The sequence below is a fragment of the Rhodnius prolixus genome, unplaced genomic scaffold (genome assembly GCF_049639745.1).
Source record: "Rhodnius prolixus isolate KJV_2025 unplaced genomic scaffold, Rpr scaffold_2, whole genome shotgun sequence".
In the NCBI taxonomy this organism is placed as follows: Eukaryota; Metazoa; Arthropoda; class Insecta; order Hemiptera; family Reduviidae; genus Rhodnius; species Rhodnius prolixus.
In genome coordinates this window covers 20488627-20549574 of record NW_027411592.1, presented here as the reverse complement: position 1 = coordinate 20549574, position 60948 = coordinate 20488627, and the positions used below count along the sequence as shown (strand labels likewise).

At 32.3% G+C, this 60948-nt stretch overlaps 4 protein-coding genes across 6 annotated transcripts in view; all 4 read right to left on the bottom strand.

Moving 5' to 3' along the window:
* Positions 1 to 1422: 1422 nt before the first annotated feature.
* On the bottom strand, positions 1423 to 33622 carry LOC141449255 (uncharacterized). 2 transcript variants are annotated; one of them, XM_074118487.1, is made up of 24 exons: positions 33404 to 33618; positions 33127 to 33305; positions 30320 to 30460; positions 29585 to 29716; positions 28654 to 28857; positions 26631 to 26814; positions 24332 to 24564; positions 22019 to 22147; positions 19371 to 19502; positions 18128 to 18477; positions 13886 to 14011; positions 13497 to 13675; positions 12851 to 13023; positions 12459 to 12640; positions 11122 to 11372; positions 10528 to 10821; positions 8715 to 8910; positions 8317 to 8626; positions 7253 to 7376; positions 4954 to 5121; positions 4727 to 4834; positions 4228 to 4356; positions 3372 to 3627; positions 1423 to 1623 (listed from the first exon to the last, which is right to left on the bottom strand). In XM_074118487.1, exons 1-23 carry the CDS (start codon positions 33570 to 33572, stop codon positions 3407 to 3409), a joined length of 4314 nt encoding a protein of 1437 aa, XP_073974588.1. In that variant the 5' UTR covers positions 33573 to 33618; the 3' UTR covers positions 1423 to 1623; positions 3372 to 3406. The 2 variants fall into 2 exon arrangements, 1 of the variants encoding a protein (XP_073974588.1); XR_012455420.1 differs by lacking the exons at positions 1423 to 1623; positions 3372 to 3627; positions 4228 to 4356; positions 4727 to 4834; positions 8317 to 8626 and having other exon boundaries at positions 4981 to 5121; positions 33404 to 33622.
* A 543-nt stretch (positions 33623 to 34165) lies between these two features.
* Positions 34166 to 47904, bottom strand: LOC141449256 (uncharacterized). Its single transcript, XM_074118488.1, has 6 exons — positions 47718 to 47904; positions 47002 to 47637; positions 45321 to 45451; positions 42043 to 42207; positions 39429 to 39629; positions 34166 to 34656 (listed from the first exon to the last, which is right to left on the bottom strand). The coding sequence occupies exons 1-6, from the start codon at positions 47824 to 47826 to the stop codon at positions 34306 to 34308; spliced, it is 1593 nt and encodes a 530-aa protein (XP_073974589.1). The 5' UTR covers positions 47827 to 47904; the 3' UTR covers positions 34166 to 34305.
* Positions 47905 to 50497: 2593 nt separating this feature from the next.
* Positions 50498 to 55103, bottom strand: LOC141449257 (uncharacterized). Its single transcript, XM_074118489.1, has 5 exons — positions 54919 to 55103; positions 53382 to 53501; positions 53213 to 53293; positions 52075 to 52202; positions 50498 to 50946 (listed from the first exon to the last, which is right to left on the bottom strand). Exons 1-5 carry the CDS (start codon positions 55088 to 55090, stop codon positions 50542 to 50544), a joined length of 906 nt encoding a protein of 301 aa, XP_073974590.1. The 5' UTR covers positions 55091 to 55103; the 3' UTR covers positions 50498 to 50541.
* A 3606-nt stretch (positions 55104 to 58709) lies between these two features.
* Positions 58710 to 60948, bottom strand: part of ple (tyrosine hydroxylase ple) — a 5224-nt gene continuing 2985 nt past the window's right edge. For both annotated transcript variants that reach the window (XM_074118485.1, XM_074118486.1), the window contains 5 exons: positions 60864 to 60948; positions 60561 to 60744; positions 60264 to 60420; positions 59800 to 60132; positions 58710 to 59477 (listed from right to left, as the gene is read on the bottom strand). The exon at positions 60864 to 60948 is cut by the window's right edge and continues 61 nt beyond it. In XM_074118485.1, the coding sequence (XP_073974586.1) occupies positions 58949 to 59477; positions 59800 to 60132; positions 60264 to 60420; positions 60561 to 60744; positions 60864 to 60948 (1288 nt within the window). In that variant the 3' untranslated portion in view covers positions 58710 to 58948. The remainder of the gene's footprint in view (positions 59478 to 59799; positions 60133 to 60263; positions 60421 to 60560; positions 60745 to 60863) is intronic.

The following is a 60948-nucleotide window of genomic DNA, read 5'->3' as shown; positions in this document are numbered from 1 at the left end:
AAGCAAGTATTTACAAAAATAAGAATTAAAATTAAGAAAATTAATGCATTCAATTATTACTTCGGTGGAAGCTGAGTAGAAAGAAGATGTCTTTACATCCCCTGTTCATCTTTATGAACAGGGTAGGAGCAATGGTAAGGAGTTCCAGAAAGAGGTAGCGCTAATTAGGAAAGATTCGTCGAAAGATGAAGTACGGTGTGACAGGAATATAGAGATCTGAGGGACAAGATCTTGTATTGCGTTAAGGTGGCACAAAGATGGTGGTAATAAGATTTCCTACAAAACTCTTTAAGTATTAACAACTCATTTAATCCTTCTTTATAACATGAAGTAGAGATTAAAATGGCTTTGTGTAGAAAAAAAATGAACCCACCAAAGAAGCGAACTCAACCGAATTTTTCTAGAAAAATGATCCAAAATAAACCACCATGAGAACTAGGTATATACAAAATTTGGAGGACATTTTTGGAGCTGTTTTCAAGGAAATCGCCAAAAAAAAAAAGGAAAAAAGGAAATGCATTCCGTAAATTGGTACGTCAGGTTGAAGAAGTTTAATAAGCTAAGTTTCTGTAAGGTACCCTGGTGAGAAGTTTAAAGTTAAATTTAAACATAAATTGTTGTCCATTAATTTTGGTGACTGATTCATAGTTTCAATAGGATAAAAAAATAATTGCCATTTCAGTCGTGATACATTTATTCTGCCTAGTTCCTAGGTCGAAAGCTCGGCAGAATAAATGTATCACGACTGAAATGGCAATTATTTTTTTATCCTATTTAAATATAAACGCAGTTTCCTGCGGGTTTACGATTTTTAAATATTTAGCTCATGCACATGCAAAAGACACACTTACAGATGATTTTCTGAAGACCACTTTTTTTTTGGACTCAGGAGATTTCTTTTGAAAACTAAAAATCGAAATTTTGACATGATTACAAAATTTATAATTAATTTAAATTTAATCTAGTAAGAGATATTAACTAAATAAATAAATTAAATAAGTTCAGAGTAACATAACAGGCAAAATGAGCCTTTGCTTGCGAAGCAAAACATCATGCCCGTTGATTTCTTAATAGCACTAAACTTTCTGTTTTTTTGAGCTGAACAGCGGAGGAATACTGTCAAGGTTTGTTCAAGTTGCAATACTCTATTCTTCAATCATACATTTATCCAAACTAGATTAGTAAATTTACACTTTTCGGTGTCTGAAGGAACCATTTTATTAGGAACTTTGTAATACGTAAACCTAATAAATTAACCAATCATTCGCAACAGTCAAAGTTACAACTCGACTGTCGCAGTAGAAGCTGCCATATTAATGTTTACAGTCTCAGACTCAGAATAGTTACAAAATTTCACTAAATATCGACATTTAAAAACCCTCTTTATATACTATTTCTCTTAAATAATCAATCTTACGATAAAAACACAATAATAATTGTAGATATTTAAACTTTATTGATTGTTTCAAGTCCACGGGGTATTATTATTAATTGATTATTAATAATATATAATTATTGATTTAATTAATGGGCCATACATCGTTACCTCCTGAACACAACTGTAATTTTTTTTATCCATTAACGGAAATAGTATTATATAAATGCCATCAAGATGCCGTTTCTCTAAAACAAAACAAAAAAGTCTAGTGAGAATTAGCTACTCAAAATCAAATACTACTCGAAATTCAGAATTTTTTAAAAACTATTAAAACGTAGTTGGTTGAAAGAGCATAATAATGTCATCGTAGCAAGAAGCATGTTCACTGTATTCTTGACTGGCTACTGACTTTCATTCCTCATCAGAGTGAATTAACCAGTTTAGTGTAGAGGATTTGACTTCAATTATGTTTCCTTTTCATCAAACAGATTAATCAACCTCTGTTTGATCAATTAAAGTCCAAAACTTTTCAAAGTTACAGAAAATATGATATATAAAACGACACAAAAATCAAAGAATTATCTAGCTCTGTGAGCCTTAATCACATTTACAACTTAACAAATTGACTAAGTTTTTTCTAAGTGTCTTTTTGTTAACGTGATTTTTTTAAGTGATGATTAGTAAGTGTTAAAGTGAAGTTCGGTTTTATAAATTGTGTTTAAGTTATACTTAGTTCGTGATAAACAGTTTTGGTGCGGATAGTGTTGTGAATTATTTTAAATTGTGTCAAGTGTCAAGTGATATTGGACTGGTGTGATCTGTTGAGATGCTGGTAAGATATTAATTAAATAAGGTAAGACTTTATTATGAATTATTTAATTTTAAATTTCAATTATGTTTTTATTATTTTGGAAGCAAATAACCTTTTATAGTGTAATTATTATTTACAAAATAACATTAGTGCTACATCTTTGCTACTTCAGGGTTAGTTTAATTCATTAACTTTGAATAGTAAAAATGTTTTATAATTTATTTAGAAATGTTTTTTTCCTTCAACTAAAAATCCAAAAGACCTCTTCTTTTAATCGACTGTAAGTTCTGAATAAGCGATTTTCCGCTTTTGGCAACTATTTTCTCGATATTATTGAAATCTACATGGTTAAAAAGTACAGTTTTTGACTAAGAACCCTCTACAACTGTCCTACTGGTCAGTTTGAATAAAATGGTACAATTCCAGATATTCATTGTGTTTGTTGCGTGCCAGTATGGCGAAAAGAGTCTCTTGTCAGTCTGTTAGGACCGTCCAAAGCAGTTCGCTACCGACCGTATAGTTTTAAATACTATATAATTTAAAAAAGTTTAATTGAACTCGCAATCTCTTTTTAGCCGTTTAGTCCTTTTAGTCAGTTACAGATATTATTGAGAATTGAGTTAGTGTTTTATCAAAACAAAAGGAATGCAAGTGGTGTCCTTCAACTGCCTAAGATATTTACAGACTAGTTGTTACAAGTTGCAAGTCAAACTAATTTTTAAATACCACTTTTGACTCTGAGATTTCAAAACGTGAATTTCCTGTGATAATTTTTGAAAATTTGGGTCTGTTTCTTACTTCCCTTGAAATTAGAAAGGTCCATTACAATCTCAATAATTTTACTGCCAGTTCTTATTAATTAATAAACTATTAAACCAAAATTATATATTCTTCATTATTTTATAGCTCAATATTAAATTCACACAAGCATTTGTGTTCTCAGCATCAGAAATATGGCAAAAAGGAGATCGTAAGAGAACATGTTTGATTAATAATTAAGTGGATTAAATTAGAACCAACATTTCTAGATGTACTTCAATCAGCTTTAACGGGATATGCAAATTGCCATAAAAATCAAAAGTATCTCCATCCCATTATTTAATTATTAGTATTTAAGGGCAGAATTTTAGAAACTTTTTCACATTTATTTTACATTAATATTGAAAAATTACTTATTCTCACCTTATAACGTTAGGCTTTAGCTAACTCATATATTCTTAAGTCTTGCTGAAATATCTATTTTTGTTGCCTGATTGGAACTGTAAGTTTTGGTCGAACGTATTATTTGCAATTAAGTTATCCATTGGCTTAATATCTCCGTCATATAATTTAGCTAGTCTTGCTTCTCCACTTTTTCTTTTGATAATCTCTTTAAAACATCGATCAATTAAAACCACCACTTGTTCAGCTATGGGCTTTACCGCAGATTTTTCATGACCTGGTAGTCAAAGAACAATTTAGTTGAATCTCCAACCAGGTAGTTTTTTTTTTATTCTATTTCTACGTACTTTAACAACGAAAGATAGTTTCCCACTAAATGATAGAAGATAAAACTAAAAAAAATTCATTAGTCAGAGAACTTGTATAATTATTACTTCTCTCGGCGAAAATTTGACGAATCTCTCTCTCTTCAACAGTGATGATGACATCTCTGAGATATATACCAGGTATGACAACTCAATAACATTTACATGGCAGCTCGACACTAGCACAATATACTTGAAACATGTAGAGATCGTTTGTTAAGAACATTAACAACGGTCTAGTGTATTCACAGGCATTGCTGGCCTTTTTTCTTTTAGGCGTTCTAGGTCACTGCCGGCTTAACAACTAAAGCAAATACTAAAGTGACATCGGATATGCAACTTCACTGATTTTTAAATTTTTCCGTTTATGCAGCTGTTTTTCCGATTAAACATACCATTTCCACAAAATCCGTTCATAGAGAACAGCTAGGGCCCAAATGGAAGCTACATGCCAAATTTCAAATTTATTTTTTTAATTATATTTACATATAAATATCAATTATTTTGTTTACCAGAATTTTCTTTCATTCCATTTTTATTTTTTAAGATTTTTTGAATAGCAGCCTTCGATACATTGCTAACAACGTTTTTAATCATTTTGTTTTTCATTTCTTCAACTTCCTTTATCACTGACCGAACATCTGAAATAAACAATGCTTGTTCATGAAAAATGAACGAGGTAATTCATGTTAGTTTGTTCAGTACACACTATAAAATATACAAAACTAAATCAGCTAGACATATTTTTAAACTGTAGAAATTAGAAGTTAGGTAAATTCTAAATTTTTTCAATTCCATTTTTACAATATCGCTATTGCTAATTACTCCTAAAAGATTTATGCTGGTGACAAAGCAGTATGGAATTATACTACAACAGATTCACTAAGATGTTAGCTTGCCTCCTAATAGCCACACAGAATTCACTCACAGAATTTGAGCATTTACAATAAAGTTTACAATATTGAACATTGAGCATTTAATGGTTACTTATTTATTCTAATAAAATATTACCTTGGTTGTGCTTGTGTGTTTTGTATGCTTTAATAACTTGATCCATAACGTGGTTAAATCCTTTCTTCACATTTTTCACAACATATTTTATAGTTTTTATGTCTAAATCTGAAAAAAAATTGACACGTCGTTGAATAATATGTGGAAGATCTTTAAAGAAAAAACTTCTGAGATAACATATGCCAAATTTAATTAAAAAAATAACTAAATGAGAAAGAAGTAATTACTTGGATAGTCACTGGCTTTGACAATATAAGACACATTAGCAATCATATCTTCATAATTATTCGGAAGCACGTCATCTACCGAAAATGGAATTTTATTCGACATTTTGCAATCCTTTCGTAATGGATTTTTTTCAGAAGGCAGCAGCAATTTATCTTCATCATTATTACCTAAACAATACATTTAGAATATTCTACATTCAAACAGAAAAAAATCTATAAATAATGCTTTCCAAATGAACTTAAGTTAAACAGAATTAAACTTTATAAATAAATAAAAAAAATACCTTTGTTTGCCATAATTTAAACAATTTAACGTAGAAGAGAATATTTACTGGAACTTACTGAATACATAATAACGGGCTGGATGCAGGAAATCTGCTCATTTTGTCAAATGGTTTTAAGTTTAATCTAGCGCGTTAAAAAAATTTAATTGAAAGATATATTTGACTAAACTAGAGAATAAGAAAGTGCTACCCCAAAATCACTAAAGAATAACTATTCACAACATTTATGTTGGAATAATATAAGAGATAGTTGCAGCAGTTTGGAAGAAGCTAATGATGGGAGTTTACTATACTGTTTTACTACATTGTTCTTGCTATTCTTCTAAGCAACAACTTCAGAAATCGTTAAGCAGCAGGGGTCCACCTCTAAGTTGATCAGATTTCTGCACGCTCATAGAGTGGTAGAACAAAAGCAGAAACCCCTTAGAAGTTTGGTGAGCATTGTAAGTAACCAAGATTTTTTAGCTAAAAATGTTTTTCTTGGTTCGTAACAATGGTTTTTTCCGAGGCAGGGTCGGTTGGCCCTGCGCTCAACCCCCAACCTGGAGGAGTTTTTCTACTTAATAATAACAATAAAAGATTGAAAATTGTAGTATTTATAAAACAGATTGGTGATACTATAAATACGTAACTGATAACTAACAAGTAAAGTCTGGATACTCTTCGTTCAGGTCTTTCTGGCCCTGTTGTAACTTTGCAAATTTAAGAAATTTGCTTGCAAGGAAGTCATATTTTTCGCAGACCAACTCTGGCCCATGATCAATGGGTAGAGAATCACTGCTGTAATCAGAGCTATATGCAGAGGAGGCCCTTCCCAGGTGTCAAATTTTAGATAGCGCTCTAATCAGCTGAAACGATCGGTTTTTATATTTTGTTTTAAAAAAAAAAGAAGATTATCCCGGTTAAAAATATTTAATCTGTTTGAATAATAATATTCTGGATGTACACACGGAAAATATTGGGGACTTAAAGAGAATCCATCCCCAAAAGAAAAACCTCTTCCAGACACTTTCCTAAAACCGATTTTCCGAAAAGTTAAATGCAAAACTGCTAAGCCGTTGAATGAGTAGAATAAAAATCAAGAAATCCTCACTTCGCTCACTCCTTTCAACTCAATCTAGGAATTTCAGCAATCATTTAAGTCACCTTAATGTTATGGGCCACTTAAGAAGTAAACTTCTTCGGAGGAAGTAGTCCTCCAAAAATATCCTTAATCCAATATTCCTTAGAAAATATATCTAATAAAAGTTGGGCAATATTGGAGCCATTTTCGGGAAAATTTCAAAAAAGTAAAAATTAATTTTCCAAAATGATAATTCCGGCAAGAAGAATTTCATCAAGTCAGTTCTCTTGGAGGTAGGTAAATGAAAATACAAAATTTTAGCCACTTATGACTACTCATATTTGAGCTAGATTCAAACACATAGTTATTAAAAACCAATTTTTGAACTGAAGAAACCTTAAAACAACTCTTTCTGGTAATATCAAAAACTTGGACACGGTTACAATATTCTCTCTTTGTTTGGAGTAAAAAAAAGTAAATAAACCTTGTTGCCCCAGCGTCAATTTTACTTCACACGATTCTGGCTGCAATGTTTGCACCATTTACTGCTTAATTAAGTAAATTGCTAATATAAAAACTAATTAAAACTGTCCGGCAGGACAGTTGTATGAGTGTTGATAACCATTTAACTGTTATTTTGGAAACTCCTATTGGTAGCTGGTTCATTAGGTTCTCATTTAAAAGCAGTATTTTAACTGCAGTTAAATGCAATAAAAGTTATACCAAACTGTTTTAAACATGAATAAATTGAGGAGATGCCCAAACTTGCAACTTAAAGAAATACCTAATTCTGTTAAGATCTACAAAATTACAAGACTTGAAATACCACTTTAGTATCACGGCATACTAAAGAGAGAATTAATCAGCATTTTTAGTATGAAATTAATAATAAATTGAAAAAATCTTTAGTTTGTGAATCTATAGGTACAATAAGAATTCAATAATCTCTTACCATGTTTAGTTGAAGCCATATATTCAAAGTATTGTACTGTATGAGGTCGATCTACCTCTGAAGCACTTTCCTTTACGCGAATATGCACTTTACATTTTTTATTTCCTTTAACAAGTTGCTGTTCCTAAAATAAATGTTACAAAAAATTAAATTCTTTGCCAGTACTTGGGTATGGCCGACCTCTGTCTTACAATAGTAAAGGCACTTATAGTATTGCTCAGAAAATATTTCGAAATTTCTAGATTAAGTACCTTAAAGCATAAACTGTTGGGGATTTCTTTTTTTTTTAACTACGATAGAGACAGGAAAGACACCATAGTAATATGACAAAAAGATGGAGAGGAGGATTATAATAAATAACAGCTGAAAGACAGATAGTAAAAATGTAACGATAGATAAATAAATTCTGAAAAGAAAGTAGCTGGCAAATAGTATGTAAAGAAAAAAAATCATCTCAAAAGAAGAACTACCTATAAAAAAATTATTAATAATAAATAAAAGATTTGAAGCGGTTAAATGTAGAAGTTAAAAAAAAAAAATGCATCTGAGTTTAAGGAGGAACTATTTGAAATAGAACGGTTTCGCCAAAAGTATTCTTTATTTTTGGATAGTTTGTATATAAAACCTGTTAAGATTACAATTAGATTCGCTTAGGAGATCTAAATGTCCTAAAAGACGCAGTTCGGCGGTTTAGTTAGCGTTAAAAAGAAAACAGACATTCAAAATTTGTGGAACGCATGAATGAACGAGTGTATTTTGTAGTGAAGAGGAGTTTTCTAGGTGAGTGCTGATCTAAATACTTGCACACAAGAAGTACTAGATCCAACAGTGGGCTTGTCTACAGGTAAATTTTGTTCGTATTCTTAGGCTGAACTTCCTATGGGGTTGCAAGATCCCGAAGAAGTGACTGACGTTCCTATAAGGAAGATGGGCTTCAATTTCTACTCACGTTAACAGTACGACAATAAGGATGTTACTTATAGTGTTACTTATGTTCTTCTAAATAAATTAATCATAAAAAAAAAAGTGATATTACAAAATATAATAAGATCACAATTAATTACCTTACTTTCTCTAGACTCGATTTTCTTTTTACGCCTACAAAGACTGTATAAAAAGAATGGATTCACAAAGCAGCATAGAGGTAGCCAAAAATTCTTTCTGCAAGCTTTATTTGTTCTACGCAAACAGCGTGATAAAATTTTGCAACACGGTAATGAGCAACATTTTCGTATCCATTCTGTTTTTAGAAGTTCTATTTTTAATAATGTGCACGACACACTCAACACATTGCAGAAGGCACATGGCAGTTTTAACAAAACAATGCCAGGCAATATACAAAAAAATAAAATATTTACAAACGCTTGAGCAGTCCTAGTAAGCAGTGAATAAAACAAAAAACAAAATATTAACTTTCACGATTTACAAACTGGCAACCATTATTTATTGTAAAGTAGGTTACTTTGGTAGTATTTGGATTTGTCTTGATCGGCCAGCTGGGCTGATTGGGAAAGATTGTGAATCTCTCACTAGATGCGTGAACGCCCAATATGATTCTTTATAATTGTCCATGTTTTTTGCTTCACATTCAAAAAGTAACCACATACCATAATTTGCTACCGTCACAAAAAACAATCCAATTAGAAATTTCAATAGACCTGAAATAGTAAGGTGAAAAAAGTTATTTACCTAATATTACATTATCCTCTTTAATGTAATCTCGTGACAAAGCTTTGCCCATTATTTTCTTTCACTCTAATTTGTATCATAAATATATTTTAAAAGTAATGGAAATGCCTTGACTGCTGATATCCGAAAATTCTTGCCCAGTTTGCGATAAAAATTTTTTTACATTGGTTCAAGGTTTAAAATGAACTGTATCACTCACAAGGAATTTAATTTGATGTAAATGCTGTCAATCTGGACATCCTAAATAATAGTTTTAGTTTAAAAAAGAAATTAAGTATGAAATTTAAAAAAGATTGCATAAATGCAACTACCTCCTCTAAAACATCTGTAATTTATAAAGTTTTAAAATTCAACTAAAACTTCATAAATGAATGGCTCTCCATAAATGATCTAAGCTGGATCATAAAAGCAAGAAGGGGATAATTTAGTTTAAATTACAAACGTTACGCAACAAGGGCGTCAATTCTCTGTTTGCTTTGCAACCTTTCACAGCAGGAGGATCTCTATCACTTCATTGCAATCTGTCCAATACTAAAAGATTATTGCGTACAGTGGTTTAAAAAGCTGTTCTTACCCGAATTGAATTAATAAACTATTTAAAAGGTTCAAGATTTTAAAGCTTTGATTAAATATTGTAAAATGGCTTGGTAATACAGATATTTCCTAGGCCAGGAAATTAATTTTTAATTTTTGCTACAAAACAGTACCCTGTACATTCCATTTTAGTAGTTCTAATAAAATTACTACTGGGTATTTATGTTAATTTAAAATGGATTATCTATTAGTTTGGTTTGCAAAAATAATTTTAAGTTAGAATGCAATTTTTTTTACTGATTTTAAATGTTTTTTATTAATGCCAGCTCCCTCTGATGGTGTATAACAAAGAATATTATCTTTATTTTAATATTCTTTTTCATATTTTGTTTATTATCTTTTAAAATTTGGCCTAATAAAGATTTTATTATTATTATTTTATAGCTGTTCATTTTCGTTCATTTTGAATGGTTTTGGTGTTTCATCCATCTTCACAACAGCTGAATCGGTGTCAGATATGTGGTGACAAGGGGACACATGCTTTATAAATGGAAGTCAAAAACACAAACCTGATGATTTAATATCAAACATGGATGAAAATCCAAAACCTTTCAGAATGAAATAATGGATGTGGTTAAATTTTATTTATAACAGTTTTACAAACTGATAAAGTTCTATTATTTTACAACCTCCTTTGCTCCCGACTTGAAACATGTTAAAAATTCATTTATTTACAAATATACTGATACAGCATCAAGAGATGTTTTTCAGGCCAATTGCTTACAAACACTAAACAAAAACTATTAATAAATCATTAGATATTTCAGTAAGATTTTTCACCTGACCAAAAGAGAGTCTGCCGAAGTTTTGCTGAGTTTGTTCAGACTTCCTTCTGAATTTTACTGTGAGAATTTTCACGAGAAAATTCTGTAGATTCCATTACCAAGGTGATGAAAGCGGGCATTAAGGGCTTATATTGTAGATATACTCTCTCTGTACATATTTTGTATGTGTTATGTGACTAAAACTAATGGAACAAATCAATCACTTACCCATAATTATAAATGTGGCATACACATAGCCGACGTAAATTAAAAAATCTTTGAGGACAAAAGGTGAAAATCCAGCATCACCTCGTTCATAGGCAGGATCTTCAGTATCTATTGGCATGGCTCCAAAAAAACCAGCAGCATGGTAATGTTCTAGTGACATGTGTTCACACTTAAGACCAGAAATTGATCCAATACAAGCGCATAAACAGTGCCACATGCAAATACAACGATCGTAATGCTGGACGCGTATTCTTCTAGTTGCTACTAATTCTTTCTTTTTGTTCATTAGTTCAACTATGGAAGGAAAGCATAATATTAAAACAGTTAAGCAATATTAACAGCTTGCGAAGGCAACTTTAATATTGTTGGCTCACTTTATTTTATTTTATTTTTTTAAAGTAAATACCAAATTAGTATAAACTTAACAAAAAAACTAAACAGAAATCACTAGAATCCATTTTAAATTCCTATAAGGTAACACTATAACCTTTTTGCCTATAACCTTTTTATGTATTTGCCAAAAATATATACATATGTACCAATAAGAAGAAATGAATTTGACATAGAATTTAGATTGAATAAATGTTTACTTACTGGAACAATGAAACCTAGTCGCAGGAAGTTTTCCATACAAGGATAATCTGTATTTATGTATTTTTTGAGGAGCTATATACACTAGTGGGCCTTCATTTTCTGTCCAAACCATGGGTATTTCTGGAGGACATCCTTTCATGCGTGGATAAAAAGCAGACGATGTGAGACCGTTGTTGGTCACCAGAATAGTAATTCGAGTTTGGTGTTCGCACGTAGCATCTATATAAATCTCGGACAGTTGTGCTGTGGATCTGATGTCATAGATTAGTAAGAAAACAATGTAAGAATGTTCTTTAACACCTACAAAACATGCATTTGTAGGAATATCCGCAACATATAAACAATTTTGGTGGTTGTGTCCAGGGCCGGATTTAGATGAAAAGAGGCCCCTAGGCTATTCCATTTATGAGGCCCTTTCGCCTCCCATTTTTAAGTTTGTAACTTATATAAGAGATAATAAAATACATCACTGCTGTGACATATATCAATATGTTAAATGAAACATGTTGTTATTAGTACTTTTTTTTTATTTTTAATGATTTAAGGCGCGTCAACATCTAAGGTTATTGGCGCCCAGAGCTTTTTTCAGTACACTGCCGGCCTCCGGACAGTGTTCTCTCGTTACAGGCAAAACTGTCCATCACTGGACAGTGAGCTGTAAGAAGCTCCTAGGAAGAGAAAATCTAAGGGTCAGCAGCTGGATTCGAACACGGGACCTCCGCGTGGGAGTCCAGTACGCTAACCTCACAGCTAATCCCTTCCCTTTGTTATTGGTAGTGTTTTTATGAATAGTGTAATTTTAATTTTGCTAACAATTTGAATGTAGGCCCCTCTTGATCTTGAAGCCCTAGGCTGAAGCCTAGTTAGCCTATAGGAAAATCCGGCCCTGGTTGTGTCCTTCGTAGCATGTTTCTTTTCTTTCAGAACATGGATTCCCACCCATCTTCTATATCTTGGGATAGAAGAAAGCAAATTTTCTTCAAAAATCTGATGAACTCTGAATTTAGAAGTGGAACAAACTCACAATGACGAATAAAATCTTTGATTAAAATAAGAAAAACTGTTTTGAATTCATTTATAGTAAACAAAAAAATTTAGTGCGGACGTCAAAAGACTCTTTTAGAGCAATAAAAATGTGTACTACCGCGGATTCAAGCAACAAAATCAACTAACATTGTGGTTAAATTCACGTGTGGCAAAGTTTGAAATATTCCTCTCATGAATCATGAATGCATATAAACTTTTTTATTATCAATTGACATAAATAAATGTTATTGAGTGATTACCAACACTTTTAATGGCGCTCTTGTTTTTTACATAGTCAAAAGCTAACTTACTCAGCTCTAACCAGTCCGTTTCGATCGATTGGTACCTCAACTTCAACAACGCTTTGATAAGGACCTGAGAAGTCTAAAGATAGAAAATCTCCCACTTCTTTGTGGAATTTAATTGGATCCTCTGAAACTTTGGCATAGTTTTCTAAAAAATATTTACCCGGCCTTCCGCTTCTTCTTGCTTCCTGAGAACAAGTATCATACTTAAATTAAAATTAGATAAATTTATCTACATTTAAAAAGGATTAAATCTATGAATAAATTTAATACTTGTTCATTTTTAACACTATATTTGTTTAAAATTAATTTATAAACGCATTTAATTTACATGAATTAAATCAATACCCCTTCAATCATATTCCATTTTAAAATTCTATTAATGCCTTTAAACTTACTATATCTTGTTTCCAAAGATGAGCTGGTTGATTAGCAAGACAGGTGCCCCTCAGATTGTCACAACGTGCAGGTTGCTTTGCGAATGCTTTAAAACCAACACCAGCTTTGTCACAGTCATCTCCATCGAATGTTATATCTTCTGATCTAACTAGTAAATACTCCTCAGGACCTCCTATGTATCCAAGATATTTTGTTTTAATAATACAGTCTAAACCAAACATAATCCAGAATAACAGCCAGTCTCCTCAATATTGCAAATAGTTCGAAATACTTTTTAAAATAAAAAGATATATACTTTGAGCAACATTAGATGTATAAAAAGCTAATGCAACTCATTCTATAAAATTAGAAATATAGAAATAATTTTTTTTTTTTTTTCCAATGCCATACATCATTGGCGTTCTGCCATTAGATGTCTCGCAGCCCAATATATTTTAGCTCCTGAAGAGAGCTCGTCAGTATATGTCGCAATCAAATGGGACAGGGCTTCGCACTCAAAAAGATGATCTCCTGTCATGTGCCCGTCCCCGCAAAGCACACAGTTTGGGTTGTCAACTACCCCGATCCTAAATAAGTGTGGCTGCATGTAATCATGTCCAGTGATCATATTAAATAAATATTTAAATAATAAATCAATATACATACCCAATATCTGAGGGAACTCGCGTATACTTTCTTTTGGTAAGGGACGTGGAATTAGAAGTGTTGTTTTCTGTGGATCCAAGCAGAACTGATCTGGACGAATGTCAGAAAGAGGTGTGTAGGTGAATACCAATGTCGGATCGTCTTTATGATTGACAATATGTCTGTTAAAGGTTCCTATGCTATAAACAGAATTTGAAAAATGTTTATTATTCTAAAGTTTTATTTAGATTGGAGAATATGACTTAAGTAAAAGTCATATTATCATCAATCTTATAAAATCCACGGGACGACTTTTTTATCGTAATAAGAAAGTAGGAAAAATACAAAGTTCTGCAACATATCCTTTATAATCCAAAATAGGATTGAAATTCCAAACAACTAGTACTCACTTGATATGCATTCCTTTGGTTAAATCTTCCCAATGACTATGCCCAGCTTCAAAGGTATTCTTATCAAATAATCTAAAAGATGTACTGTGGCTTATAAATGGTGTTTTCAGACGGTAAACATTGTACCTACAAATTATAAAACCAGGCTTAATCAATTCAGTTATTTTTAAAAGTTCTTCTCTCTATAAATAATTTCTACTAAAATTTTTAAGGGATTCGCGGAGGTAATTTGTAATCTTTATTTTATTTAAATATAAAGTAAAAACGTAAAGTAAAGTAATGCCTATTTTTCAGGCCGACTTGACATTCAACTACCAAATTAGGTGTCGTAGACGGAGGCAACTAGCAAACATACTTTACTGAAGCCTAGAGCGGGAATCGAACCCAGTACCACAATACATATTAGCTTTGTAGGTTTTGCCTTTAACCGCTCGGCTACCGTGGCGCCATATTTAAATCTGTGGCTTAGTGCAAGAAGTGCCAAAGTCAATATTTCTGGTTTTGAGAAATTTGGAGTTGAAAATAGACGTTAGAATTCACTTGTATATAACAAATAGTACAAAAATCCTAGTCACTCCTAGTTATGTACCTATTGAAATAATTTCGAATGCAAACTATTGACAGTGTTTTGTCGGAAAATGTTGGATAATAATGGGAAATCTCCTGACATTGGCACCTTTACTAGAAATTTTTATTTTTTATTTTTTAGACATAGACTATAAAGCAAACTTTTTTTTTATATATACGAGCATGAATTGATTTTTTATTATTTGTACAAACGTAAAACGATGTTATTGTTACATTTAAATGGTCATTTTATTTAAATTCTTCGTCACTTCTTTCACCAGGTAAAATATCTTCAGTTTCTTCGCTATTAGCTAACGACTGATAAAATGTCTTGCTAGTGTCGCTCAGAAATGTTGATAAAAATTTCAGATCTGAAACTTTTTTCCGAGGCAAAAGAATGGGAAACTTATTAATAGGGGTCAATTGTGTGATGGAAGATTTGGATGGAAATGGTTTGCTTCGGGGTGTCCTGCTTAATTGTAGAACGTGGAAGGGCTCTTCTTTTTTAAAGGTATTCTTGTAAAACATTTTACCCGGTGAATCAGCTTTATATTTAATCCATTTTACTTTCGCCCACTCCACACTTTGTTCGGAAGTGTTAATTTTGCGATGGATATAATCATTATTTAACAGAACATCAATTGGCATATTTGGATTCTGTTTCCATTATTGTTAGATAAGAAATACTTCTTCGTAAAATTTCGACGACTTTTTGATTTGTCAGGCTTCCTAATCCTTTGCACCACTTTATCTACTTCTTCAATTCTCTGCGCAATAAATTGATTCTGTGAATTGCCCGATAATTTGTAAAATTTTTGAAAATTTTTATTTCTTTGTTCTTCAATAATCTTCATAGAACAATTGCGCCTACAAGAGCAGGGTGGTTTCAACGCTTAGGCAGGAACAGTTTCGCCTGCAGTAGATGTGTATTCCAAACCTTGAATTTTTGCTGACATTCGAACATTTCTTTCCCATTGTGAACTATCGCGCCTCCGTTTTCGAGTAATTTCTTTTTCTTTTTGCTTTTTCTTTCCGCTACATAATTTTTTTGCTTTCTCTCCTTTCCCAGTTTTTTGCTTTTTTGTGAGCACCGATATTTGTTTTTCCTTATTATTTTTTTCAAATATATCAGAATCTGATGAAATATCACTTTGCTGCGGTATACATTCTTTTTCTTTAATCGAAGTTGAAGGCAATATAGCTCTTTCGTGTTTAAATTAAAAAAAAAAAATTACTTTTGGCAAAAACTACAAATAGTTAAGATTTATTAATTAGAAAAATTAATAAAGCGAAATTTCTAAATAAGTTACAAGTAATTTCAATAAAAGATTAAAAACAAAAAAGTTACAAGTAAATTAATTCAGTAAAATGGTATAAGAAAAAGAAGCATACTTATTTCATTCCTTTCTTGGCATAGCGATAAAATCTTCTTGCTCCTTGAATACATATCACTAATAATAATAACCACTACTAAAAAGAAATTAAATAAAAGTTAAAATTCCAAACTCGCAAGCGAAATTTTGGAGCACTAAACTGATGAAGCGCTTGAGGTTACGGAAATAATCAGCTTTGGTAGGCGGGAAACAGAATAAAAAAGCGGTAAAACATATCATTGCAGTGCAGCCAACATAGATTAGACGGAAAAATTTTTAATTCAATAAGTGCCAATGTTGACATTGGTACTTTTATCTCAAATATTACTTTAGGATTATGAGTCTATGTCCTATTTGGTTGTTCTGACAAAAAAAGATATTGATGCTAAATTTTGACATTGGCACTAGTAACTTTCAATATCTCAGTTACTACTTTGAATTTGACTTTGACACTTCTTACATGAAAAATTCTGATGGTTTATATATCAAAACCGACTTTAACTCATTTTTGCCAAAAACTGACATTGGTGCTTCTTGCACTAAGCCACAGAAATATATAATAACTTCTTTTTCAATCATATCCCGCTACAGGTGTCCAGTCGTACCTTCTGTTGGAGGCAGACCTACTCCCATTCTCTTAGTTCTGCCACTCTCCCATCCCTGCTCCTGCGCGCCTACTCGCGGAAACTTCCGGTGTAATCCCCTTGCTTTCCTTCTTGCTCATGATAGATACGTCATTTTCTTAGACCCTTTACTTTTTTCAAAACTTTTTTTTGTCTCCACATCACCAACACCTTTGTCCTCCCAGCTACCCTTTAGACCATCTGGTCACATCAGTCATCAGCTCAGTTAGGTTCCGTCCACAGCTAGGCTGCTTTGAGTACCTGCTCCGCTATGGCATAGATTGCTGTCTATCTTTCGCCGCATCAACTGCATTTTCCACTAGCGGCACGCTTTGCATCGCTTCTGTTCGGCTGTCTATACTTCCGCAGAGCCCACTGCTATTTACCGCAACCACTTCTGGACACTTCTAGTGTGGCCGTTCCCGCACCTAGTTCATACACTTCCGCTTTCCCTCCCCGATACTCCTGTTTGGGTTTAGGTCGTTGAGGTTCCCTAAGGACCCCCAGCTAGTCTCCTTTATCCTTGAAACTTTTCTATACCTCCTTCGCTTCTCTGCTCTTGCAATGCACACACTAACAACGCACAATCTTTTCTTCCTTTCCATTCCTCAGCTTCTTCTTTAGCGTGCACCAAGATTCTTCGCCACCTCGCTGGTGCCCGTATCTTCCGCTTCCTTCACCAAAGGTAAGCTCTCTTTACCTTCTCTTAGTTGTACATTTATTCTTGATTGTATACTTTACACACTGCTATCTACTGCCTATTTTTTACTGCGGGAATCGAACCCAGTACCACAATACATATTAGCTTTGTAGGTTTTGCCTTTAACCGCTCGGCTACCCCGAGCACTGCACTGCCCCGATTGGGCATATATTTATTTCCAGAGTGCTCGCCTTGGCTTCCGCCTCCCTCCACGCATCAGGGTATAAGCATACCGTGCTTTTTTATTGGATTTTTTTTAATTGTAAATGTTAAAGCAGTACTTATTTTTCAGGCAGACTTTAACGTTCATTAATTGACTAAAAAAGGATTACTAACTGAACAGTTCACTGCATAAATCGATTAACTCCACTTTTTGTGATATTACTATCTAATATTTATTTATTTCAGAAGCCATTTTGATTAACTTCGTGCTCTAATGTAAATCGCAATAATTCATCTCAAATTCAGTAGCAGATGCTGAATGATAAAGATAAAATTATTTGTATTTATATAATAAACAGAATTATAATTATGTACATCATTTCATCGCATTTCTCCATATTTTGTTTTATGAGGTTGATCAAGTTGTACAGTGGAACTGCTCGACTAACCCTGCTACAATTACGTCTATTATGCGTAAAATAAAGCCCAAAGCCGAGGCCGAGTATCGAACCATATGGAACAATATATTCCTGGATGTTCATATTTTGTAGTTGGGGAAAATTGTCAACAATTTTTTTTTGTTTACCTTTATTTTTCAATTGAAAATAAAATAAAGTACCAAGTCTAAAATTATTAATATTGTGGTTACGTGCAGTGCTGGATAATAACGCACAATTTATCTCTCTTAGCAAAAAAACATTCCTATCTACGTCGCAAATAATCAGTGAAGAATGATGAGCTGGCTTAGTCACAATCTTGCCACAAAATGGACGTAGAACATTCAATTGTAATAAGTATAAATAAAAATTTGCATTACCATAGTTCAGAAAAAACTAAACAGTGTGCACTTTCGTGATAGGTTTCCGGATCCGCACGCATTGGAGTATGTCTATCCAAACAGCTTTGACCTCCTCTAACTTGCGTACCACTTGATGTAATCTGCCTTTTAATGCGAGGTTTTTTCAAAGGTTTTCTTGGCATCTTTATATTTTTAGTATGATTCCATTTAACTGGAGCTGTTAAAGTAGTTGCTTCGTGTGCTGATGATAGCACTTCTTGGGTTATGTTAAAACGGCAATTCGCCCCTAAATCTAAATATGGGTTTATAAGGCGATTTATCCAATCACTTTCGTTTGTCTTTTTAACCATTGTGACAAAATGTTCCATCTGAAAACAAATTTTAGTTCATTATCTACCAAAAATCTATTTAGATGATTAAAAAGTATATAATTAAAATTGCCGATCCAAATTTGGATAAATCTAGAACGTTCGATTACTCTTAAATATTTGTTATGAACTTTCTGATCCTAATATGAAAACAGTTTCAAGCTTTGTCCAAATTGTTTTTTATCTCAAATTGCTATAAGAGTAATACTCTTTGGCAAATAATAGTTATGTGTACTTCAAACAGTAGTGAAACGCGATTAGTTTATCCGAGTATGCTGAATAATCTGGGACAATCATTATGACATTAAAGTTTCTCCTAATGAACTCTTCAGAAAATCGGACTTTACTGTTTCTCGATGTTTGGAGATACATCACTAAAAAAGAAATCCCTATAAAATTTTAATTGACAAATGGAATCGAAATGACAGTGTTATTTTCTTGACTAAAGTACTAAAATTGGAAAACCAACAATAAAGCCGTTATTCGTTTACGCAATTATAAGAAATGATAGCTATGACATTGAATCTCCATAACAAAAGAAGAACCGAATTGTCAAGCCCGTTCATTTATTTTTTAAAAATAAGAAAACAAAGAAGACTGAAGAAATCAAGAAGTTCTTAGAAGATGGATTCTTTTACCAATCTAGAATTTTGAGACCGTTTAGTTCATATAACATACCAACATGTCACTTTCTACAAAAAATTTCAAACTTATAATGTTTAATATATTAGCTACAAAGGTCTATTTTCGAATCTTCATTAAAAATTGAAATAAAAATCTTAACTTCTCATTATTGTTTATAAAATGCAATTATTACCGAACTGTGATCAAACCGACAAATGTCTGTTATCTATGATTTGACGTAATTATTTATTAAAAAATTAATTTCTCACCGGATTTTTCTCTCCTTTATTCAAAGGCATATTGAGCGGTTGAGCTAACAGCTTTGATCCCGCACTTCCGGGGTCATAATAATGTGTAAAAACTGATCGTTTCTCATTTGGTAATAAATCCTTCAACAATTGCTTAAAAAATAGAAATGAAAGTAAATGTTTTTATATTGTTTAAAATTGCGCTTTATAATTATTCATAGTAGGTAAATAGATTTAAAAATTATTAAAATGCAAGGATGATGTTTAGTCAAACGTTAGCAGAAGGCGGGTCCATTAACCTGGCGGCACTTTGGTTGAATTTTGAGACAAAACTTTTGCACCGAGCTCGAAACACATTGCACTCTTATGCACCACTAAGAAAAAATCTAAATTCGCAAAGGAAAAGCCACAATAAGCAATTAAAGTATTTTTTCCCGCCAAAAAAAAAATTTGGCCGGATTTGATTGAAACTTACTTCATTATGTTAAGTACATTTTGCACTCCATTGCACCACTTAAAAAAATTCATTAACTTTAATAATTACGGAGATATGGCCATTCAAAAGATCAAAGGAATTTGCCGCAAACACTGAATTTCGAACCGAGACTTAGTATACAGGTAGAGGAGAGCTAGCACCAGCTAGAACCACAAAAAAAATCTAATAAAATATGCACACATTCAGAAATATAAGGAATTAAAGTGCTAAAAAAAGCATTAACTTGGCGGCACTTTGGTGGAATTTTGGGTAAAAAATTATTGCACCCTGCTCAGAACACTTTGCACTCCTATGCAACACCAATAAAAAAGCTAGCGCCACTAAGGAAAAGCCTCAATTTTCCATTTAAAGTTACGCGCGAAATTTAAATTAAAAAAAAATCAGTTTTATTTGCGGGAAAATTGGAGCGCTTTTTTCCAAAATAGCAAGTACTAGTATTAGAACAACTAGCCCCACACAGGAAATGCCAAAAATTAGCATATTTTCAAAGTAATTTACAAATTATTCAACCGATTTTCCCGCCAACTTACCTTTAACCGGAAGTGCTCTAAATTGAATTGAAACTCATCCTATTTTGTTCATGGTAGCTAGCACTAATGTGCACCACAAAAAGAAATTTTGAATTTACACTAAAAGCTGAGATATTGATAATAAAAGATGCACTGACAGACGTGACCATTAACTTGGCGGCACTTTGGTGGAATTTTGAGAAAAAAATTATTGCACCCAGCTCGGAACACTTTGCAATGCCAATAATAAGCCAGCAACACAACGGAAATGGTAAAAATTCACCAATTGTACGCCAAATATAACTTTAACCGGAAGTGCCCTAAATTGAATTAAAACTCATTCCATTTTGTTCGTGGTAGCTAGCACCAATATGCACCACAAAAAGAAATTTTGAATTTACACTAAAAGCTGAGATATTGATAATAAAAGATGCACTGACAGACGTGACCATTAACTTGACGGCACTTTAGTGGAATTTTCAGAAAAAAATTATTGCACCCAGCTCGGAACACTTTGCAATGCCAATAATAAGCCAGCAACACAACGGAAATGGTAAAAATTCAACAATTGTACGCCAAATATAACTTTAACCGGAAGTGCCCTAAATTGAATTAAAACTCATTCCATTTGGTTCAGCTTAGCTAGCACCAGCTATTACTAGAATTTAAGTAAGTAGCACCTCACTGGATTTGGCATCATCCACAAATTAGCTTCTTCTACTACTAACTATTATTTTTATGAGGCTTTTCCTTGGTGGTGCTAGCTTTTTTATTGGTGGTGCATAGGAGTGCAAAGTGTTCCGAGCTGGGTGCAATAATTTTTTTCCCAAAATTCCACCAAAGTGCCGCCAAGTTAATGGTAAGTTGGCGGGAAAATCGGTTGAGTAATTTGTAAATTACTTTGAAAATATGCTAATTTTTGGTATTTCCTGTGTGGGGCTAGTGGTTCTAATACTAGTACTTGCTATTTTGAAAAAAAGCGCTCCAATTTTCCCGCAAATAAAACTCTATTTTTTTTGAATTTTAAATTTTTTTTTGGCGGGAAAAAAACTTTAATTGCTTATGGTGGCTTTTCCTTTGCGAATTTAGATTTTTTCTTAGTGGTGCATAAGAGTGCAATGTGTTTCGAGCTCGGTGCAAAAGTTTTGTCTCAAAATTCAACCAAAGTGCCGCCAGGTTAATGGACCCGCAGAAGGCTCTTGCTTTAAACATCTTTGTAATCTGTACGTCTCAGTACGACATCAATTATGTTCATTTAGTTTATTAGATATATTTATGAGAAAGAGGTAAGATATTAATCTAATCAGTAACAATCTGCAACAAAGACAACAGCAAACCCAATAATATGTACAAATAGAACAAAAGAAATATAAATCAAGATTCTACTAATTTCGTTCAATCACACAACTATGCAGACGAACTACGCAGTTACTTCAATTTTCTACAGAAACGTTCAAGCGAACAACTTTGTAACGAGTTATACTGGGCACACTATAAAAACTACATGTGACCATTTTAATCCACATATTAATAATAATAAAAGTCCAATCTTTTCATTTTTGTTTATGAAACGCTGTTATTGCGGAACTCTGATCTTGATAAAACCATTAAAAATGTTTTACTTCTATATTAACGAACATAACAAATTACTTTAAAATTCTTACCAGATTTTTTAATACTTCGCCTAAAGTAATATTGACTTGTGGTAACGTATGTGATTCCCCTTTCGATCGATCGAAATAATGTGTGAAAAGTGAACGTTTCTCAATTGGTAACATATCCCTTAATAGTGACTACAAAATAAAAGAAATGTAAATTATGATTTATAAAAAATAAAATAATATATCATTCACAATATATTTGTTTTAAGTATAACAATATTTTATACAAGTGAGTGTTGGGCCAATAAATCTTAGTAAATATTCAGGGTGATCCATTTAAAACGCACCAATCACCAATAACTTTTTAGGAAAGCGGAATTTCGAAAAAAACCTACAAAGTATACTATATGTTTGTTTTTTTTGGTCTAGTTTTCAAATTTTCCTCCCTCGATGCTGTATCTTTATTTTTGGCGGAGTTACGGCCAAAAAACTGATTAGAGTTTCATAAGGACCACTGGTTTTGAAATAGTTTATGAAAACTACATAAAAAATTGTAAAAAATGGCGTTAACCACGTTTTGATATCCCTAATATTTGTCGAGATATTTAAGATCAAAGTTACAATTATTTTATCTATTCGAGATCGATTTCAACATTAATTTTCCTCCAAAAATACACATTTGTAATGTCCTCTGACTGCGAAAAATGTTATTTGTGACGCAAAGTAAAAAAATAATAATAATTGAAGATTTTAAAACATGTAGCGTAATGTAATGGTTGTGGGTGAATCAGGGTAAATTTGTTTTATCATCAAATAAAAGCAATCACAACATCATTTTAATGCACCTAGTATGCAAGACTTCTTGACCTATGATTAGGGTAAGAATATCTTGCCAGGATGTTGATATAGTGGTCGAGAGCGTGGCTTTGTAAGTTGGGGATTCCCAGTTAGAAACCCACGTATGCAGTCATTCATAATACTGTAAAGTTTTTCTTGTCCTTTTACTAAGAAAGAACTTTACTTACACAACTAGTGCCTGCCACTAGTTACGTTAAATATGTGGGTTTGATTAAATAATAAAACTCGCTAAATTTGTAAGTAATAACCTGATTTATTAACACATTACCATTTACTCACATTAACATTTACTAGCAACTAACGCTATTCATTACAGTTACCATTTACAACAGTCACAACAGTTTACTGTTACTTACTCACTACGTAACGTCACAAAACTGTTCCCCGACTGACCACTGGTCCGCACTGCACCGAATTGCACTAGTCTCTGCTACACAAACAAAGCTCTACTCACTAACTAACTAACCGCCTGACTAGCTATCTCCGAAGCACTCCGCAACACTGACTCTCTCAAACTGTCACTTCCAAAGTGTCTCTCCAAACTAACGTCTCTCCAAGACTCACTCAAAACTAACTGATTAAAACTGATTAACAACTCACTAAGAACTCCTTAAACACTCTAATGACTGACTTCTCCAGCTGTGTCTGCCTTCTTTTAACTGCGTGCCTCCCTCCAACTGGGACTGCCCTCCTCCAACTCTCTGAGCATAAGTTTCCACGCCCTCCTGATGTTCATTGGCTGGAGAAAACATACTGCCACCACCTCAGCTGGGGCCGCCCTCCTCCTACTCTCTGTCTCGCTCCTACCTGTCAATCACTGGCTGGGAAAACACATATGCCACCACCCCAACTGAGGCCTTTCTCTTAGCTGGCTTTTCCACAGGTCACTAACTCTTTGAACAATCTAGCTCTTTCCTTTCTAGTTCAGGTAGCGACCGGCCCTTTTGTCTACACAGTGGTGGCCTGATACCGACTTTGGTCGCTTAACCCCTAGAACAATCTAGGCCTTTCTTCTCTGCCACAAGTAGATACCGCCCTTTTGTTTATGCAGTGGCGGCCTGTTACTGTCTTTGATCGCTCAACCCCTAGAACAAACTAGGCCTTTCTTCTATGCCCAGGTCAACTTCGTTACAATACTTAATGCATCATAATAATTTTTTAAATAAAATGTAGTCATCCACGGGATTCGAACTGGGGATCTCCCACTTACAAAGCCATGCTCTGGACAACTAGTGCCTAATAATAATATATATTCACTTAGCTTAATAATTAATAACGAGAGAAAAATAAATTGCAAATTTTTGGGAACCATTTAAACATATATAAATTCTAGACGATAACAATTTCACAAACTTACAGTCACTTTTCGGACCATTTCATTTCAATTTCTGGGCAAGTGCTTAGTTCCCAATATTATCTTAATAATTTTGAGCAATACCTAATTTTTTTCAATGAAATTTGAAATAGAATAAATTTGAATTAATTAGTGTAGTGCTAGATTTCTTTTTCTTTACTTACCATACAAGTATCATTAGATAATAGTTTCTGTTCTAATAATTCTTCTAGGAAATCTGGCTCTAGAAGTTCATCCAACAATTCGGGTTCCCATTCCCAAGATCGAATAACCCTCTTATCCGGCGTGTATTTAGTTAATATACGACTATATGAAGTACAAGAATCGTTTTCAAGTTTCTCCTTCTGTGTTGCATTCAACGTGTAACTGATTGCCCAGGGATCGAAATTAGGAAACGCTGCAAAAAAAATAATAAAATAAAATAAATTCAATATTATGGAATACAAACAACTTATAATTTCTACTCACCAGATACTTGAAAATAGAGCAACGCAATGAAAAATAATGATAAAAGAGACAATGGTCAACAGACATGTTCAATAACTTAATTGGAAATAAACACTATTAATGCTTTTATAAATCATAATTTCAAATATGGCGTTTACTGATAGTCTTTGTTTTTTGTATGGTTGTAGTGTGTAATGTGTTCAACATTAATTGTATTATTGAAGGTTCTTTAATTTGAATTTGTATTAGCTTTTAGTTACCCTAAAATATTTAAATTAAGGATTCAGTTTAGCGAGGAATCTGTCCAGAACTCAAAACAACTACGTCTTTTTACCAACATTTTGGCCTGAATATTACAAATAAAACAAATACAACAATTTAGAATATTTAACCACAGGACTACAAATATTTCATACAACTTATAATATTCCTTATTAAAACTATAAGAAATGATATAAATTATAATCATTAGAACTTACGTGGCTATGCGGGGTTGGTTGAGTTACAGAGAACTAAGAGCCAAAAATGAACGAATATAACTGGGCTTGCCCGGGCAAATTTTGGTAATGACTATACAATGATGGGACAAATACAATATAACAATAACAAAAATTACAATGTTTGGTTTTACAAAGAGTAGAGTAGATATTGGAAAATTCTTTTAATACATCGATGACAACCTAAAAAAACGAAAAAAACACTTTTTTACTAAAAAGAGAAAACTTATAAACCAAACGATCAATAGTAATTTGAAAAAAAAAACAGCAATAATTTTGTAAAAGATGTTGGATATTTGTAAATATTTATATTTAATATCCTAAATTGTTGTATTTGTTTTATAAAGTAATATCCAGGCCCTGAAGGCAATAAATTTGCCGAAACGTTGGCAAAAAGATGTTGTTATTGTTGAGGACCGATTCCACGCTAAACTGAATCCATAATGTTCATTAATTTGTCATTATTTATCATTGAGCCCAGTTTAGTGAGACCATTTTTGTAAACTATTTTTTATTTATTTGTTTTCTAATTGCTTTAATAGTTTTTAAAAGTTACATACAATATAAATTTGAAGTAATCTGTAACAGTATTTTTGTAAATACTTTAGAGAGCAGAAAAATTTGATCATTGGCTTTTTGAAAAAATCGCCTTTAGTAATAAGTCTTCGGCTTGAAAACAGGCAGAAGGAGTTATTTACCTCTGAGTTTGAAAGATTAGGTTTAATAATCAGGCAACAACTATCTGTTACGAAATAACTAAAATATCTGGTGTTTCTCTATGTATTATTCTGAAGGTTCGGATTGTTTTACTTATATGAATTCTCACAAATATTATAATTTGTAAAACCTATCACTTCTCGTGAAAGTGAAGGTTTAAAATTAAACAAATAGATTTCTGTCTAGGTGTAAAATTTTATATAATTGTAACGCTTAATTTTATTTTCAAGGTTTTTACTCTCAGTTTTTTCTTATCATTTATTTAGTTACAATCATCGCAATTATTTTGTTATAAGCAATAATGATAATAATCAGAGGGGAGAATTACCCAGTGGTAATACTCCAACAACATATCACTCACTATGTATGGACTCACGTCGTCCGAGAGGAGATCTCAAGGCCACTGTCATTTAACATATCTAGAAGAGTTATTTGGAAATCTGCTGGAAGGAAGGTGTAACAGTGGTCTGTGATGAGACTTTTTGTTAAGATGGAATTTTCTGTATCGTGCTTTAGCAACTTGTGTGACGAAAGGAATGTTTAAATCTGTGAAAATAGTTTGATTGGTGACGTAGAAAGGAGCGATGATTTAGACTGCATGGACTGGATCCTTTGTAGGTTTCAGAGTTTGGTTAAACCCTGCAGTCCAGTGCCATAGTCCCAGACGGGCTTTAATGTACTAACATAAATTAGTCTCTTGTTGACCACAGTAAGTTTTGATCTCCTGTTATTCTAATTTAATTTCAAATAGTTGTAATTCTATTGTTGTAATCATTAGATTGTTATTATTATGTTAGCTTACCTTTTTTTTGAGCATCAGAATACTTAAATCCTCTTGCTGGATTCAATGGAGGAATTTGATAATATTTAGGAGACATTCTGAATAAACCTCTCGAAGACCGAAATTTTGTAGGATGATCGTTAGATTTCAGTTCACTCATTCTTCTGTTCTCTGGATACATGTAGCTCTTTATTTTAGAGGCGAACTGCAATGTTAAAAAACATTTATTTTTATAAATGTTAACTTGTAAATATAAAAATAAGATGTTTACTTATAAATATGAAAGATCATACTATTAGCGCAGTTTACTGCAAATATTTATAAGAAATTCCTGATAAATATCAGAAATGTTTTTTAAGGAAGTAAATTTAACGTCAGGTAGGAAACTACAACTGTAAGACAAGATTAAATAATTTATTTTGCCTACTTCTGAACAGAAACATGAACAATCACTTATCTACTTCCTAAACTTAGTTCTTTAATTTACAAATTAGGACATACATTTAGATTAGATTCTGTGAGGTTAGCTAGCTAGCTGAGGCAACCTTAAGATGGAGCACCTCTTCAGTCCTATTTGGTTAGAAGAGTCTGGAAAGGAACACCTGAGTAACGCTTGGAGGTACAAGTTTGTAAGGGCCGAATTCATCGCCACACGTACAGTAGACTTTTCTCTCAAACCAACTGAAGCTGAAGAAATTGCTGAGTGCACCTCAGTACGTTATACAATTTTATAAGCATTTAAACATTTCAGATGCGTGTAATGAAGCAGTAGTATTGGAGAAACATGAGTGTATGAAACTTGAAGCACAAACCTAAAAAGAAACCGTTGAAGTGTACTCCAAAAAAGAAATCATAGAAGTGAGAGTATAAATAAATAAATAAAACAAAAATAGAAGTAAAAAAAAAAAAAGAAGAAGTTATTAAAACAGGGAAGAATTCTATATTTTGTAAACAAATGGAAAATTAAATGAAGATCCAACATGCTTTGGTGCAATCTTCCAGATTCCTAAGATTGCTCTGGTATCGAGAGACAAAAGTCATGACGGAGGTACCGTACGATGACGTAATGGAATTTACTGGTTTGAGTACTTTACAGTTTCGTAGACAAGCCACAGACTTAAATTTTATTTTCAAAATTCTAAATAATAATATAAACTGCCCTGAACTTTTATCATTGTTAAATTTTCACGTGCCAACAAACGGTACTAGACAAAAACAAGTGTTTTCTAAAGTGTGCCATGGTACCAATTATCGTAAGTTCAGTTATTTTCCAAGAGTTGCGGATCAAGTTAATCATCTACCCGCTGATTTTGATATATTTAACACCAACATGATCGAGTTGAAACATTTGTTAAATGGCTGATTTTGCGGTGATTGGTACTAGGGAAAACTTACCGGTTATTTGTGATATAAAGATTTATTAATTGAGTAAAGTTTCTATTTTTAAAGTATATTTTATAGAACATATTTTGAAGTATTTTGTTTATCTATTAAGTAAATTATGTGTATATATTATTTCTATATTATCTTTATTTCTATTCTACGATATATATATGTATAAATGTATGATGTATGTATATTCTATAATTATTATATATTGAGTTATTATTAAATGTTATTTTAAATTATATTTCTTTGTAACTGGGTGATTGCCCGTCTTGTAAATAAATAAATAAATAAATAAAATCTGCAAATCCAACACCAATGAAGTGGGAAAGTAAATTTGAATGCTATCTAGCGGTTAGAGGTGGAACTAGATTTCTGTATTTATTAGTAGATTCCTTGCATTTTTCAGTTTTTCAATTATCATCTATTTTCCCTTTAGTAAAATCAAATTTTCTTCACTTACAACAATTTATTATGAAAGGAAATTACTAATAAAATCAGAAATCAATGGGAGTTGTACGAACTAAAGGTTTAAAGATGTTGAAATTCTCCAGAAACTGGTACTTATTTTTTCAATGAATTCCTGAGTTAACTGAACTTATGTATTTCCATTTTTTTTAAATTATTATATTGGGAAATATAAATTAAATTAAATTACACTTTCATAAATTTCATCAATTGAATCCTTAAAAGTCCGCTCGGTTTTGCGTTTTGTTACTCTAGCTTTTTGCTTCTTCGTCTGTATTCCTTGAGGATAGTTCCCTTCTCTTGTCGTGAAAGCTATGGGGGACATAGGCGGGATTCTGAGGGTGTCTGGTTGACGCATTACATTGATGTAAGGATCACAGGAACAACAAAATCCCTTTGAAATAATATAATAGAAAACAATTAACGCAAATATATATGCATATATTTATAAATAATTACACTTTAATACATATCAGGTAAAACCTACCAATTTCTTTTAATTCAGCGAAAATTAACTATACTGGGAAGCGCCCGGTCAAGATTAACTGTTGTATTTAAAGTTTAAGCAAAGGTATTTTGCTTAAATTATTTATTGCAGATAAGATTGTGACTTTTTTACCTCAATTCACTACGGATTCAGTGCGTAAGCATATCAAAAACTTTTCATTATCAATTACTTCTTAATATTCTGCAGCTAGTTCTAACATATACTTGCAAAAACAAATGTGGCCAATAATAGGATAAGTTTGGCCCAGACAGTAAATTTCAAGTTTTATCTTTCTTAGTTTTTTCAGATCTTTTTTTTTTTTTTTTTTTGTCATATATCCTATCTGACAAAGATGTCGCTATTATGCGAGCATAACTAATTTTCCATAAACATTTAGTATCGAAGGTATGGCTTCAAGTTTGGCGTCTAGAAAATTGACTCTAGAAAATAACTAGAGAAACTCGAAGATGTTTACGAGCCTCAAATAAATAAAAAAGATTGTGCAATGCGGGCAAAAAAATTTTAAAATGGCTTTATTTACTTTTTTTTTAGTGTTGCTAAAAATATATCCATTTGTTTATAATTACTTTTGTTAATTAACAAAAAATAGTTATGAAAGTTACTAGATACTGACCTCGCTGTAGGGAATCACTTCATGGTGGTAGTAGCTGTATCCGCAAGTTGGGTTCACTCCAGACGCTGAACAACCCAAGAAACTTTTGTTATTTTTATTAATCACTTGTTCCGAAGCTTCAGCATTAACTATCTGCAACCAATTTATTACCATCCATCGTTAAATAATAAATATACTATATTTAAAATTATATCACGTCAATCAAAATATTAAAATATTGGACTGTTACAATTGATCATCTTTGTTAATTCATATCTATTTTAAAAAACTGACAAATAAAGTAACCAATTCTTTACTTTCTTGTACTCAAATTTCGAAAACTGAGTTCTACAAGAAATAAATATTTGAGAGTGTTTCGACGTCTCCCTAACAAGTAAATATATATATATGAGATTAGACTGAATGTGTATTTGAATAGAATATCTTAAAAATAGAAAGTTCACAAAACTTAAGCTTGGGATTCTGCATTGGTGAATTCTTGGGATTCTTAAGTCAAATTCCTACAAAGAGAAAATCTAAGAGCTGGGTGGGCTCGAACCCAGATTTAGCAATAGGAGTCCAATGGAGCAACCTGTGAGCTAACTTCTTCCTAAATGGTGTTCACTAAGATTGCAATTCGGTTGAATGAACACAATTAGAGAGAGTCGTTTGAGTAATCACAGTAGATTGTTTAGTTAATATTTTTTTAATCAAAATGTTGAAAATTATTCAGCGTACAACATTGAATAGCCTTACATGTTGGATGATCAGTCCATATGATTGTTCCACTTGACGCTGCCTGATCTTAAATACGACTGGATTCAGTAATCTAATCCTATGCTTCCATACAGGATCGTACACTTGGTCAATCAAAATGAATTCTTCCTCTGTTTTCGTCTATTTAGTGAAAACAAGTCATTTTTAAATAAGAATAGTTTTTTAAATTTATTTACAAGATTTATAAAGAAACGTAAGCATCAAATATTTAAAAAAAATGTCAGGTTAGTCGCAGGGGTTGGTCAAAACTTGCAGCATGCAGGACGAAATTTAACGACTGCTGAAAAATTAACATCCAAATTGGAAAAAATTTCCACTTTAAAAACGAAAAAGCTTGCTTTTTTTTATAAGATGAATTCAATTTCGACAAAAAACTGTATAAAGTTTCTAAAACCTAATTAGTTATTACAAATAATTAATGTATAAACAACGAAGATTAATTAATCTTTTAAATAATTATTAACTATTATTAAGTAGAAATATCTCACAACTATCTTCGAAACACTCTACAGTTCTGTGTTAAATCTATTAATCAAAATTAAAGAGTTTTTTTCTCATGTTTTGTAAGAAAAAATTATTAATTGAGCTGTTGACTACATACGAGGGTCGTTTGAAAAGTCCGTGCAAAGTCAGAGAGATAGGCGCGTATCGAGGTTATGTTTAGTTAGTAGCATCTCTTGGATGAACACACACCAAGTATCAGCCAGATCGGTCTATTTCTTTGTGTTTGGCATTCGTTTGAATCGAGGAAGTCGAGTGATTTTCAAAAAATGGACAAAAAAGAATTTCGTATGTTGATTAAACACTACTTTATAAAAGGCAAAACGCCTCAGGAGACTAAAGAGAAGCTTGATAAACATTATGGTGACTCTGCACCTTCGATTTGAACAGTTTATAAGTGGTTTCAAAATTTTCGGAGTGGCCATATGGGCACAAGTGACGCTGAACGTTCTGGACGCCCTGTTGAGGTTACTACTCCAGAAATCATTGATAAAATCCATGATATGGTGATGGATGACAGAAGAGTGAAGGTGCGTGAGATTGCTAGTGCTGTGGGCATCTCGAATGAACGGGTACATAATATTTTGCATCAACATTTGGACATGACAAAGCTATCCGCAAGATGGGTGCCGCGATTGCTCACGCTTGACCAAAAACGAAATCGTGTGAAGTGTTGCAAGGACGGTTTGCAGCTGTTCCAGAAGAATCCGCAGGACTTTAAGCGTCGCTTCGTCACTGTGGATGAAACATGGATACATCACTACACTCCTGAGACCAAAGAACAATCTAAACAATGGGTTACCAAGGGGGAATCTGCGCCAAAAAAGGCGAAGACCGTTCCTTCGGCCGGAAAGATTATGGCGACTGTCTTTTGGGATTCGCTAGGAATAATCCTCATCGACTATCTGGAAAAGGGTAAAACTATTACAGGTGCATATTATTCATCGTTATTGGACCGTTTGAAAACCGAGCTGCAAGAAAAACGCCCACGATTGGCCCACAAAAAAGTCCTTTTCCATCACGACAACGCACCAGCTCACACCTCAGCAGTTGTGGTCGCAAAATTAATGGAAATAGGGTTCCAACTCGTTTCACATCCCCCCCTATTCTCCAGACTTGGCTCCCTCGGACTACTATTTGTTCCCCAATATGAAGAAATGGCTGGCGGGAAAAAGATTTTATTCAAACGAGGAGGTGATTGCAGAAACGAATGGCTATTTTTCAGACTTGGACAAATCCTATTATTCGGAAGGGATCAACAAACTAGAGCAGCGTTGGACGAAGTGTATAAGCCTAAAAGGAGACTATGTTGAAAAATAAAAAAGGTTTACCCCAAAAAATTAAGTAGTTTTTATTTTTGCACGGACTTTTCAAACGACCCTCGTAAATCGATTAACTTCACTTTTTGAAATATCCTTAATTTCAGACAAAGCACCTGGTTCAGACATAGCTGTAATAAATTTCCAAATAATAAAGATTAATGTCATTAAACGACAACATTTTTTTGACCATTAAATAATAAATAATTTCTTTCAGAAGCTATTTTGATTAACATCGTGCTCTAATGTAAATCGTTGCAATGATTCAACTCAAATTCAGTAGCAGGCGCTGAATGATAACGGTAAATGTTCTTGAATTTATGTTATAAACGGAATTTTTTTTTAAAAAAAACCATGTACATTATTTCATTGCATTTCTCCACTTTTTGTTTTTTGGAGTTAATCGAGTAGTGCAGAGTACAGTTCAATTATCATATCAATTACTTTTTTACTCTCCGAAATAAGCGTTAAAAAAAATGGACCGTCTCTATGGATACAAGTTTAAAAAGGAAGGAGATTTGTTTGTTAAAAGTACGGAATTCTTTGTGAAAATCAATTCTATTTTGAGTGATAATCTGCAAAAAATTAAAAATAGAACCTGTTTTTCTTGGCGAATTCCCTGTAATTCTCCAGGCAGCCCTATTCATTGAATTTTTATGTTAAACCTATCTCTTTGGTTTCAATTTTTGCTAGCAGGATATTTATTTTAGTTAGGGGGATTCCTGCGGGAGCCGAGAAGCTGACATTTTTCTTCTTTTATTTATACATTAAACAAACCACATAAATAAATTCTTAGTTGGACGATAAGAGGTTTCAAAAATTGTGAATGTGTTAATAATTAAAAGAGTTTGGTGCTTGGCCTGGCTTATTTAATATTATTAACTTAATATTGCAGTAATGTGTTTCCAGTCAGTTTTTCAGACCCTCATCTGAATGAAAATGAGTGACTATTTTAACTTAACATACTCGGCCGCAGTTTGTAATCTGTATAGTGACAACCAGCTTCCGGCGACAATTAGTGACTTCAGAATGCAACAATGGTTCATCAGTATCATAGCCATAAAATTCCATCAAATCTTGGGTTCTAATGGCGGACATGTTGATACTATCGCTAGCTCCTCCTTTCACAACATGGAATTCTCCTCCTAATAAAAACAAACAAACCATACCTCATATTATTTAGGCTGATTAATTATAGAACTTAGGTATTAGAGTCACACTTGGTCAACTGCATGGAACTCACCTCTGTTAGGACACCTTACTAGTACTGTTCTGATTTGAAGCCTCGGTATTCGATTTTTGGTACTTCCAGTTTTTGATGGGCAGAAATCTTTGGATTGAATGTTTATGACAGTTTGACATAGGATTAAAGTTAATGTAGGTATAATTAACATGAATAGGTGGATTAACATTATTATCTATTTAATGAAATTATTACTACATACGGGATGAGTTTCCATAGATAAGATAGTTTTTATCTTAAATTTTTTAATATTTATAAACATTTGGAATATTTTTCTAAAAAAGTTATATTCTTAGTTATTCGAAAATATTTTATTCATCTTGCCCAAATAAATGTATTATGAATAAATAAATTTTTGCATTAGTAACCCATAATTCTTTTCTTTGGGAAAGGGCTCATGAGGTCCTCTAAAGACAAAAAATATTTTTTATAAATTGGTCAGTAAAAGTGTTTTGTCGATGTGCTAAGTGTCATCGAATTAGAGGAGAGGATATGAAATAGAGACTAAGGTTCTAGAGGTGTACAGATATGGTAAACAAAAAATTTGTTATATGCATAGTTCTATTATAAAAGATCAAATATATAACACATTGCCCTGACATTCCCGACTAGTTCGAAAACCATATTGTGCTTATGGTAGAAGTCTTCTATGCTTCTACATAGTATATCTGAATTTAGTTTAAGCTTTGAAGATATTAACTTTAACTTCACTTATTACATTCAATAATATTACAAACTATAAAATATTTCAATAGCTTCATAAACGTGTGTATAATTTGTATTTAAAACAATATTGTTTGTTATGAACATTACAGATTCTCTCAAAGGACAGTCGAATACAGTGATAATAAGAGAAAGTCAATTCTATATGTGTTGATGAAATATCTGTGCTAATGTGCAGCTTATCTACTTGGCTCCGTAAGTACTGAATAGGCACATCTGGGCTGTGGTCTTTTTGGCCTTTTAGTCGGTATAGGACGTCGATCAATTATATGTGATGGCACCTTGGGCGTTATGGTATTCAACTTCTTCTTTGTTTGGGTATTTAAATTATATTCGAAAATTGTTTCCATCACAATGGGCGATGTTTCTATCTGTTCTTCTTGTAAACTCAAATTGTCGTTCTCTTTGTTGTTATTAATCTCTGATGCTGTTTCTGGAGGTGTTGTATACCTAGGTTCTTCTGTTTTTTCATTTTCTAATTGCTCTTCTTCTTCATTTTTTTGCTCATTGTTGTTTAATTCTTCTTGATTCTGCAAAAATATAAAGTTTAATTTAACGTTGTTTTAATACAGAATACTTTAATTCGGGCTATGCTGTTAAATTACTTGGAATTGAATCACTTGTCACTGCTGCATACCGAAATTCTATCGTTATTTGTAAAATTTGTAAATAACATCAATTTTGATAAATTGTAAATTAAGTCAATCGACCCAAAAGTGAATTGACATTTTCATTTTATTAATTTTATTAATTTAATTAATTAATTTTGTTCGATCCTCGAAGGGATGTGCGGCCCCCCCCGGCCTAGAATTTATCTGTTGGTGCTAATAGCGCAGCATTGTCCGGTTGGCAGCACTGGAGAAGTCAACGGAGAGGGGGCTCCAGCGTGTTCCTGGGAGCTCGAGCCAGTTGCCCTTGGGGCTTCTAACAGGATCCTTAGTCTGTGTTACTTTGTACGACGGTTGCACCCAAGTCAAGCCATGTAGTGATGGGCAGAACGAGTCCGTCTTTGGACTCGTTGGATTTGAATCAGTTCCAGGGTTGGAATCGATTCCAACAACTCGTTCACCGATTCCGGTCTCTGTACTTACCCTATGCATTAGTAAAAATGTCACGCAATTCATTAAAAAATATCATTAAATGTTAGCTTTCCCAGTTAATAACAAAACTATATTTCTTTAACACACATTGAGTACTATCCCTAATTTCCAATTGCACTGATAAATATAAAATTAACAACGTAACACAAAAATTAACATAAAAATAGACTAGTCAATTATAAAAATTAAAGCAATGATGTTTAGTCATTATCTAGCTTGACCACTGGAAGACTGGAGTTAACGTGCTTCAAGAGGATCCAAGGTAGAGAAACGGAAATGGGTAGGAAATTATTCCCATAAAAAAAATTCTAACCCTTCAAGCAAAATGATAATTACTCATAAATAAAGAAATATTTATTTACTAGGACTTGTATATCAAGCTTTAAAAATATTATCTTATTATCTTACGAAAAGAAAAAGCTGTGTGCTTAATCTTTAACATAGCGCTGGACACTCTTATTCTTATCTTCATTGGGTAAGTTTAACCGTGTACATGACCGTGAGACAGTCAAAGTAACACTGAGCCAAAATTTAGTATTACCTAATTGGTTTACTTACTGCAGTATCCCTCCCACTCTATCACCAATTTCACAAACATTCATCGATTGGAAATAATTTTTAGTTAAATATTCGTTTTATTTGAATACAAAAAACATTATAACGCTTTCTTAAGATGATTTTAATTTTTAAAATTTGTTTTTGTCCATTACTCTTATATAATACGAAGAATTTCAAATAAAATATAATATACAAACACAATGATCTAGTATGCAGGTGGAGTCAGTCCTCGTTACCATAGCAATGGAACCGTTAAACAACTCCGGTTCCAGCTCCAGCAATTTCTATTGGCTAGATTCAGTGAACGAAAAAATGGAACGAGTCCGGTTTCAAAAGGATTTAAATCACTCCGGATTCGACTCCACCAACTCCAGTGGATTTAACCAATGAAAATGCTAGAGCTGGGCCGGAGTCGTTTAACGGTTCCGTTGTCATGGTAACTACGACTGACTCCACCTGCACACTAGATCATTCTGTGTTTGTATATTATATTTTATTTGAAATTCTTCGTATTTTATAAGAGTAATGGACAAAAACAAATTTTAAAAATTCAAATCATCTTAAGAAAGCGTTATAATGTTTTTTGTATTCCAATGAAACGAATATTTAACTAAAAAATATTTTCAATCGATGAATGTTTGTGAAATAGGTGATAGAGTGGGAGGGATACTACACTAAGTAAACCAGTTAGGTAATACTAAATTTTGGCCCAGTTTTACTTTGACCGTCTAGCTGACATGTACACGTTCAAGCTTACGCCAATGAAGATGAGAGTAAGAGTGTCCAGCGCTAAGTTTAAGATTAAGCACACAGCTTTTTCTTTTTGTAAAACAATAAGATAATATTTTAAAAGCTTGATATTCAATTCTTAGTTAATAAATATTATGAGTAATTATAATTTTGAAGGGTTAGAATTTTTATGGAATAATTTCCTACCCATTTCCGTTTCTCTACCTTGAATACTCTTGAAGTAAGTTAACTCCAGTCTTCTAGTGGTCAAGCTAGATAATGACAAAACTGCATTGCTTTAATTTATATTTGACTAGCCTATTTTTGTGTTAATATTTGTATTACGTTGTTAATTTTATATTTATCAGAGCAATTGGAAATTAGGGATAGTACTCAATGTGTGTTAAAGAAATATAGTTTTGTTATTAACTGGGAAAGCTAACATTTAATGATATAATAATATAATAAATTGCGTGACATTTGTTCTTATGTTTAATCGTTCCAAACCTTCTGCTGCCTCATTTTCATTTTTATTTGCCTAAATTTTTTGGGGCGGGGCGGAATCACTTTTTTTAAAAATAGGGATTTGAATCAACTCGTTCCACCATCGGACTCGTTCCAATGGAACGAGTCCGCTCAAATAGCCCATCACTAAAGCCATGTGGCCCCGCAAACGCCGAAGTATCTCTCCCTGCCAAGAGTTCTGTATCTGACTGTAATATTGAAATTTATTGCCATCGTCTTCCTGTGTCATTCCCAACAGTGTTTAAATTGTAGAGCATTAAAGGCCAAGCACGTGCTAATGTGAGCTATATGTATGGTTATAGGGTTCTGAACTGTAAGTTGTAATAAGTAATTATGATCTAGACCTTATGGTATTTTCTTTGTACTTTTACCAAATTGAGAATAAAAATATATTTGTTCTTTTTAAGTGAAGGTATTCTGGGTGTTGGTGGCGTCCCCCACCCTTCCCTTTCCTTTAATTTGTTATTTTATTTTATTTGTGTTGCTCTCCCAAATTACCTAGGAAAGTCTAACACATTGTCCCTCTGTCTTTTCAGAAATCCTTCAAATTTAATTAAATTAATTTCAATTCTATTTCGGTTGCTCTGTAATTGTTTCAAGTTTCTATATATTTTTGCATTATTTCAATTTAATTTAGCTACTTTTATCATTTGATTATTTTAAGTGCAGTTTTCTAATTTTATTATTTATCTTTCTTTTCTCTATTTTGATTATTATGATTTTAATATTCTTTATTTTAATATTATTTTATTATATCATTTAATTTAATATTATTATTTTGTTAGTATTATCAACTATTACTATTCTACTCTAAATTATTATTTGATTATTGATGTTAAATTTTGTATACCAGCATGTATTATACATTGTATGGAGTATGCAAAAATAAAAGTTAAAAAAAAAAATACAGAATTTTAAAATATTGTTGATTGTAATTTTTTGATTTTTAAATTTCATTTTTGTAATCGATAAGATCACTTATTTAAAAACTGTATTTGGGCGTTGTTTTTTTTACAGAAATTAATTTTAAGTTTTAAAAGAAATAAATAAAAAATAGTGTAAGTGAGTTGTGATTTTTACTGAACAACATCAGAACATTAAACTGTAAGAATTTTTTAAAGTTGAAACCTAACAAAAGTAAACATTGACTCTCAGGACTGCCTAACATAGGCTGGCAATCTTAATAATGGCACTCTTGTGGAGGGATGCTGTGAAGTTAACAATTTTTTTCATTGTACTTTATCTTATTTCTTAGAAGAAGAAAATGTTGTAACCAACATAATTTATCTGGTAAAAAATTATTACAGCTCTAAAGATGATTAAAAATTACAAACAAATGTTGGCTTAGATAATAGTGTTTTTTAAAAAGACAACGTCCAATACAATAAAAAAAAAGCTACAACAAATTGATATGTCGTACAGTGGTCGCTAAATCAATATTTTTTAAAAAGAATAACAATAATAAAATGAAAAGGCTTGATCTTCGTTTAATTTCTCCAAACAATCTGCTTTTAAACCCCAGCAAATAGCCCTTCAATAACTTTATGGTGAGAAGTAAAAACAGAAGCTTAGAAAAATTTCAATTGCTATTTAGTATAAGCTCTGAATATGTCATTTCCAAGCTTGAAAAACAATTAATTTGGCCACCATTTCCCATTTCTTTTCGATGACCTAGAGCAGTGGTTCTTAACCGGTGTTCCACGAATATGGTCCAAGTGTTCCGCGAAATTTCAATTTTAAATGTACTGAAAATTAGAAACTTAAGAAAGATACGAAAACAAAAAATCGTTCCTTTTTTTTTAAATTTGAATTTTCTACTTCCAAAGCTGGCCTTTTTTAAGGTCAGTCTTTTTAAGTCATAGTCTTTTACAACATTTGTTATTTGTAGCAACGTAATTTTATGTTCATTATTTGATTAATTTTATTTTCAGAATTATTTTTTAAAACTATGTAATAATTTATCCTTTTTAATTTTAATTAATACATATATCTTTTTTGAAAATTATATTCGATTTTTTATTATTCATTAATTTTAAGTTCTTGCTAAATACCGAATTTCAAATTGTTTAATGTTAGTGTTCCGCGAGAAAAATGTATACATAATTGTGTTCCGCGTCTTTGAAAAGTTTAAGAACCACTGACCTAGAGACTAGTTCATCATCAGGGCTTATGCTATTGAATTACTATGTTTTTTTTACATTGTTACTTGTAAAGTTGGTGTATCTCCTGAAAGAATTGGCATTACTTTAAAATTTACATCCAAATTAATTTCTCTTCATTCTTTTTAGGAATTCTGAAACCACTTGTTTAATCAATTTTGACCCATAAAGTTAAATAATACCCCCCCACAAAAAAAAGTTGTAACTTTAGTTTAATTGCCGGGAACTTGCCTTACTAAGCTCGGTCACTTCCACAGGAGTGATGTTATTCTGATTGCAGGAATCGGAAATTTGTTCTTTTATTCTTAGGTCAGCCTCTGATGATATAGTGGAGCAATAGCTTACATCCTGAGAATTTACTGGAGTTTCATCAACGGATGCCTCAATCCGGGTAAAAGGTTTTTCTCCTTCTTGCTCCTCTTCTTCTTCTACCTGTGACATCGTTATCTTTTTATTCCCGAAAATATCTGCTTAATAATGGAAAAATGTTGCCACATTTCAGAAAAATGAGTAACGTTTCGAGTGTTGAGTAATAAGTAAATTTAAGTTTAAGAGAAGCAAGTCTACTATCCTGTCTTGTTTAGGCATATCTTTAAATGTTACAGAATTGCTTTAAAAAAACAAATAAATAAATAAAATATGATCAAATATTATCCTTCTAGTAAGTAGAACAGTTCTGGCTGCTTCTCAAGATTGCAAACTGTTTCTTTTCATTCCTTTACGTACTTGTAAGAACTAGTTAATATCCAATAATTACAAAAAATAATTCATCGCGATAAAGTGGCTCAAAACTGTAATTAATTTGCTACCTGTCAACGAATCTAACTCTAACAGATTTGATAAAATCTATTTACCGAAAGTGTGCTTTTACTCGACAGAGAGTTTTCAGTTAATTGCAATTGGAGAACTATAACGATTTTTAAGTAATGAGTTTTCTCTTAATCAATGAATCTTTTTTCAGAAAAACTTACTCGGGAAACCGATGTAATTAGACACTCCAGTTTCCTTCCAGAACAATTTAACTAAGGCGACACCTAGGTATTAATCAAGGAACAGTACCTCAGAGTATCCTCAGTATAGTAAAATTTCAAGTTTACTTTGCTTCATTGATTTACATTGAATAATTACTGCAACTTCTATAAATTGATTCTAAAATCTTGGAATTTATAAAGGACTGAGGTAAGATTACTTTATAAAATTATTGGCTATCGGGTAACAAAACTAATATTTCATTTTTCCCCCAACGTTTCGACACCATTGCCTGCCATCTTAAGAAGATAATGTAAGGAGTGAACAATTTTGTTTGTTTTTTCACAATTTGGAGAAGACAAGCAATAACTATCGGCAGGGTGGAATATCTGAGAAAATATTAGAATTATGTGTTTTTTATTCTGTAAGCAACAAAATTTAAAAAGTTATAAGACCAACGACAACTTATTCGCTGGCGTAATGAATAAAATGAATACCTAACAAAATGAAAGAAAGTGCTTCCGAGAAAAGTGGACGAATAAACGGAACTTTCTGCCATAGCAATGATAATTTAAAGTTGATATAAGTGAAATCAGCTAGCGCTTAGCAATCATACTGATGTTATTAAGATAAGCGTCTTGACTAGCCAAACTAAATGCTTTGAGAAGACAAAAGAGAAGAAGCGGCAATCAAAGAATCTTAAGTTTTAAGGGCGAGTTCAGGGAAACACAGAACTAAGTTACCAACTTCTAAAGTAGTCGTAAGTCTTTAACTAATCAGGTTTTCTTTAGAAGAATAAATGAAATATAACACACTACTATCAACCAAAATTGTAACTTATTTGGTAAGAGGTTCCCCATATTATCCCATTTCTGCCGGTGTTCCGAAAGGAAGACTTTTGGCCTTTTCCTCTCTACTCGGTATACCTAACCGATTTCCTCAAAATCCCAACACTATTATCGCCTCTTTTGCTGTCGTTACACCAACTCTATCCTCGAACTTATATCCCACAACTATCGCCTATAACGAGCAACAGCATTTAACTGAATCTCAGCAACGGACGAGAAAGTGGAATATAATAATCAAGAAAGGAAGAGCACCAAAGTTACTTTAACCTTGTGTCTCTCACTATCCCTTAATAATACCCTTAATCTTTCAGCTGACATCGTTAAGTGCTTTGGAATGGTCATAGTTAGAAGACTGGCCTGGATTAAAATGACAACAAACAAACTGACAATTAAGTTTTTCTCTTTTAAGATACCAGAACGGACAATCCGAACTATCAGTATATAACAAAATACCAGGGCCATATAACATATTAGACCTATTTTGAGACACGGGATGGAGCTGTGTGAGTTAATTCCTAAAGAATCCAATCTCTCCTGTCCAAAATTCTCTGAAAATAGCCCAAACACACTGCGAATGGAACCCTCCACACTAACTTGAATACTCCTTACATCACAGACCGTTAAATTGCATAAATCAATATCACCCCACACGTACCCTTTCTACGTGAATTTAAACTTCCCTTACATCTTAGGAAATTCTAGAAGTCGGCTGAAGTGCCAGTGGCATGGAGATCTCCTTAATTGATAGTAGTCAATTATAGGGGAGAGTCGTCATTGCTATTCCTTTTGAGGTACATGGCAATGATGCAGTTTCATCAAATTTACTGATTATATATGTTCCGGAAGTATCGTTGAAAAATATCTACATTTAATAGAATGATAAAAATAATAAAAGAAAAAGGAGGTTGAAATAAAATAACTCACTTTTCGATGAACAAAAACCGAACCATAAAAATTAAAATTTAATGAAGCATTAACAATTTTAATTCAGCAGGTTTTGAACAAAATAATGAGCTAAGATAACTAACCTGCTTTTTAGTTTCTTCTATAATATCAGATATTGATTGTAAAGATTTAAATGAGCCTAAGTTAGGGAATATAAAAGGATAATCTTCCAGTTCTTTCTTATTCCTCTTGTTTTCTTCCAAATAACTGAGTTTTGAAAAAGTTTTTTCCAAGACTATGGCATGAATCTGAAATAAAATATGAAAATTATTTCTTTAAGTAAATAATAATTTTTCTGCAACCATGTAGGAATGTTCTCGTTACTCAATTAAAATCAGCTGTGTAATGCCCAACTTCCCACACTAGTGGGGAAAAATTCCCATTAGTGTCACTTTCCGCACTAGTGTGTGGAAAAACTTTATTGTGCTTCCTTGATATAAGAAGTTTTGTTATTAACATAAATATTTTCTGTAAAACTTTAATAAGCTTATTTAACGTAACTAAGTAATTAAAAAACGAATATTAAAAAATAAAATAAAAATTGAAAGGAATATAGAAATAAAAATAATATTTTAATAAATAATTAGATATTTTTAATTATAACAGTTAAAAAGGTTATAGTGTTACCTTATAGAAATTTAAAATGGATTCTAGTGATTCATGTTTAGAAAACACTCCATCAATAAAAGAAACAGCAGAAAATTTAATAAGTAATGTAAATACGTAAGTAATGTAAATAATTGTAATATAACAATAAATGTTTATAATAAATAAATTACTTTTTGTAGACTGTAAAAATGAAATTTTTAATTTTTTTAGTTAATAAATCTAATGGTTGCAGAAAAAATATAATATTTAACTCGAGTGTTAAGTACTCGTGCGTGCAAACCCTGCCTCGCGTGAGGAAAAGTACTACTTTCCACACTTGTTAAATAAATAACTATTACTAAATTGACTAAATTTTTCAAATTGTCCTTAATCCTAAGTAGAAGGCATCAGCTTTAAAACATATTCGAGCGGGAAGGATTATTTTATATAGTTCAATCAAATACTGGAACTTCCAAAGAAGTTTGGAATTCAACGAATTTTTAGAAATCAGTAAAATGATTACTTTTTTCTTTTAAATTTGTTTGAAAATATTTTCGTTGTAAAAATTTTTTCACTGTCATTTTTTAAAAGTAATAATAATGATCTAGTCTATCTAGTGATTGATCAGTTCAATTCAAATTTAGTAGCTATATCCTTACTTTATAAGGAATTGAAGATATTATTAACTGAAGTTTCATCAGAAATGAAAGCAATTATGAGCGGACTAAGAAGATACTGAGGACTATAAAGCATCAAGAAATAAACTGGAGGCCATAATGTTTTGGCAATCTGAAACACCTCAATCCAACTAATCTGAATGTAAATTCACTTCTTAAATCTTCACCAGGTAATGATTACTACCTTATAAATAAGCAACATTACGAGTTTTATACATTGTAATCTGAAAAAGAAATTAAAATCCGCCAAGCAGAAAAGAATTTTGGATAAATTATATATTCAAACAACCAAGCTATTGAATCTATAAAGTTTTTAAATTATTTTGTAGGAACCTTCACAAAATCATTCATAAAAATTAACTAATGTTTAAAGATATTTATTCACAAGTATACAATTATTGTTTTTGTGAAGCTCAGTTAGTGAATGAACTACTATCCACCTTGTAATGATTATTATATTGTATTAATTTTTTTTTCTCATAAATTCTTTAGTTATTCAATTTTTATCTTATCTAATAAAATGCTACCTTTGAAATAAAGATGATTTTTGTGAATGAGATCTATTAAACATCCTGTATTAGAAGGTGCCAAAGGTAGCTTGGTCATCTTTTTCGAAAAGTTGTTGGATACAGAGGTACTCGTAATAATACGAGGTATGTTCAAAAAATAAGGTGAATTTTCAAATTTCGCGGGCTACGTACATTCGAATTTCGATTGTCTTTTTTTTTATGTTGGTACACTTGTCTCGAACATATTTTCAAAGTTGTAGCTATATAGCATGTTTAGTTTGTATGTTAGAGGCATAAATAAGACAAGTGTTTTGCGAGTTCGGCGATTTTCTTCTGTCGAAAAAAATGGATCAACGAATTTGAATCAAATTTTGTGTAAAAAAAATGGAATTAAGTGCTCAAAAACACTTGAAATGTTGAGAGTGGCGTACGGTGAGAGTACTCTGTGTCAAAAAAATGTTTACAAGTGGTACAAGCTTTTCACAGAAGGTCGAGAAGATGTGAATGACGACGCTCGCCCTGGACGCCCCAGCACATCAACAACCGATGAAAATGTTGAGAAGAATCGTCGAATCACAATTAGAGAAGTTGCTGAGGTTGTCGGCATATCGGTTGGCACATGTCCTGCAAAATTTTTTTCGAAAATTTTGGGCATGAAGCGTGTAGTAGCGAAGTTCGTTCCAAAATTGCTGAATTTTGATCAAAAAAACCGTCGCATGAGCATCGCTCAGGAATTGTTGAATGACATTATCATGTCTCAGTCACCGTATTCACCAGATTTGGCGCCCTGCGACTTTTTCCTGTTCCCATGATTGAAGAGACCCATGAAAGGACGGAGATTTGCGACGATTGAGGAGATAAAAACCGAATCGCTGAGAGAGCACAAGGACATACCAAAAAGTGCATATCAGAACTGTTCCGAGGATTGGAAAAAACGCTGGCACATATGTATTATATCTGAGGGGGACTACTTTGAAGGAGACAAAATAAAAATCGATGAATAAATAAATATTTTTTAAGAAAAATGAAAATTCACCTTATTTTTTGAACACACCTCGTATTATTTTTTTGTTTTGTTTTTTCTCTCTTCTTTCTTGGCCTTATGGTTATTGCAAATTAGTCATCATTTGTTTGGCTGTCTTTAAATAGTGGGTAGCTATACTGGTAATATGTACAGTTTTAAATTCATTGTCAGTATGGTTGCTTGAAGGCATATTATATGTATTTTAATTTTATTAATTTATTAATTTTGGGTTCTAACAATCTCAATTTATGCCAGGGCTTGATCATACTCATTAAGTCAGCTAGTTTTGGAAGTAGCCGTTTATAAAAAAGGGAAGAAATGTAAAATATTAAGTTCTACAGTCATTTAATTTTTATATTAAGTAAAACTTTGTCGACCTAAGCGCCAAGGAGTGCGATGCTTTGATGCTCTAAGCGCGCTCCCCGCGGTTCACTTCTAAGTTCTGGTTTCTGACTCATTCTTAACCTTATTTTTTTCTCTCTCATATTTTTCTCAGGATGCTTCTTCAAACTAAATGAGAAAATTATAATTATATAACTTATAATTCATAAATCTTTATTAACCTGCTGTTGCAATTCTAACAATTCTTCTTCAGTTTGTTCAATTCTGTTCCTCCATAGAATCGTTACTTCTTTTGTAGTTCTTAAATTACATTCGACTTCTTCCAATCTCTCCTGGAATTTATCTATGTTACCTAAACAAGAGCAATAGACAATTAATTGATAATCAATCTCCGAGAGTATATTTTATGAGGTTTTGACGTTTAGTAAGAGTTGAAGTCATTGCAATGCAAATTCGACCACAATTGATGTCACTTGACTTCCAAAGTCTTCCATTACACCACATACATAGCAGAATTAGTTTGATACTGTGGATAAACTGATCGAAATGGATATGGAATAAACAAAAATACAATGGGTTTGCTATGAGTGTAGTTTTGAATGGTGAGACGAATCACAAAGTCCCCAAACTCTCATAATAAAAATCATTGAGGAAAGCGAGGCAAGGAAAGAAATAGACAATACTGGAGCTCTATTTGCAAGAAGAGGACCACATCCTGTAATCTTGTACAATCTTGTACAGGGTTTACCAATAAATCAGTGCACGCACAACAAAACCTCCATAGGTCAATGCCCCAAATTTTAAAGCCCTCATTGAGGAACATGGCCATAAAGTTACGTACAAAACCACATCACTAAATGTCTCATTTCAAAATTAACAAAAAGATATTTTTATCGGTAATTCAAAACTCTCTACATTTTGATAACTAACCTACCATCAGTTGTAAAAATTATTGATTAGGAATCTTAGAGTTTTATCTATAAAAGTTGATGCAAAATCATGACAGAAGTAAAATTTCCTTGATAAAAGCAGACAGAATAACAATCTGCTCGTTCTTCAGTATGAATTAGGAAAAAGTAAAGAAATAATTCTAGGAGACTTATCAAGTTAAAAAGACTATCAAATATTTACCTTTGCCTAAAATTCCTCTAGCTTCCAATGCAACTAGCTTACGTTTCTTAAATTAAAGTACTTTATCTTCATTAACAAAGAAAATAAAAATTGATGCATTACCATTAAATGGAATAAGTTTGGTATTTTTGATAGATTCATTGAATCTATTTGATTCTATCGCGATAAGTTTACTATTAAATTAATAGCAATGTATGTACATTGATTTAGAATAACACGCAACACTTACTTGGGAATCCCAAATAATGAAGAGTTGAGCATAAAATAAGGTGTACCTCCCCACCTATTTTTCACCTAAAAGAAAATCCTAATACCCATGTAAGCTTCAATGTTCTCAGCCTAGGATTCCACATAACGCATGTTGCTGCATTTCCAAACCTCCTCTTTGCAGATAATATTAAAGCCGCAAATATGATTGAATAAAATAGGACTTCTGCGCAGACCTTTAGCAGATTGAGAGATCGGGAAAGAAATTATTATTTTTATTTTTCTAATCAGATTATCTTGAGAATAAGCCTACCTACATTGTTATCAGCGTTTTCCATTGTTTGCTGAAAATAACTTATCTCCACGTTGCATATTGATCACTTTGTCTGGAATGCCAATAAATTTTAGGTAGAACATGACTATAATTAGATTCTGACCTAGCCATAGGAATTGTGGTTTTCTTTCAAATAAAATAAATTGATAAAGAACGATAGCTCTTTTTGAAAGCTGATAAATCATAATAATAATCGGGGATATTAGAATATCATTAACAAAATAACTAACATTCACAATTCCTTAAAATTCCATTGTCTGCTTCTGGGAATAGGTTTTTCATTTGCAATGAATCTTTAAAGAATAATTGCCTAGGCTCATTTAAACGATATGAAAAGTAGTAATTCCTTTGGGTTTCATTTGAAAGTTCACTTTTTTGTTCTTCAATTGGAGTCCCATTTTCAAACAAGTTCACTGTATCAGTGTATGGCATCGCAAACACCGGTGTAGTAGATATGGGTTTCGTAACAAGAAACTTATTTCTTTGTTGTGACTGATCTGATTCACTTTCTTCACTGGATTTACTATCATCTTGTGAATTCCTTGAACTAGGTGCAGATTGGGTTTCATCGATAAGATTATTGTCGTTATCACTTTCATAATTAGCTTCTTCTTCGATAATCTCCTCATTGTCACAGTTAATGCTCAAATCCACATTTTTAGTGCTTTCATTTAGATTCTTCAACTGTGACACAATTTGTTCAATTCGTGTACCTTCATATCGGTGCCTTTTTTTAAATAAAAGGATTAATACAACTGCGGCAGCTATACTTGTTAAGAAAATAATCAGAATTTTATTTCCTATCGAATAAAATACAAATGCAGGCGGATAACTTGTAAGTGGCTCTTCGTTTTGAATGACTGTAGCTAAAAATAAAACAACATATTAAATTAGATAAACTATGGAAACTGACATACGAAGAATAAGAGACATATAAATTATTTACCTAATTCTCTGGCTTCATTAGTGAATGTTTTGAGCAGAAATAAGTTGATAGTGTCGTATCCCAGAATCGAGAGAAAAAGTAACACCAACAATTTGATTAATGTTATCATTCGGCCGAAAATATTAGGAACTAATAATCGTAAATTTTTAATTGTTTTCTACTGTAAATTCACTACAACATATGTATCAAGATCATATTATTTTTAATTACATTCTTATTTAATAGTTCAATTTTTAAATAATTTTGTATTTTTAATTTAAAGGTGTGATTATAACAATTTGGGAGGGAAATTTTTAAGTGATAACTATTAAATTTTGCAGCAACATTCATTCTTTGCTTTTATTCCGAATTTGTTTCTTCGAAGAAGGTTTTCTCTTATTTAATTTAAAATTACTACATGGTTTTAATTGAATATACCTTCTTCACTGGTCGAATAAATAATTTGGAACGGATCCAACTCGAAATGCAGAGAGCAATTTCAACAATTCCTATTTATCTTACGAGCTGTTCCCTTAGAGCAGGGGGTAAAACTGGCGGCCCTCGAGTTAATTTCTTGTGGCCGACGATGTACTGAAATAAAATGAAAATAGAAACAGTTTTTATGAAGGAAATAGCGCTTAGAGGAGGATCGAGGCAATATCATACACACAATTCCCAGTTTCTGTTAACTACTGAAGACGAGTATACATGTGGCCCAGGGCCTTTCCTGGGGGCCTGTGGGCTTAGTACAAAGGCGCTGGCTTAGTTCCACAGACGTTTGGAAGTCATATGTTTGCCACTCTCAGTGCAATTCCAGAATAATTCGGTTTTAAAAGATGAAGTAGGAATTCCCAAGATATATTCTTATTTAGGTGAGAAAATATCCAAAAATGTTTGCTGTACAAATTTTCGTGTAATTTTTTGGAGTATTTTTTTGAGCAACTATTTCCGTCGTATGAAATTAAATAAAATGGCATACAGATCAAGATTGACTGATAAACATCTATCTGCCTTAATGAAGATTGTCTGTTCTCAGTCTCTGAATCCAGATATTGGGAATCTAGCAAAAAAAAATTGTAAATATGATGTGGCCTGCGTGAATCTTGCCTGTTGCACCAAGTGGACCGTGGTTTAATTGAGTTTGACACCCCTGCCTTAGAGAAACGAATAATTGCATACTAAATTTGGTAGTTTTAAGATGATTAAGCCAAACAAACTTCATCACCAACGAACCTCTTTCCAACTTGTTAGCCTTCTTACCAAAATAGAAAAAATATTAGAAAAAAATCTTCTGAAAAGTTTCTTCTCTATTCTTGACATTCGGAGTGTTTTACGTCATCACCGGTGAGCTAATCCATTGTCCGTCAATGTCCGCATCTAGTTCCTGTTTGTCTTGTTAGATTTTAGACTAGAACTAGTTGCATCTTCTCTTTAGCGGAAACAGTATTACTCGGATGCCATTCTTGATATTGCACAGGCATTAAATCGTGTCTAGCTCTTGGGTTTGCTGATAAAGCTAAAACAAATTCTTCCGCAAATCTACTACTTCATTGTCAGTTCATTTTTGTTCCAAATGATTCTTCTGAGTCAATGAGGGCTCTACCTACTCTTCTTTGTACCCTGAGGAGGGCTTTGTTTCTCAGGGCAGAATTATTGAGCCTTTTCTGTTCACTTTGTTACACATTTCCGACCTTCCAACTCGTCCTTACAGAACACAAACACTTTCGCCGATGATGTAGCCATACTATCGTCATACTGGCACTTACTGATAATCCTCCTTCACCTTTTGCAACAAATTCTCTGAAAAACGGATTTGTAAAAGGGAAAATAGAGATAAATATAAATAAATACCAGGATATAACTTTTACTCTAATTCGTACCACTTGCTGTTGTCTTCATCTAAATAAGACTCCACTTCTCTACGCCGCCAGTTTCAAGTACTTGGGACTTATTATTGACTAATGAATACATATAATCAGCAAACAAGACTCATTCGACAGGAATTAAAGGAACCTTATTACTTACTACCTCAACTACTAACAGACATTCAAAATTAACACTTGCCAACAAGAATTCAGTACTGAAACCGATTTGGTCTTTCGAACTTAAGGAGATCAGGTAAGCATTCTAAGACCCACCCACCATCTTTAATCATTGCAATCAAACAATTAACTGACGAACATTATGTTTCCAACTATACAAACCATATTGATCTTAACGAAACCACTTTAAAAATAATAATAATACTATTATAAATAACCCTAAATGTAAGTGAGGGAATGGAGAGGTGGGTGACATCGATTATCCCTTTTCTTCTGCACCAAATTCTGAAAAAGAAACCTAGTATGTGCACCATCTCTTTGCACACAGAATATTCCCTTGTAGTACTAAAAGTATTATAGTCGTTATCAAACCAGAAGTGTTCCTGCGCACCTGCGATTTCATTAACATCATTCGTACATCTGGTCAAACGAGGTACATCAACCGCGTTCTTGTTTCATATAAATTAATAACAAATTTTATAGACAATGAATAGAGCGGGCAAAACATCTGCAGCAATCAAGATTCTCTTATTTTCAGGCAGAACAGGAGAAGAAGGAAATGGAAAAGGCTAAAGATGTACAAAAAATAAATAAAGTGAAAAGGTATATAGTGTTTTTTTCCTTTCAACATGTTAACAGTAGCAGGCAATGGGAGCAAACAGCAATTAGAATGTAAATTTGTTGGTTTCTTCCAACCTTCATAAACTAATATTTAATGTTTTTAAGCAAAATCAATTCACGCACAATTAAATACACAGGTTTCCTAAATTCCAGTTTATTTATAGATTGATTGTACACACTTTTTACGAATTTCTTGATTTAATATCATTTATTCTTGATTGAACTTTGTTCAGTGTTGGTACCAATTCAGTTTTTATATTTGATAATTGACGATATTTTACATTAGATAAATAAAATGGGCGTGGTGACTCTATTTTTGAATTATTTGTTTTAGAACTTGATGAACAAATTACTGTCTTTTGGCTAGAAGGGCTTGACATAATTGTTTTTGTCTGCTGTCTTAATTTGGAAATTGATTCCTGTAGTTCTTTTAATTGTTCAAAAATTTCCTTTTCTTTTATATCGGTATAATCTTCTTGTTCTAGCGATGATTGTAATGAGCAATTGCTATAGTTTGAATCCTTCTCTGGTACTTGCTGTACAACCAATTTTTTTTCATAATCATAAGAATTTTTCCAGCCACCATCCTGAAAATAGAGATTAATTAAATAATGTTCTGCAATTTTTAAGGATAAGGAAAGTCTTGCGATCCTAACACATTTTCAGTATTAACGAAAATTGGGCGACATCAGAAGTGAGTTCTGATGTAAAAAATGAAGTGAGTGGAGTGTGTCACAGAATTTGGACTCAGTTGATATCCTCAGTTGATATTTTGGCAGCCCTTAAGGCTCAATCAAATTTAATCAACAATAATAATAATAAGAACAATAAGAAGAAAATAAATAAATAAAATAAAGACAAATTAAATCCTTTAGAAGGTGAACTCTGAAGTTAATTTCAAAAATTCTGCCAGCAACAATCTTCAATAATGTAGGGCATCTTTTACGTACTTTCAGAGCTTAGACTAATCTTTACCATCAAGATATTTGCAAATTTTCTCTACTCAGAGCACATTTTTTCCTAAATATGCCGCCTGTAAGGGGCTAGTATCGGGCATTGACTCCGACAAAGTGCAAAATATCTTTGTTGTTCATTCTTTTTGGTGACTGATTCATAATTCCAATAGGATGAAAAAATAATTGCCATTTCAGTCGAGTAAACATTATTTTGCCGAGCTTTCGACCTAGGAACTAGGTCATCTTCAGGGCTAGTTTATAAAGTAATATTTTTACATTACAAGGGTGGTGTGTCTTCTGTCTTGTCTGTTCATGGACAAAATAAATTTTACTCGACTGAAATGGCAATTATTTTTTTATCCTAAAATATCTTTGGTTTTAATTAACTATATAATTAACTTTAATTATGTAATTCTCTTTTGTTTTACATGTCATATATTCATAATATATGTAGTTCATTTTCTTTAAAAAGCGGTCAAGTGACTGTATAATTACAATATAGCATTACATTGCTGCAATAACTGTGTATAGGTACTCCACTTTAAAATTAGAAAAAATGTGCTACATTCAGGACTTTACAGTTGCAATTAAAGGGAAATGAATTAATCCAATAAAATGAATCCAGATTTCAATTCACTAGCAGCCCTTTTGGCTATTAGTAAATCATATCCATGTATTCCAAACTTAAAATAAATTTTTAAAAGTCCAATAATTGAAAAAACTTTCTTTTCTTTTAATAATTGATAACTATAACATTACCTCTCTCTCTAGAACTATTAATTTTTCTTCCAGCTCCTTAACACATTTGATTATATCTCCGATAGTTGCAGTGGACAGTTGAACAGTTTTTTCCAGAGAGTTTAGCCTAGACAGGATCTTTTCTAGACCTGAAATAATTTATTTTTAGTCTGTGTGTTGGTTTAATCTTGAAATAGCTGGTTTAGCGAAGGGATACGGCATCAATCCATTTCCATAAAAGTGGGCTTAGTAAAAGAAAGAAAAAAAAAAAAAGTTTAGTGAGTGTGCAAAGCCTAGGGAAATTCTTCAACAATTAAAGTGATTAAACTAGAGTTTTCTACTTTTTGTAGCCGTCGAGAACGAGCAAGCTTCGACAGGGATAGCAACATTTGGCTAGAATAAAATTCCGGAAAAAGGAACGAGCAAGATATTGTTATTGGTAGATTCTTAAGCTATTGTATTGCAACAGTTGGCCTTCATAAAACATTTTTCCTCCTGGAAACCGCAGAAACTTGACTATTTGCATGTAAGGGTTACGCTGCATTTGTGTCTTGAAATAAAAAAGAGAATAGAGGGGCCAAACTTAACCATGAAATTTTGCAAGCATACTATAAAATGCATCAACGGACATCTAGATCAGTGGCCTTGGATCCATGAAACGTGATGAGAAACTGTTGATATTGGTTTACTTTCAGCATTTGCTTGGCCGATCTTCATGTTTGGAAAGTATCAAGTCAACATCACTCAATCAAGGAATAAAACAGTCAATACATGGGGAAACTGGTGTTGAAACCCTCTTAGGTTGGCCGAAACGAAAGACAAAATAAAAGAAATTAAAAAACAAGTCCAGTAAAATGTGTCTATCTACAATCCTTCCAAAAAAGAAAAAAGAAAGAAAAGGAGATGATGATGTAATCTGAACTGATCTGCTGTACGAAAAAATAAGAAATCAATAAAGGAATGAATGATGAATGGTTGATCGCGGCTAGTAGAGAGCTCAGGGAGTTTGGTAATATGTAATCGTTATTAGTTCTTGTGGATAGCGTGCGAAGATTTGATATTTCTACTCGGTGGAAATCTCTTACGCTCTGTACGCCTAAACACTAACATACTAAACATGGTTTTATTTAATGTTAGTTTTTAATTAAATTATACATACTATTCATGGTTTTATTGGAGTTTATAAGAGCAGCTTGCACAGTTTCCTCAAAAGTTGAGGTTTCCAAATATTTTTGGATTCCTGTTTAATGAAAAGTTAGAGATAAATATTTTACTATCGTAATTTGTTAATCGATTCCATTTGCAAAAATAGCTCAAGGTCTGCTTACCGAATTTCCTCTTGACAAAACAGAAAACAAAAGATGTTAGGGCTACACATAGTAATAATGAAAATTCATCCAGAGGGAATTTATTTGGTTGGAGAGATACCAAACTCGTGTACTTTTCTCCTGAAAGCAATTAATTTTATTTAATAATCTAAAATATCTTAAATCCTACGAGGAACCAAATAATAAAAGCCATTGTTAAAAAAAAATACCTGTATGTAAATATGTAGTAGCACCCAAGCATGAGAACTTAGAAGTTAGAACAATATGATAAAGGTTTAATAATATGACAATATTAATGGCTTGGATTTTATCCTTCATAGCACTTATGTTTATTGTATCGCATTTTATTGCATCGTATGATGATGGATGAAGATTCGAAAACGGCCTTACACTTAACCTACTTACACAAACAACGTATCGGATAAAATCAGTGATATTATCCTGCACTGCCAGTTCTGACCACACTTTCAACAATACCAATTATTTGCGTAACACTTCTGATCCAACATTTTGGAATGATTTACAGAGGAAATTTAAGATTCAAGATTGTTGGTTTGTTTATTTATTGTATAAACAACATCTGTTTCACACAATTATAACGGTTAGTGTTGTAGTATGTGGTTATGACCATGACTGGGTGAATGGGCAACTAACCGTTGATGATACTCCAACGGCAAGTCAAAGAATGAATTTAAAAAGTTGGTGTAAAGCAGTCTTTCTCAAAGTGGGCGATAACGCCCCCTTGTGGGCGCTGGAGGCCTAAAGTGGGACGGTAAAGAGGCCAGAGAAAACTGGGGTAGTTGAAGAGGTTTAGGGGGGGACGGTGGCTGATTTGTGTTTTTTCTAATTTTCTAAACTGAACTCAAAACCTATCTGCATAGATTATTTCATTGTTTTTTATTTCGTTTTTTCGTCAATTTTGGCAACAAAAGCCCAATCCCTTAATTGTACCCTGGATTGAGGTCGATTGTACAAAGATTTTTGATAGCATTTCCACCGTTGCATTTATATAAACGTAGATTTAGTGCTGTGGCAACGCTGCTAACTAGAAAGAGAAATCGTTTGCATGTTCCCGAACGCGGTGTCTCACCGCTGTTTTTGAGTAAATTCGAGCCTGATATTAACAAACTTGTTAAAAATCATCAGGTTCATCCTTCACATTAGGATTAGTTTTAAAATTTAAATTGAAATGTTTGTTTTATTTTGAATAAAAGTTTTTCTAAATATGATTTATAAAGTTGCGTTTCATTATTCTCATTAGAACAGTCTCATTTAAAATGTAAGTTTGAAGAAAGAAACAGGAAAACACTCATATGGCACGTTATAATTAAATTAAAGTAATGATAGCGATTGATCATAGAATAAACATAACAGCAATAGATCTATTCAAAATAATTTATTAGGAGTATAAACATGTACTTTCTAGATGAAATATTTATTCAATTTCTTGGACATTCCTAGTCTGAACTGAATAGAACTTTTTAAAATACATAAGTGGAATAATTCATTGATTGATATAAAAGTAAAACATACTGACCATAATTCCCATTTATCCAATTACTAGAAAAATAGTTAAAACTCGAAATTGAAATCCTTAATAAAGTATAAAAGAAAAACGTTTTAGACAACCAATCATTGGCCATAAAAATCCTTTCTAAGTAATTCGAAAATATTTCAAACTTTATCATTAAATTTTTATTCAGTAACATGTTAAGTAAGAACATGTGTTAAAAAATAAATATTAATATTACCTACATAAAATATTAGAATTTTTAAACATATCGACTCGCTTCATTTTTATAATGCTTAAAAAAGTTAAATAAAAGTACATATGTGAATAAATCTTTCAAGCTTGATGTTTTAAGTTTTAAGATTTCCATTACTAAATTTTTTGTATATTGGACCAAGCCAAATATATAGACAAGTATAAAATCTAAAGAAGCAATCAAATACGAGTCGATGGCGTTAACCAAATTCCTTGGTCATAGGTTTTCTAAAAATGTTGTCTTGTCTTGTCCATAAGGACTTTAGTTGTGGGTACTTGTACTCCCTGAAGATTTGTTCATTTGAAAAACTTTCAAATTTTCAATGGAGTCTAGTTAGCTTAAGAATAGATTTATTCAAGAATCTACAGCAATGTAGTTTCAGTGGTGTCTGTCTGTTGGTTATTTAGAGAAAAGAGCTGGCTGAGAGTTTGGTAGGCTTATCTTAATTTCAGAGTAATATGTATGTGGTGTGTAGCTTAGTCTAAAAAATACTGTTGCTTTTTTCTAACGAGGCCTTTTCGAAAAGGAACTAGTTTTCTGATCCATTTATTCATAAATGTTTTGGAAAAAAAGTAAAATTTCCTCTCTTTTTACTACGGTGCTTTCTATCATGTGCTGCAGTCTAATGGCAGTTTCTTGTACTTCCTGAACCAGATCAATAAGCAAAATCCAATACAATAGTTATAAGTTGAACTAATCTAAATTAGTCGCTTAACAGTTTAAGTATTATTAATTATTTAATAACGCATTTTATTAAATGTATACATAAATATATACTAGATGTTAATACGATGCTAAAACAACCCATTTTTCGTGTAATATTTCTTTATTTTTCTAGAATATTCCTAGCATTATAAAGTTTGTTTAACCATTTTTTTGAACCGTACTAAGAAATAATGAACCCTAAATTTTATAAAGAATGGAACAAAATATTTTACTTTTATTAGAATCCACGATTCATATATTAATTTATAGATGAAAGGAGTTGGACATTGTAGTTTCTGTTGGAAACATTTTTATGTTAGTTTATTTCAAACAGAAATCATTTAAAGTACACTGTTTCATAAGATTGGAAATTAATATTAGTTACTTATGCTCTTTAGTTAACTCAAGTCAATCATTAATATGCTGAAGTCTGAATAAGTACAGGTTTCTCAGACATTTTTTAGACTATCTCTGGCCTAAAGCAAACCAATACCTAAGATCTTTTTTTACTTCATCCTCTTAGCTAGAACAGTATTGATTTACTGTTCCAATATTATTCTTTGGATTTTAGGCCATCTCCAAAGCTGACTGAAAAATTAGAGTGGTCTTTGTCAAAAATAAGTCCCAAAGGTGGATTATATCTGAAGTATTAAGAGAAACTTAAATGACAGTAAAATAATATTTTTAATAATTATTATATTTCAAATAGTCCAGTGTTTAATTATGGACTGTAAGCAAGATATGGACGCTGAACAGACTCCAATGATATGACGCTAAGTTAAAATATTTTAAGTACCAAGTAGCCAGATACTTTGTTAGTATGGCACGGTCAACCTTATTTATTGTATATCACGGTGTGCCTAATCGCATTGCTTACTACTGCCGGTTGCCACTAGAACCAATTACGGCTATTACCTCTGCTTACTACAATTCGATTTCTGATTGAACATTAATTACCTAAATAAATAAAAATAAAAAAATTAATGTAATAAAAATTTAAAATGTTTATAAAACGTTAATATTGTCTTGAAAAATATTTTCTGGAAAATGTTATGAACAAAACTTAGGATGTCACGTTCAATACGTAGAAGACATGAACAAACGCTTTCCCAACTCAAACGAGATCGCTGCTCCCGATCTTTTCCCCATTCTAGATACAACTTTATATTATTTTTATTATTTATCAGGTAAGGATGTTGCATTCTGATTGGCGTGCTGATTTGTTGATTTATTATTAGTAATAGGTAATTTTTAACTATTAATTGTTTTATGATTTTTTTTTCTCTACTATAAAAAAAAGGTTTATTTTACATTAAAACAACTCAAAATTGTTTTTAATTATTCAAAATTTATAAGCTGTATTTACATGATTTGATTTATATTAAAAACCAAACCCCGGCAGACGGATATCCACGCCGTAATAAGTTTTTATTTTTATTAACTAAAATGCCTTTTGTATTTTGATTTTTTTTAAATAAAACTTATTATTATATTATTTATCAGGTATCACACCAGACGGACTTATCATTTACTAGTTTTCCCTTAAATGCAACCTAAAGCTGTAAGGTGATAAAAAAAAGATGTCAGATGGAAAACTTGGGATTGGAAATTTTAAAAAAAATTCGAAAAAGTTCTGAATCGTAATCATATTGCCAGGTGTTTCACTTGCCCAAAGATGAGGAGGAATAACCTGATCTTCAATAATGGATAGGTGAAATCTTTCTGTAAAAGCCTACAACGGTATTCTTAGTTTTTGTGAAGAAGAAGAAGAAGAAGGAGATGAAAAAGACCACTGTGTTCTTATTATAATCTGTAGTCCTAAGAGCGCATGTTCCGTAAAGAACTCCTTTCTAACTTTTTCAGTACATTGAAGGAACCTGATAGGACATATAGTCTAGCTAAAAGAAGTGTAGAGAGAGTATTGCGAGCTTCCTTCTTTGATTTCTCTATGTGGCCTGAATTAAACCCTGAATTAAAACTAAGATCAGATATAGGTACCATAAGGTAACTCTATAACAGTTAATCAGACTAATAATAATCCAAGAAGCTAGAGAAATATCAGGAAAGAGAAATGAGATTAGGTTAAAATAGAGAAGGTAAACCCCCTATTTAGAATCCTCTAGTTATTCTTTAGTAAAGAGTTCGCTCTTTTAATTTAGTTATAGTTTGTTTTGTAGTTAACGTTAAGTTTTCAAATCATTGTTGTTAAAAGCCCATATCCTCAGAATACTTAAAAGAAACGTTCTAAATAAATAAAAGATACCTTGCATATGTTTAAAATAGATGGGAAAAAAAGTAAAAATCATGAGTGCCTTTAAAATATTTATTAGTCTCACAGCAAGAGGTTTTACATACTTAGCACAAAGAAAACGTTTTATAATCGACATGACACTAGCATTGTAACTCACAAATCTAAATATCGAAATCTAATGCTTTGAGCTAGCATGAACATTTATATTAGGGTAATTATTATGATGTTATGTGGGATGTATACATATCTTAATAAATATATAATATATATAAAATATTAACTATACAGTAGCTATCCATAAATACAATTTACAATTTATTTTCTTTTAAATTAGATTTACAACAACCATATTTTTAAGAAAAGAAGAATTTTTAAGATAACTACTCATTACACATAAACACAAAAACTAAATAAAAAGAAGGAACTTCATTCATTGTCTTTATACAAACTTTATATAAAGAAGATTTGAAAGGTATATGGTAATTTCTAAAATAAAATATCACTTATCATTTAGTATCATAATAATACTGTTTAGATATTCCGTAGTGAAATTAGAACAATAATACAAATATTCACAAAGTGCACTTTTAGTGCCCTAAAATAAAATTTGAGAACAGTTAGACTGTATTATAAATTATACTCTATGTACAATACAAATATGAAATATCTTATAATTACTTATAAACTTAAATTCATTTTTTTTAAAGAAAAATTTTGATTTCCCTGTCCCTCAAAAATGAGAAAATAGAACAATTAAGGTGCATTTTTAATTATAAAAAAATTAATAATAAAAAATACAAATAATTAGTGTTTGGTGAAAAATTAGGAACAGGTACGAAACCAGTCTAACCGAATGTCGCTCTCAATTTGTTGATAGCCGTGGTAAGATGTTGCATTTCCAAATTCAAATGTGATACAAGATTGTCCAGTCGGTCCACTGAATCCAACACTTCAACTTCTTGAGTGTGTGGGTTGTATCTAACTTCAAATGGTCTGGACATTGTAGATACCCATCTTCTGAATTTTTCTTTGGCATCTTCAAAACTTTCGGCTACATAATAGATTGGTTGATACTCTTGATCTTGATATGGTTGCAAAGCGGTAGTTGATGGATCGAATGGCCTATGTTCTGGTTTATCAGAAATAGCGTGCAATAATTCACCGTAACTGGATAGAAGACCAGCTCCATAGGCTTTCAATTGTTCATGTTCCTTGCACATACCAAATTCAACGGTAAACCAATATACGGTTGATAATTTTTCAATTTCCTCATCAGAAGCGCCCAACGAAGCTAGTCCAATTTCTTGTGAAAATTGTGCAAAAGCTGGATCAGCGAGTAATGGCATATGTCCCAATAGTTCGTGAATGCAATCACTGTAACATAGAACAAAGTTAGTTAGCAGAAAAGCATTTAAACACCTTTAGCAATCCTGGTCTACATATAGTTATAATAGAATTAAACCGCTATGAGTGGAGAACACTTTATTACGTGAGGCAAAGCAGGAGAAGCCATTAGTTACAGCTGACTGTTCTGCCTGCCTAGCCAAGTTGCCACCCTTTGTCGATACACTTCCAACTCAATTACACCCATCGCCACCCATCATACAATGTGGGCGTAGGAAAGGCCACTTTAAACTTTAACCAAATCTTTTCTTTTTTATTTTTAAATATGTATACCCATATATCTTCAACTTACGGTTCAGGAGTGTGGAATGGCGTGGTGCTATGTCTTACGTACTGAGTACTTTGGAACACTCGGAACGCAAGACTTGCAAGAAAGTCACGGGAAGTCAACAATCCCGCAGCTGGGCGTAAGGTGAAACCTGTGTTTTTCTTCAAGAAATTGGACACTTCTTCCAATTGAGGTATTCTTTTAGGAGTGAAAATTCCTTCTTCTTCCATTTGGGCAAACTTTTCTTTATATTCTTTGCAGAAGTGTTTGGGCATCAATTCGACAACAGTGTTGTAGACGGCTTCCCATGTCGCTCTTTCTACTTCGGTGTACTCAATGTATGGGATTGGATCTCCGCTTTTGATGAGAAAGAAAACAATTATTACTTACTTAAATTTACGTATCAAATGTGAAGTGTCTCATGTTATCTTATTAATTTCAAATATATTTGACAATTTTTTTTCACATAAAACGATGCTAATACTTACTATTTATATTCAAAGGCAATGTTTGCAATGACTCTTCGCCTTTCTCTGTACACCTTGTCAGCGAACCCTGGGTGCGCCATGTCAAGTTCAGGTTCATATTTCGTCATCAGATGGTTACAGTTGTCCAAATCACGGGCGTGACGTGGAAACCACGGATCTGTCATATAATTTACCCATTACTCTACGTAATCCACATATTGTAATATTTTAATCGTAGGAAATAATATGCATTTCTTGTTTACATTGCTTAGATTCGTTTACTTTTGAAATTGAAATATATATATGAGACCAACGTACTCTTAAGGCTAATTTTGTTATCAGCCAGGAGATCGACCCCTCCTAGAGCAGCACTTTGTCTAAGAGATCTGATGAGGAGCAATAAGCTCTGTCGAGACATATCAACTTTTACAAGTACGTCGAATTGTACACCAGCATCTTTAGATGGCCGTGATTCCAAGTGAACTATTGATCCTTTAAAGTTCTATAAACAAAATATATATGTATATAAAAAACTGAATAAACTTTTTTTTAGACTTATGAACTAACTAAAACAGGAAATTAAAATATGTCTTCACGTTCAAAAGACGATCAATAACTCACCTCAATAGTTTTTAAAGTGCGAGCCAATGATCCCATGCCTTCTTTTAATTTTAGAATTAAAGCAGCTCTTTGGATGGCTTGTTCA

What these genes read in the sequence shown, in the direction of transcription:
- LOC141449255 (XM_074118487.1), bottom strand. Translation starts at nt 33,572, where the DNA reads ATGTTAATCCACCTATTCATGTTAATTATACCTACATTAACTTTAATC. An exon ending in ACCAAAGGAATGCATATCAA is followed by an intron (nt 13,676 to 13,885) that starts GTGAGTACTAGT and finishes TTCTGTTTATAG; the next exon opens with CATAGGAACCTTTAACAGAC. An exon ending in TCGAGTCTAGAGAAAGTAAG is followed by an intron (nt 7,377 to 8,316) that starts GTAATTAATTGT and finishes CATTTATTTTAG; the next exon opens with GAACAGCAACTTGTTAAAGG.
- LOC141449256 (XM_074118488.1), bottom strand. Translation starts at nt 47,826, where the DNA reads ATGATAACATTAATCAAATTGTTGGTGTTACTTTTTCTCTCGATTCTG. An exon ending in TGTTAGAATTGCAACAGCAG is followed by an intron (nt 42,208 to 45,320) that starts GTTAATAAAGAT and finishes ATTTTATTTCAG; the next exon opens with ATTCATGCCATAGTCTTGGA. An exon ending in TAGAAGAAACTAAAAAGCAG is followed by an intron (nt 39,630 to 42,042) that starts GTTAGTTATCTT and finishes ACGATGTCACAG; the next exon opens with GTAGAAGAAGAAGAGGAGCA.
- LOC141449257 (XM_074118489.1), bottom strand. Translation starts at nt 55,090, where the DNA reads ATGTTACTGAATAAAAATTTAATGATAAAGTTTGAAATATTTTCGAAT. An exon ending in TTGGATAAATGGGAATTATG is followed by an intron (nt 53,502 to 54,918) that starts GTCAGTATGTTT and finishes AATTGCTTTCAG; the next exon opens with GAGAAAAGTACACGAGTTTG. An exon ending in TAATAGTTCTAGAGAGAGAG is followed by an intron (nt 50,947 to 52,074) that starts GTAATGTTATAG and finishes CTCTATTTTCAG; the next exon opens with GATGGTGGCTGGAAAAATTC.